The sequence below is a fragment of the Acomys minous genome, assembly GCF_964271855.1.
Source record: "Acomys minous genome assembly, chromosome: 1".
NCBI lineage: Eukaryota > Metazoa > Chordata > Mammalia > Rodentia > Muridae > Acomys > Acomys minous.
The window spans coordinates 101,672,307-101,744,395 of record NC_140483.1 but is presented as its reverse complement, the minus strand read 5'-3'; the positions used below and the strand labels follow the sequence as shown (position 1 = coordinate 101,744,395).

General features: G+C 36.6%; 1 long non-coding RNA gene and 1 pseudogene across 2 annotated transcripts; both read left to right on the top strand.

Moving 5' to 3' along the window:
- The first annotated feature begins 36,022 nt into the window (after positions 1-36,022).
- LOC311606594 (bifunctional phosphoribosylaminoimidazole carboxylase/phosphoribosylaminoimidazole succinocarboxamide synthetase-like) lies at positions 36,023-37,098 on the top strand (annotated as a pseudogene). Its single transcript has one exon. The product of its transcript is annotated as a bifunctional phosphoribosylaminoimidazole carboxylase/phosphoribosylaminoimidazole succinocarboxamide synthetase-like (transcript).
- Positions 37,099-46,050: 8,952 nt separating this feature from the next.
- Positions 46,051-48,708, top strand: LOC311597429. Its single transcript, XR_014779231.1, has 3 exons — positions 46,051-46,123; positions 47,940-48,056; positions 48,547-48,708. It is a non-coding gene; the product is annotated as an uncharacterized lncRNA (long non-coding RNA).
- The last annotated feature ends 23,381 nt before the right edge of the window (positions 48,709-72,089 follow it).

Genomic DNA, 72,089 nt, shown 5'->3' with positions numbered 1-72,089 from the left:
AGAAGGACAACAGCAGGCTCAGGATCTATATTTAGTTTTGTCAGAAATGAGAAAAGCCTAAGGAAAAAAACCGTAAGAACATTTTCAGGGCTCTGCATGGAGAGAAGCCTGGCATTGCTGCTCTCTGAGCAGATTAGCTTTCTCACTAACTGTGACGTGGGTTTGCAATTTAGACTAAATTCTGGTATATGTGATCCAATTTTCTGATTTTTAGATAAAGTTTCAATCATGCTATAAGAAAAAAGGAATAACGTAAATCTTCACCACTGGCTTTACAGTTCTTTGTCCTTTAAAAATTATTATTGAATTAAAAATGTGTGTTTAATTGACAACTGGGGCATGAGAAGGAGCCTACACTTACAAGCCCCATGAACTAGACCAGCAGCCTCCTGAAGAAGGACAGCCATGGAGCAAGACAGAACCAGGGAACTGGTTACCACACAGCAACTGTAAAGTAACCCTCAGTCCCAGAGCAAATAACCAGGGAGAGAATTTTACTTAACTTCGATTTGAAATTGGTTTAGTACACTCATCTATAACAGCAGCAGACATCACAAAATTCCTGAAGGCAAGGACTTGCAAAATACTATGTTTTTCATGTCTGATAAGCTAAAAAACGACAAAAGGAACATTATCAAAGAGTGAAAATACAAGCAAAAGAGTAACAGCACAGAGTTGTTGCTACTGTTTCAGGATTTCCCCCTTGATGCTATTTATTTAATTACTTACTAGCACCTGTAGTCTTTAGTAGTTTTCTTCTTTATTTGTTTGGTTCATATGAATACACATTTCTACACAGGTAGCGTCTAGTCCTTAAATTACAAGTTTTCTATGGGTCTGTTATTTGGCTATTTTTTAAATTAGTTCAAAATGTAGCTTGACTTTAAATATGATTGTGATATTTAAAATCATTCTCAAATTGACTCCAATAGCTAAAAAGAAAACTTCCTGGCCCTGGCTTCCTTGCAGTGGGTTATTCTAAAGTATATCTGTGGCTATTAGTTAGGGAGTGAGGTCTACTCGTTGGCTTTGTGGGATGCATCTTTCACCCTCGCCCGGCACACACCCCACATATACATCTTCGTGATGAACACCATCTTCCTAAATATATTACAAGGCACAGATTACTTCAGTCCACTGCTTCTAGCCCTTGTGGCTGTAAATCACAGCTTTTAAATATTTATAACATTCCTTCGAACACTTAAAGGGAGAAAGACAAAATAAAAATTTTCATTTCATCTTAGAGAGAAAATGCCTGCACTGTAAACAAACAAACAAACACCTTGCTGTTTGCTTTAAGAACTTAAATCATGTGTGGTGACCTCTACCCAAGCACTGGTATTAATGAGGTTTATTTGAGTACCCAGATTTCCACCCAGTGACATTAGAATAACTATGAATAGTAGGGTTTTCCATAGAATCTGAGATGTATTTTTATCTTCTACTATGTTTTATTTGTAACTCATTTTCATCTCTTCGGTAACTATCAATATCTTTTATTTTCTTTATTCAGAACTTTAATAGATCTCATGCTAATACCTATCAAACCAAATAAATCAATTTCAATATTAATTTTAAAATCCATATCATCCTTTAAGACACAGTATAATTCACAGTTTAAAAAAAAATGCACTGCTGTTTAGTGAACAGTGTCGCCAATACAGAGAAGCAAGGTTTGTTCTGTATTAGGTACATAGAGAACAATATCGTCTTGTGTAAAAATATTCACAGGGTCATATTATCATCTTAAGATATCATAAATACATGGGGTTTTTTTCTCTCAAAATTTCATGACAATCATGTTTTGCTGTTTTTTTAGTATTGAGAATTTCTTCAGTTTTACTTTCTGCACCTGCTCTACAGTCACTATCCACTAGGTGGAGATATAATTATATTTTTGGCTTGAACATTCATGCTGTTCTGTGGAACGAATATTCATCTTTACAATTTGAGCAAGTGTCACTTAATCGGTGTTTAGTAAATACTCTGATATCAGGCTGTATTATTTTTATATCAGATGGCACTTCCTTTTGTCTCCACTTTATTAGAGAGTCTGAAATCTAGACAATGATGCATTGGCTTCACTTGTGTAATTTCTATGGGTTTGTGAGACCGGAACAGTGGATCGAGGAGTCTCAGTTCCAAAGTATAGTTAATGTAATCCCCAGCATTATGTAGAGACGCTTTGCAACTAAGTGCAGGTGGTTGGCAGGGATTTAATTGGAGGGTTAGCGAAGAAGGAGAGGTAGGAGATTTTCCTTTTTTCTCTAAGCCAGGTAAGAGCGATCCACTCAGCGGCAGGGCTGCCAGGAAGCAGAGGACGTGAAAGCAAATGAAGTGGTTTTATGTCCTGCAAGGTCTGCTCTTTGTAAAAACCTGCCTCTGCTCTCCTGCCCGCTTCTTCTCTTTTCTCTTTCCTTCCAGTCTCTTCAATTTTTAAAAAGTCTGTCTTGTTTCCAGGCTTGTTTATCTGTCTATCATCTACCATTCGTCTATTGATCTATCATCCGTCTGTGAGAGATACACATACAATCACATACTAGGGTTTTACTATGTTTTTATATAACACAAGATGTATGATACATATAAAATATTCACACACTTTAGCACTTTACAGTCATGATAATAGCTATAAGTAGCATTCATTGTAAAGAGATTCTGCTCGCTCTCTTGCTCTCTTTCTCTGTCTCTCTGGTAGTACTTGTTTTATGGACACTATTTGCCAGTGGTTACTTATTTCCAGACAGCTGAACATTTGACTTCTGAGTTCCTCCTTTGCAGGAGGACAAAATATTTCTCATGATTTTTGTTCCCATGCTATTTGGAAAGTAAAGGTCCTAAAGCTCTCTGGAGGCAGCAGGGCAGAAAGACACTCTACTCTACATTACATCAGACTGGATGCAAATCTATGGGTGTAAAGAAGTTTCTGAAATTTCAGAGTATCCAGTTACATGAGTGAGTTGTGTACAAAGCTCTGGTTTTCAGAGACAATAACAAACATTTAGCCAACACCTCTCCCCCTCTCTTCCCAAGAAACACAGTCCTAAAGTTTAAGGCAAAATAAAATAGGAATCTTTTTAACAAAATTACTCTTTATTGGATTTTCTGAAGATAAGGTGGGCTGTCTTGACCAATTTTTCTTTCTTTCTTTCTTTCTTTCTTTCTTTCTTTCTTTCTTTCTTTCTTTCGTTCTTAAATAAAAATAAGCCATCAGGAACAGAAATGTGTTGTTTGAGCTGCTGGGCACATTAACTGCAGGTAAACAAACCAAATGTGTTTAAAGTTTAAGGAAGAATTATACTTGTCCCATTTGTCTTTTGTTTGGCTATTTGTGCCAGGGGTCTTTTAACTTCAAGTATCTATGCTCACAATGACATTAGCTGTGCTACAGATTTTTTTTCCTAAAAATAGTACTTAATAGCACTGATCAGAGAAACACAACATTCCTCAGTTTGGGTCTTTGACTAATCCATGTTGTCGAAGTCAGTATATTAGCTGCCCTTAGAGTCTAAAGCTTCCTGAGCCCAAGAAATTTAAGACAAGTTAAAGTTTCTCAAAATTCTCAATTATTTCCATTTGGCAACATTACAATGATAATATTTGATGGGTTTAGACTTCTCATTTAGTGCCAGGCTAGAATAGAAACAAATGTTACAGATTATATATGTTATATTCTATAACTATAGAAGTAAACCATAGTGCAACTGGCCCTCTTGTGTAATAACAAATAACAAAAACAGGCTGCTGTTCCTTTAAAAGGCAATGCACAGGCTTTGCCATAAGTATTTCTTTATAATAATTTCCTCAAAGATTTTATAACATAATTAAAATAAATGAACAAAAATACCCATGAAATCACAGCTCAGCGTGATGGCCCAAGCTTTCAGTCACAGCACTTCTGTGCTAGGAGACAAAAAGGAAGGTGGGAGTTTGAGGCCAACCTGGGCTATATAGTAAGGCCATCCAAAAAAAAAAAAAAAACAATAAGAAAAGCCAAAACAAAAAACAAAGACCAACCATAGCACACGCGCGCGCGCACACACACACACACACACAAACACACACCAAACACACCAAACAAACAAACAAAAAACATGGTTTAGCCTTATGGCATAGGCCTTTAATCCTAGCACTTGGGAGGCAGAGGCAGACAGATCTTTCCAATGTTCTGGGTCAGCTTGGTCTATGTACAATGTTCCAGATCACCCAGGATTCCAGAGTGAGACAACCTCACAAAAATAAATCGATAAAACCAAGCACAGCAAATGGCCCAAAGAAACGAGGAAAGAACACATCTACCTGACTCATTTATGCTTTTTAAAAATCATACTCTGATATTGGAAGTATCTTTCAGGTGTTCATGTGCGTCCTGGTCCTGACGGCAGTTGCAAGAGTAGGGTCCACAGGGTGGGTGCAGGAGCATCCCTTCTCCACAGGAGGTAGGAACTCAAGAGGATGCACCTTTATTTGTCTTACAGCTTCAGGGAGCGCCATGAGCTTGGAAGTTTCCTGATCTCATTCATGTTCCTGTAGCTTCATGTTGCCCTGTGCATGTTTTCTATCCCCATCAGCACCCACCCATCTTTCACTTCCTACAACCTCTCTCTTTTGGGTTAGTGACGACTAGTCCTTACCTTGATGGCAATCCTTTCAGGACAGGATATTTGACACTTGGAATTGCTGAGTGTGAGCTGAATCGTGAACTCCGTGAATGAGTCCTTGTCTCATAAAGGTGATGTTGAGAAAATTGTCTAACTGGGTTCTTAATTAATTTTTACCACTAAAATTCAAAAGTCCACATTATCAATTGAAAAGAATATAAAATTATATAAGCATATAGTCTTTAAAAAGTAAGTGTGGAACATACTTGGAAAATATTACCCATTCTTCTTGCTTTAGGGAATGCAGAGAATCTGGTAAAGTTTAAATATTACTTGGTACTTCTATGTGTGTGTGTGTGTGTATGTGTGTTTGTAATATCCCTCCATAGTATGTGATACTCTTATATTAATATTCATTTTTGTCCTTAACAAAATAGATTTAAACCAGCATATGATATACCAGGCTTCTTTACTATGGATCTCACCTAACCTATATGATGAAAAGGAGAATATTCTCTATTCCTAATTAAGATAAAAATAACAGCACTACTATAATTATCAGATGTACAGAATGACCTTGGGTATACATGCTTTTCACTTGCTTTGTTTTATTTTGAACACTACAACAACTGTCTGAAGAAAGCATCATTAGTTCCAAACCAAAAAAGAAAAAAAAAAGAGACAGAAAGAAAGGGGAAAAAAAAAAAGAAACAAAACAAAATAAGTCAGTGGAAGCTTCAAGACCTAAATAACCCGCCAAGACTCACTTAGCAGGAAATAGAGGAAGTGTATCTGGGAAGCAAGCTCCTCTCTGCAGAGCTCTCACTCCTAATAGATCATTAAGACTTCAATGGGCCTTCACATTCTCTTGTCTAAGTTGTTTGTTCAATGAGAAAAATGGAAGACAGAGAAGAGAAAGACAGGCAATGTGATGAAGAGGCAGGTTTGGAACTGACAGTCTTCTGTACTTTTAAAGTCAGTGGCCTTTCCACATGCCACACTGCCCCATAACTAGCATTTTAAGTAGTTTTTAAAGTTGACTTTGAGGTGGGGAAAATTTTAAAGTTAAAAAAAAAAAATCCAGGCATGGTGGCGCACTCCTTTAATCCCAGCACTTGGGAGGCAGAGGCAGGCAGATGGCTGTGAGTTCAAGGCCAACCTGGTGTACAAAGTGAGTCCAGGACAGTCAAGGCTTCCCAGAGAAACCCTGTCTCAAATGATATCTCTGCTTTAATTATTCTATCACTACTTTAATTATTCTTAGTTGACAACCTTTTGAGTAAAAACCAAAAGATGTATTTCATAACTATCAGGACTGTGTCAGCAAGGGCAACTGACTCTGTATGGAACCTGCCCACTGTTCAGTATCTGATGACGATCAGGAGTTCTTCCACAACCAGAATAAAAAACAGAACTCTGAAGGAGATAGAGAGAGACAATGGAGAGAAGACAGAGCTTCCTAACAGAGAACCAGACACCAGCTTCATTTCTCCACAAAACACATTTATTCTTGATTTATACCTAGGAACTTATTCTCAGACCGTGAGCACGTGAGTATGGTAGAAAATGTTTTTGGTTCATACCATCTTCCTTGAAATGCCACATTTATATGCTTTCCAATGAACTTGAAGCAATTACTGCTGATCTCAATTTTCTGGAATATGAGGCCACTTGACAAAAGCTTTAAAAATAAACAGGATAGATTAAGCCCAAAGAGAAGAACCCAGCAGAATCAAATATCTCATAGATCGCTACTAGTTCTTTAAAAAAATCGATTCATTGTATTCACTCATTTAACAGTACCTTAATTTATTAAGAGGCTCATAAATATCTAACTTTTTGCTGGGTGCAACTAAGGAATAAACACATGAGCAAATGCAGTGTGCTACTGTAGATATCCATGAGGGAACAAATATCCATAAAATTAATTACATGACAAATTTGAAGGTTGGAGGTTATGGTAGTCTGTGTAACATAGGTGCAGGAGTCGGGAGAAGACGTAACTGTATGCTAATATAATGAACAGAAAATGGTTGATGAAGAGATGGATTTTGTTTAAGAAGGATACGTTTGGCTTGGGTTTTATTTCAGTTGGAAGAGTGCTTGCCTAACAAGAACTAAGTCCTGGGATTGATTCCCAGCTCTGCAGAAATTGGTCAAGTAATCTATCACAGAAGATAAAAAAAAAATGCAAGGTCATTCTCATCATTAACCTGGGACACACAACATGTGTGTGTCTCCAGAAACACCACCACCACCACCAACAACAACAAGAACAACAAAATAAAGTGAGTTTGTTAAGTTGATGACTAACCCTTTAGAGAGAACAACACAAAATGAATGTTGAAAGAAAAGCAGACAAATAAATATTAGAAATGAGGACTAATAAGCTACTAATTCTCTCTAGAACATGAAATTAAACATCAACACAAAGTGGGCATACATGTGTGTTTGTTTGTACAATGTGTTTGTGCTTGTGTGTATTTTTTAAATTTTTAAACAATTTTATGCCTAGTGAATTACCTTGCACACATAAATTCTCACGAACAGTGACATGTAGAGATTGTCTATTGCAGTAACGTGGTAATGTGTAATATTTGAAATACCTTAGTGTTCTTGTAGAGTGCGCTGTGCCCTGATCACCAGTTCTACTCGCAAATTCTAGTGTTCACATATAATACCTGCAGAGCGGCAATTAAAGCAAAAACGTCAGCCTTCAATCAGTGGAACAAAAATAAATGCAGCCCGTTTCATAAGGACTAACACTGCATCCTGTATCCCTGCATATCCTGTCAGATGCTAACATTAATGCATAGAGCACTATGCATTGCACATAATTGTGTAAAATATGCAGACTAAGCAGTATGCTTAGGCCTACTCTATAAGACTTTATAGGGATGAAAGCTGTTACATCTGGGAAACCGATCTGTACTTCTAGTGGATCTTGGAGGAAGTATTCTCTTTCACTAAGTGTCATTAAATATATATATATATATATATATATATATATATATACACACACACACACACACACATATTTATGTGTATATATATTTAACTCATTTTATAGAGCATATTAAAAATATCTAGAAAGCCCAGCTTAGATTGTAGTCTAAACTCTTTAAAATACAGTGGAAGAAAAAATGAAATATATACTATTTGGAAGTTACAGTGTCTTTTTCGTTTTAATAGTGAATGTCGTGGGTATGCTTGGAGGCAGAAGTGTGGAGATAGATGGATGGAGTGGAAATGAAATAGAAAGTAAGTGAAAATTATAGGATTTAGGGCAGAAGTGGAAAGGCTGGGATCTTAGAAGACAAATGTCCTTTCCAAGAGGCATCTAAACAGAGGTACTGAATCCCATCTTTTGGAGAGAAGTTGGCAGGCCATTCTTTTGTTTTTGTATCAATAGCAATGATTGGGAAAAGTGTGTTGGGTGAGATGTACAGCTGGTTCTCAGGGCAGGGCACGGGCCTCGGGACAGGTGCCTTGAACAGCGCAGGTGGCTTTCAGGTGATGGATCAAAAACACATTATAATGACTGATTCCCCAGTGACTCCTTGTCTAGAGAAATATCTGTTTGTGTGCCAAGAAGAAAAGGTCCATCATCATGATGGGAAGGTCTGGGATGCAGTGGGAAGCAATGTTGCTTAGCAGGCTTTAGTTTCACCTCTTCTCATCAGTGCACTGATGAGCTGGGACAGACGATGCTGCTTATTCAGATAATTTGTTTGTTGTGAGGATGGAGTTGGGTGATGTGGAAACAATGTATCGTAAAAATTAGAGACGTAGTACCAAGAAAGTTACTATTTTCATAAGAATAAGCTGCAATGATGAAGTTTGCAGCTGAATTGCGGTCTTCAGCATAAACTAGACACAGGTACGGTATAATTGTGGACACTTTACTGCATTGACTACAAAGACAGGTAAGTAGAAAATACAGCTGAAGCCTGTTCTAAACAATGATTCACTTCTTTTTTCTCCATCTATGTTTAATTTGAAAAAATATGTTTGATAAACTCTTACTGAGTGAAAACTCTCATTGTTCAGAAGAGGGAGTAGGTAGCCAGGCCCTTTATGCTCTGCAGAGGACCAAGAATGACCATGTTCTATTCTGTTTTCTTCTTTTTCTGTTTCATACAGTCTATAATCATGGCCCATAGGAGGACCTGCTCACATGGGAGGATTTCTTTCCTTAGTGAAATGTCTCTGGTTATGCCCTCACAGACATGCCTAGAGGTGACTCTCCTAGATAATTTTAAATCCTGTGACATTAATAACATATATTGACCATAATCTAAGATGACTCAGTCATCGTGTATGATAGCACTTGGCATTTTGATGTATGTAGATAGACAGAAACCCAGAATTTTTCAAAGAGAAGCACGCCTCCTTTGCGTGTTGAAAGATCAATGAAACGTTGGGATTCTAAGCATCCCAAAATTTATTTTTCTAGAGTAGGAGTGAAGTGAAGAAAAACGGATTTGGGCAGGACATATAATGAGCTTCAGAGTATAGATAGGAGTCAGGCCAGATTTATTTTCATTGTTTTAAATTACGTGTGTGTGTGTGTGTGTGTGTGTGTGTGTGTGTGTGTGTGTGTGTGTATTTGCAAACTTGAGTACAAACCCTTAGAGACCAGAGGCCTAATATCCACTGAAGCTGGAGATAGAGGCAATTGTGGGTCACTCAACCTTCGTTCTGGATACTGAACTTGGGTCCTCTGCACACTCACTCTCTCACACCTCTGCAGCCCTGGTCAGATAATATTGTGACCATGGATTACATCTTGGGTGAGTATTGAAACTCCTTGAGGTTATGATGCAAACTACACTTAACAGCTACTATATACCTATAATATAATATGTATGTGTGTTTAAAAGTATTCAATAATACTACTAGAAGAGATGAGGATTGAAAAGTGTCATTCTTGTTCTACTGATAGTATTAATTGACTCATTCTATTAATAGTAGTAAATCAAACCAATGAATCCAGGGCCATGTAAAATTAAGCTGTGCTATGTTTACCTATACATACATATATGTGTACAAGCATATGTGTACATACTTAAGCAATTTAATCATTTCTCTTTGGGATATTGAAATGTGCTAAATTCTGATGTGGATATTCAAGAAGGAGAAATGTACAAAATGTACTTGTTCTCAAATTCTTAATTCTGGACTAATAGGTTTCATTGGACATGTTCTTGGTAGAAAGAAAGCATCCATAACACAGTATAGAAGATGTCCTCACAGGTAAACACTGTTCCAGGTTATGTCTTAGTAAATTTGTTATCGTAAAGTTCCTGCATCCCTCAGTGTTAGCTTACACATTAGCAATATCTAGGTTCCCTTCTTAGAAATCATATCTGGTGAACACATGGCAAAAGATAATTATTTCAGAGATTCCTCAGTTAAACATCTTTTTAGTGATAAAGGCCACAAACTAAGGCATATATTATTTTTTCATACATGCAATTATTCATAATTGTCTTGGTCAGATGAACAGAATTTTTCTTGAAAAATGAAAAGGGAAGGATGCCTCACTCACTCACAGTCCAGGCAGGATTTCCTGTCACCAAGGACCTCTATCTTTCTTCTGTTCCTCTTTTGGTGAATCACCTTCTACTATCCTTCACTGCTTTAATTCAAATTAATAAAACCCTTAATAAAACTCCTAGTACCTTCAACATTCTCTGAAATGATTGAGAAGTTTTACAAGTCACAATAACATATTTTGGGGCCTTTTATACTCTCGCCTAGACTTTACTGACACTATGAAGTTTCACACAATTTCCAGTCCACATCTCATCAAATACTGGCAAAATTTATTCAATTCAAATTAAATAGATGTAGCACGGCGTAATCTTTCTCTATTAAATATGTCACTTTCTGCAATTGTTTCTTAATATCCCTCACAGCTTCCATCTAAGATTAGCACTTTCGTTGCTGCCAGAGTTTCACTAACCCACTGAATTATTCAATGAAGCATAACCTTCAGATAGCAGGTTAGAAAGACCTTGATTATGGCAGGAAGTGAACTGGAGAAACCATTTTTCTTTAAAAGAAATTTTCTCAGCATAGCAGCGTCTGAAATGAGATAAGTATTAAATGTGTGTAAAAATTAAGTTGATAATTGGTAGAAATTTAGCCAACTGCGACATCCATGTGTTTTGTTTATTATAATGCAGATTACCCAGCCTGAGCACCGAAAATAGCATAAAGCATCTGCATTGTCATCAGGCTTATTTCACCTAGGAACACACCGGCCTAATGCATACTTAGGAAACAAAATTGTTGTAAGTCAACTCATATGAGGTCTTACAAAGGTTCTGAATATTCAGATTATTTTTAAATGCGTCTACTCTTTATTCCTTCCTCACTTTTGTTCCCTCCTTTCCAGCTTTGTTTCTGTGTCTTACAGAGGTAGAGTTCATAGTACAGGCAGCAATGCACCATGGGCAACCCTGCAGCAAATGCTATTAGTGGCGTCTCCTGCTTTATCTCAATTCAGTGTTGAAAGGTCATTAGAATACCAACTGAGGAGACAACACTCCTGGAACACCTTTGCTACTGTTGAAATCAGAAAACTCACCACTAACAAACCAGCCACTTCATGACAGATTCACTGGGCACTCAATAGCAAGGCGCAACCCTGATTCACAGCAGGGTGTGTTCATTTCTGTTTTCTTTTGTTTTCTACCACATGAAAAGACATGCACCGAGACAGAATTCTAGTCTACATTTATCTATATTTACTCTATAAGCCATTGAGAGAGTTTTGTTCTCTGCTATCATCTACTTGACTTCAGACACCAAATGACCTTCCAAATCCTCAAGTGGGGGTACATGCATAGCTTAAATAGCAGTCCACTTATTACTGCTAGCCTTCTCCTACCATTACTGCTACCGTAAAGTCAACACAGCTTAAGAAAGATGAAGCATTATTGAAAAATTGCTTCGATCACGTTTTTGACACAAATATGCTATTTAGATGGAAGCAATAAAATAAGAAATATTTTTCATCATGAATCATTTTAAGTGGTTTAGACAACATTAACCACTTTTTTAATACGGCCCATCCTACCCACCAGTGAATGTAGAACCAACTCTATTTCCTCCTACATTTTTAATCTTGTTGAATGATTATTTGAAAAGCTTTTTATAAGCACTTAGGGAAATACTACATAAACACATGAGATGACAAGTTACTCAGAACAGTGTACTAGGAGAGACAGACCTAAGAAATGTGTTCACCAAGAGATTTGTGACAAAAATCCTTCTCAAGATGAAATCTATTATGAACAGTAGGATAACAGTTCAGGAACAAAATTAAATTATCTTGTTTTTCCAAATAAAAGTATAAAAGCACCAGAAACTAGGGTTTTATAAGTAGTTGCATGTGGTTTGTTACTGGAACAATGTATTTTTCTATTTCCTTTTGCTTCATATATTCAACTTTTTATTAATTTATCTTAGTGTATAGAGGTTACTCTGTATGTCTAAATATTCACTGTGTAAATGCCTATTGCCCAAGGCAGCCAGAAGAGTGCTTCAGAGTTCCTAATACTAGAGTTACAAGTAGATCTGAGCTGCCATGGGGGTGCTGGGAATTGAACTCTTGTCCTCTAGAAGACCAGCCGGTGCTTTTAGCTACTCTCTCCAGCCACTTCGTCCTAGAATTTCATCCACCAAAATCTTTGATTATTAAGAGTTTATAGTCAACAAACGAACAGGAAATCTTACCTGGTTCTTATTAGATGCATGGAATACTATGCCAGTTCATGTGCCATATTACTAATACCACTGATCTGCCTTCTAAGGGGAGTGACAACTTAGCAGGTAGCAGCCTCAGGGATAGAAATATGTTTCAGAGACTGAGAGCACTTGGTACTCAGATAAAACCCAGAGCTCCGCTCTTATCATGCAGATTAGGTTGTTCCCACCTACCTGCACTGCCAGCTCTAGAAAATCCCATACTTTCTTCTGGCTTCTATGGGATAATGCATCAAGTACACCTATCACCCTAAGATATTCACACAATTAAATAGAATTCTAGAAAGGTCAGGAAGAAGATTGTGGCTGGAAACTATCATGAAATGTATATGGAGGTGTGCTAAGATGGCTCCTGCCTATGCTTCCGACACTGTGGGGACGGAAGCAGGACAGCTGTCATGTGACCAATCTGTGATGCACGACGAGTTTCAGGTAAGTTTGGGCTGCTGAATGTTCTCCCTTATTCATCCATCCATCCATCTATCCATCCACCCATTCACCCATCCATCAAGCAACCAATCAGTGTCAGGAAAAGAAGGAAGGAAAGAAGAAATATATAAATCCGAAAAGCACAATGTGGCTGTGGAAATGATGGAAAAGATGGTAGATCATTCTTTAAGTAATTTCTCAACCTATTTAGAAAATGTGAACTATAGAAAATGTGTGAGAGAGATTAATTAAAGGTGAGAAATTCTCTGGAAAAGTCTATGCAAATTACCCTTTCTTTACCAATATGAAATCCCTATAAGTGCACATATGATCATGGCATTTTTTTTAGATGTCAGTGAACTAACTTGCACAAAAGGATCTCAGTCTAGACACAGAGGATGTGCTCCTGGAAGACAGGTGGCAAATGAGGTGATTCTTTTTCTCCTTATACCACACCATGAATATTTTTATAGGCTTCTTTTCCTGGATTGAAAGCATTACTCTAGATATATTTTCAATGATGGATAGATTGATTTTTGAGTATAAACTACTCGGACATTCTTCATTTAGTGACTAGTCTTTGTTATATGGTACTTCTCCTGTGTGTTGAGGCTATGTGTTCACAATTTATATGGGTACATATATTTAGTATGTCAAAAAAGTGTCAAAGTAGATTGTCTAAATGACAAAGGTTTGGTCACCTCCATCTCTATGAACGTTGGGGAATATACTAATATTAATTTAATTCAGGAGAAAGTCTTCAGTTAGATTCTTCCTCAACTTTCTTTCAAATTTAAATAAGCCATACTTGTTTGCTAATCTTGGGCATAGTAAAATAAGCTCCAAGTACATTGTAATTTTCAATACCTCCATTTTATATTATGCCTTCTGTTGTCTGAGGCCAGGGTAAATGTGTCTTGCTCACTGCTTTCTGTATAATATAATAAAAGCTGACACTTTGCTGATTTTAAATGTTCAATGACTATTTAGTAAGTAAAAGCATTAAGGGAATAGTTTCCTAATGGGTACTAAACATATGAAAGCACTAACATCCCAGAGATAAGATGATTGTATATGATGATATTACCTGGGTGGTTTGGACAATGTCTTGTCTTATCAAAGTTTTTTAATATTACTAAGGATAGTGTCCTTTGATACTGTCCTCAAAATGACTCAATATTTACAACATAGATTTGATTAAAGTTTTTCTTGTATTGTTTGATCACAGGATCTTGTACATGATAGACAAGTGTTCTATGAATTATTGGCACTGCTAGCCTTCAAACCACCCAATTTTTAAGCAAATTCATGTTGGAGAAGGAGAAGAGACTAGACATTGGCAGAGGTAGATGTCACAGGAAATTAATAACCAGGTTAATTGTTCATGTATTTTCTCATGTTTTGGACTGGAGAAGGTATGAAGAAAAGACAGTAGGAACAAGAATCCTAGAGTTTTCTTGGATATATAGTCTGTGGCATTGTTTAAGGTAAAGAGCCATGGTCTCCTTTAGAGTATTTATATCCACTACGTAGCAGTATACTAAGAGCACATGGTACAGAAAATCCAACGTAAATGCTATTTGTTGGTGGCACTGAGATTACTCATCAAACAAACAAGTGCCCCTTCACTCATGATTCTATATTTAAAGCATATCTAAAAGAGATTTTATGTTTTATATATTGGACATCACCCTAACAATTTGAGCAAACAATCCTCCTTCCCAAACAATTTGTCCTCATTGACAACCTTCACAAAGTTGATGACTAAGGTTATCTTACAGTTGTTCTATTTTCCATCCGTTTCTAGTCCTCTGGATACAGAGCTTACTATGCTATAGAAACAGTAGTGGTTCCCGGCATCCTGGAACTCATTAGGAGCTTTTCCGGAGCTGAAGATTGCTATTAATTGAGGCATCTTCTGCCTCCGTCCCTATGTATCTTTTTTCAGTAGTGAGAACTACACCTGTGTTACATAGCAAATGACAAGTCGCCCTCAAGTACAGACCACAGGGATGGTAAATGGAACTCCTGCTCCCGGCCATTTTTCAGCACTTGCTTCAAATCACACATAGGAAATTTGAGTGATGTTCCCAAGCCACATCACAAAGTAGGTCAAATCACTCTTAGAACAATTACTCATTTCTGTGGTCCCCTTATCGTTTCCTTGACTAGCCAAGTGAATATTCCACTGGTGGGCTATTCATGGAAACCCAATCAAGATTAGTGGCAGGGTGATAATTTATTTCAAATTTATGACTGTATTCCCAGTATATATTAAAGGAAGCAGTTTGCCCTAACTTTCCCATCTCAGGCCACATGATGAGGATTGTCTGTGTCAGGTGACAATTTCATGATTAAGTCCAGGCTTCCCATAGACAGAGTGAGCAGCCTCGTGAGGGTGATTTATAGATTTTCAAGAACATTGTCATGTTGATGTTTTTGTCCTCTTGTGGATTACTATCATGCCTGAAATTTTCACAAAACACCTCCTTACAATCTCTCAGGACAAAGCTCTTAGATGCTTAGAGCAGTCTGCTTTGCTACTTACCAAATGCCAGAATTTTCCAGAACTGTGTGCTTAGACTGTTGCTCCTTTATGCTTCCAATCAGAACACACTTACCTAAGCAATACACTAAGTCAACGTCATATGGAAAGAATTGCATCTTGCTCTAACTACCCACTGGGCTCTACTACTTGCCTTCTAACTTCCTGGTGACAAACTTCTCTCAGTTCTCCATGCAGGGCCACAAATCTCAAAGCAAGTTCACCTCTCGTCCTTCATGCTGGCAAATGGCACACCATATTCCCTGTCATACAAGGCCAGGCATAAGTGTTGTTGGAGCATTTGTCTGTTTTACTTGTCTGTCTCATTGATGATTTTTGTTCTTTATATAGGAAATATATGTCCATTATCTGCATCTTACCCAGAATAAGATTATGAAAATGTAAACTGAATAAGGACATGTGTCCCCTTACATTTACCAAATATTGCCTTTTAGAAACAGAATTTAACATGCAATTCCAGCTGCCAATCTGCCATCATCTCTTATTGCTCTGTCCATGTTCTCTAGACTTTGGTGGTCAATTACCCTAGACTTCTTTCTATTCCTTAAAACAATAACATCTTTTATGCCAAGACCTTCTGTTTAGGAAGTGTGGGCTTGTTCCTTTATTAACTCAAAGGCAAAAAAGCTTCCCTTAGTTACCAAATGATCTCCTCATAGTTTTTAGTGTTATAATAATAATAATGTCATCATGGCACTTATCAATTGTTCATTTAACTAATTTATTTACTAGTTAGTTAAGCTAATTAGTAGGTAGGCTAATACCTACTTCTCTATCTTGTTTACAGATATGAATCCATTATTAAAATAATTGTGTAAGACCATTATGATTATCACTTGCAAGAATAGAGAAAGGAGAGCAGCAATGTCCCAGTCTCTTAATGTATGGCCCATGTATTCTTTCTAGTCTCCATTTATGGAGTGCTAACATATCCATCAACCACTAACTAAGAAAATAGTTGCAATCGGGGCTTACGAAAGCATTTTTATCCATTGAGGATCCTCCCTTTTAGATAACTCTAGCTTGTATCAAGTTGACGTAAAACTAGCCAGCACAATACACACACTGTTATTTTACCTTGAGAATACATTTCCAAGTAACTGTGGTTTGTACTCTATCACTGCTTGATAGAGTAATTGGTTAGTCTTCATGGGACCTTCCTTATTATGAAAGCTAGTTCTAAGATTTACTTGATTCCTTCTCGTGCAGTGTCCAAAGTGTGTGGTTTCTTTAGAAGTAAAAGAAGTTGTTTCTATATATTAGGATGACTGGAACAAGTCTACTGTGAATGAGGCTAGGCTATTTATGGGATCTCGAAGTGTATTTTGTAGGTAGTGTTGATTCTAACATAATAGTATGCTATAAAATGTAGAAGTGTATAAAAAGGAGTAAAAATAATGATTAAAAATTAACTAGGAATAAATCAAGGAGAAAAATTAATCTGAAATATACCAGTGGTGTTTTCTTCACAATAAGCACACTAACTCAAGCTTAGTAGTAATCTCGATATGTATATGGAGATTATATAAATATTATATAATGTGTGTATGTATCTAAGTATATATCCATGCACTATTGTATCAAGGTATGTATCTATGTGTTTATAATATATGTATTAAATATCACCTATCTCTCTTTCTATGTATTTACCTTTTGTCTACTATTCCCATTTGGTTTGCAGCTGTTGCTAACACCATTTCCATCTCTGGGCTTTATTTGAAAGTTTGCCTCTTAAACTCGTGTTCTTCTTGATTCTTTTGCTCTAAGGCATCTTTCCACCCTCAGATCGCTCCACCTCAGGCTTGCCTTTGTGTTCCACTTCACAGCTAATCATCTTAGATTAATACCAGAGGCACTTTTGCCTAATGGAGTTTTAGCTAGAAAGAGAGAGAAAATGCAAAGGAAGCTCCTGCTAAGTGAATATGTCTACTCATTTCCTCCTGTGTTTTACATGCTTTCTGGTATAAAAGAAATCACAGAAGTCAATGGATTAAATATAAATGTGAAGTGAGGGACTATGTGATAAAAAAAAAGAGAGATGGATAAAATGTACTTAAGACCAATGGGCAGACGCTAGGGTGAGCTGATATAATACTTTAATTCTGGCATCCCTGTGGCTAGCCCAGGTTGACAGCATTTCAAAGATGACAATTATTTGGAATAAATCCAAGATTATACTTTAAATAAAAATGTTCATAAATCATAGCTCTTACACTATGAATAGGATGAGCGTGCAAACAATCACGGAGAACAGCAGTCTTATCTGGCAACTCAAGCTGCTTCTTAAGGTGATTTGACTAAAAGCTTATTTTCCCCCTCAAAGTGAAAAATGAAAACATTCAGCTTGTTTTATCCTACACATGAAGTTCAATTAGAAGGATCATTTCTTCTCTTAAAAAGCTATATGAATGAAAACTGTGAACCAAAAAAAAAAAAAAGAAGAGAGGAAACAAAACCAATGTTAGTTACAGAGGGAAGGGATCTAGGTCAGCTGCTGTAAACAGATGGTTAAAAAAGATCAGTGCCTGTCTGACTCAATGGAACCTTGGCCTGAGTGTTACAGTGACTTTGTAAAGAATTACTCTTTTGGCTGGTGTGGTGGCTATTGCCTCAGCACTGGGGAGGCAGAGGCAGGCAAATCTTTGTGAGTTCAAGGCTAGCTTGGTCTACAAAGCCAGTCCAGGACAGCCAAGGCTACATAAGAGAAACCCTGTCTCACAAAACTAAAACACACACACACACACAAACCCTTTTGCTTCTTGGTCCTCAGAATAATACAGCTCATCCAACGACTCCTTTCCTTCTAATCAGGCCACTAAGATTTTGCCCATTAAGGACCAGCAAAGGTAACTTCCTTGTCCAGTGCATGCAGTGCCCAGACTTGTTTTTTGTGGGAAGGGGTGAATTTCTAGACTCATGTGTCAGTTTCATAATTCTCACAATTAATATTAAGATTTTACATGATTAACATAAATAAGATAATGCACTTCGGGCATGTAGCAAAATGAGAGATGATGAATGTGGATTTGAAGTTTTGTCATTGCTAAGAATAATCTCATGAATGTCTCAGTGTGTGTATGTACGTGTGTGAGTGTGTGTGTGTGTGAATTATATACCTTGGTGATACTTCAGTTGCTTGCCAGAAGAAATGACACCTATATATCATTCAAAGGGCTGAGAGAAGAAATCACAAAAGACAATTCCATATTAGTTCCAAAATTATGTTTTTATTTTTATTTTTATCTATTTTGTTCTGTTTTGTTTTGTTTTATGAGATAGCATTTCTCTTTGTAGCCTTGGCTGTTGTCAATTCGATTTGTAGACCAGGCTGGCCTTGAACTCACAGTGATCCACCTGCCTCTGCCTCCCGAGTGCTGGGATTAAAGGTGTGCACCACCTCTCGCAGCCTAATGTTTTTATTTTTATGGCATAGTAATAAAATAAGATAAAAAGCCTAACCAAACATCTGACAAAAAAAAAACAAACAAAACAAAACAAAACAAAACAAAAAACCAACCCGAACACCAAGAAGTAAAAGAGCTTACAAGAAGCCACAATAAACAAAAACCCACTCATTTGCATACTCAGGAATGACACAAATACGCTAAATTTGAAGCCATAATATATGCACAATGGTCTTGCAGAGTAAAAGAGAGAGAAAAATATAAATGAATTGAAATAGAAATAAAAAAATAAGATAATGTGTGTGTGTGTATGTATTTGTGTGTGTGTGTGTGTGTGTGTGTGTGTGTGTGTGTGTGTGTGTGTTAAAGAAGAATTTTGACATTGCATTATGAGACAAAGAATATCCAAAGATGTCATTGACTTCCTTTTGTTTGGCCATCTACTGCTGGGCATGCAACCTACCCTTAAGAGTAGCTTGTTTCCCCAGTGACACTCCCTTGGAGGAAACTAAATTTTCATTTGCAAGTAGTTATTACTTGGAGAAAGCTTCTGGATTAGGGATGGGGGCATGTTTCCATTTCTCCTTTCAGATCTAGGACCCCCATCCAGTGAAAACCCACCTCTTTGTGAGTTCATATGTGTGTTGATCATGTTGATGAAGAGGCTGTTGTCTCATTTATCCATCTACTCTGGTTCTTACACACCTCTTCCTCAGAAATCCTTGAGGCCTGAGGGGGGTGGGGTGGGGATTTTATGGAAACAATTGCTTTAGGACTGAATACTCTAAGGGCCCTCACTCTCTGAATAATATCTGCCCATGGATCTCTCTATTTGTTCCCATCTGCTGCAGGAAGAAGCTTCTTTCATGATGGATGAACAAGGCTAGGCATGTCTGTGTATAAAAATATCATTAGTAATCATTGTATTGCTATGTTCCTTCAGTAGAACAATAATATTTGAGCTTACCATAGGTACCTGGGCTATGAAGTGTCAAGTTCTTGGTCGTCTAAGCAGCATAGGATATGAGTTTCCATGTTGTGGGGTAAGCCTTCAGTCAAATCAAATATTGGTTGGTTACTCCCATAAACTTTGTGCCACCATTGCAGTAGCACGTGTCTTGTACTCAGGACACCATTGTGGACCTTAGGGTTTGTGGTTGGGTTAGTATTTACATTTCTCTAGAAAGTGACAGCAACTTGCAGTCTTGGCAACACCTGGATGTTTATACGGGATCTCTTTGGCCAATAATCATTTAGGTGTAAACCAATTCTGGGGCTGGGAACTTTTTTTTTTTTTATAAATAACAAGAGGTGGACAATTGGGTCTCTATATCCTTCATTGTTGGGCCATTTCATTTAGATCACCTTCATTTACGTATATATTTTAAGAAGCTTCTGCCATATTAGGCTTCCGTATTACCCTTCAAATAGCCCTAAATTTTAGCTGCGTCTCTCTGTAACCTCTCCCTCATCCCCCTCTTCCCTCAGTGTTTCTACTTGATTCTCCCCTTCCAGTGTCAAACCCATGCACCCATAACTGTCTACTTCTCTTTCCTAGAGAGAGCGAGCTGCTCCCCACCTCTGAGTCCTTTACTCCCCCTGTAAAACCTTTCTTGCTCTGTGGACTGCAGCTTGCTGACCATTAACAGCTAACATCCATACAAGTGAGAATGCATATTATATTTGTTTTTCTAGACTGATCGTTTCATTCAGGATGAGTTTTGTTTTTTTTCTCAGTTCTGTCCATTTACCTGAGAATTTCATTTTTTTAAGCAACTGAGTAATGCTCCATTGTGTAAATATACTATATTTTCTTTAGCCATTCATCCAGATTGCTTCAAATTTCTAGTTATGAATAGGACAGCAACGAAAGTTCTTCTGTGATCATCATTCATGTATATTCCCAGGAATGATATAGCTGGAGCCTGAGGTAGATCCATTCACATCTTCCTGAGGAACCACCATACTGATTTCTATAGTGGCTATGAAAGAGTTATTTAACATCTTGGGATTATTTAAATGCTAAGTCTGTAGACTTTTTGAACAAAAATTACTTTTTAAAATGGAAAGGTAGTGATGTTTTATATAATACCAATGAGGAGTCTCACGAAAAAGATTTGGTAAGGGTATTAAAACTTGTAATAATTGTTCTAATGCTACTTGAGTGAAATGACTAGGATATAATGGCATGATATTTTAGAAATTATGATATTCCCTCTAATGTACTTTTATAATTAAAATACAGTCCACTCAATTCAAACATATATACACACATAAATCAAGAATGTGAATTTAAGTAAAGTAACATTTACATTAAATAACTGAAATAAAATACAATATTTTTATTGTCTTTCAGGTACTTGCCATAGGCCCATAAGATAATCTTTAGAGCAGCACATGGACTATGACTCACATAAATTTAAACTCATTGTGTTATCTAATACTTAATTTCTTAAATATAAGACTTGTAAGTGAGTTTCTTTTTTGTATATTTTCTTATGATAGAAAGCTATAGGCATATGGCAAAAAAAATCACTAAATTATACCTTAATTTATAAAGTAAATTCATATACAATAAGGACATGCACATTTGTTATAAATTCAAACAGTACAAAGTATATTTTAGTATAAGCCTTAACATTTTCAAATTATCATATGCATATTATTATGCAATATATATCTACAGCAGTGTACTTGTATTAGAGATATAGCTTTAAAAGCCAAAACTACAAACATGTTAGGTGAATATGAACACTGTCTAATTTGGAGCTGCCAAGGACTTTTCCAAGCATGGCATGGTGGCGCACACCTTTAATCCCAGCACTCAGGGGGCAGAGGCAGGCGGATAGTTTTGAGTTTAAGGCCAGCCTGGTCTGTAAAGTGAGTCCAGAACAGCCATGGCTGTTACACAGAGAAATCCTGTGTTGAAAAACAAAACAAAACAAAACAAAACAAAAAAAAGGGCGGGTGGTGGTGGTGGTGGGGTGGTGGGGTGGTGATGGAGGCTTTTTCAAACTGACGATGAAGATAATTCAAATCCAAAAGGCAGCCATTAAATAACGAGAAACAAGGAGTGTTCAGCCTCTTTTTACCTCGGATGTGTGCTTCCACAATCCTGAAGTACTATGACAATGAACATGGTGCGAACAGGTGAGAAAAATGAGAAAAATCAAACTGTTGCTTTAAAAAGCTCAGGATTAAGTAATAGCAATAATTTTGTAGCTTATCAATTCAGAAAATATATGGTTTTAGAGATGTGCTACCATGGTTTCCTAGCTGGTATTTGTTGTTTCTATGTATCAGCACTGTTTGAAGCATGCAATAACCTGTTTAATCTTTCTTTTAACACCTCACAAGTGCACATACAACTGTTACTTCTATTTATAGAACTTGTGTTTATAGTCTGAGATAGCTTGTCTTTCCTTAAATAGTTAATAAATAATTGAATCATGTTTTGAAGCCAGAAAAATCTGGCCTCCAAGCCAAATTTTTAATCAAGATTTGCTTTTGCTTTTATTTACAGTATTTGCACAAATGGGAAAAAGCACTTTAGAAGAAGTATAAAATAGTACCATATTTCTAGAGAGTGTTTTTACCAACCACCACTGGAAAACGAAAATTATGCAATCCCATTTCTACAAACTAACTCAAGATGCAGCATCAAACCTGTGCAAACAGCAGGTTACACGGGTTCCATAAAACCTTTTCAAAGCAGAAGATGAACATGAAATTAGATTGAATATTTACTAGCTGAATACATTATCTGTGGCATGTTTGTATAATGGAATGCCTTTCAGAAATTGAAGCACTGCTTTTGAGTTACTGATAATGTAATAAATATAAAAACAAGATATAAAATGGTAAATATAACATGGATTTTGCTAGATATTGTTGCTTTAACAACCAGATGCAGCCTCCATTTTTTTTCTACTGTTTCCGCTCTCCACAGAGCACAGATTCCATGATCATGTTTTTGTTTTTATCATCTTGGATTTGAAGAATTTTAGATCTTTCTCCTCAGAGGAAGAAAGCTTCCTTAGGGAATGTGGACAGATCCTAATAAATTCTATATTTCACTTGCATCCTAAAATGAAAATAAAGCAATATCATAAGACTCAGTAGAAGACTGTGTGGTCTTTTCATTGGCTGTAATATTTGATTTTAACTTCTGGGAAAAGAAATTGGACTGCAATTACATAACAGAAGCAAGGAAGAAATTTCTTATGTATTATTCCCTCATTTATCTGTCTGTGCATGCACATGTGCCATGACATCTGTATGGAGGTCAGAGATCAACTTGAGGTGTCAATTCTTTCTTTCCACCATGTGGGATTAAACCCACATGGTCAAGTCTTAGAAGGAAGGTCCTTTCACTGCCCATTGTGTGATTCTGCCAGCCCAGAGGAATCCCTTTATGGTCTCAGGATTTTACAGAAGCATCTGAAGATAGTCACTTCCTCAAGAAATTAATTCAATAGAATCAGAGTCAAGAAAATAAATGCATTGATGTAATAGGAAAGCAGAAGGGAAAACTATCTGGTTTCTAGACTTGGTGTGAGGTGTACTACTAGCACGAGAGGTCCTCTAGCACAGATGTTGTAGGCTAGGATTTCTCAACTTCCAGAGTAATATGTTCTGAAGAAATCAAGTTATTTTCTTGAAGCATCAGAGGAAGTTAATAAACTTTTTTCTTGATTTTTAAAAAAATCTATACTAAGGCACATATTAAAAACTACCAGGTGATGGTGTCTGAAAATGTTGATTTTTCTTGAGGTATTCGGGGGAAAAATTCCTCAAGGAACATTTAGGTAAGGCAATTATTTACATTGAAAAGGGTGATCCATCAAAGATACAAGTCCATGGTGCAGGCATTCGGTGGGTCTTCTTCTCACATAGGCACATATCTTTGGATTAAATCAGCAATGTCTGTGTGATGCGTTTTGATCAAGAGAGTAGCTTCTAGAAGGTTCTATAAGACATCTCAAGGTCTCCTGTCTCCTTTGCTATACCTAGCACAGCATGACAGTCCATGTCATCAGTATGTAAACCAACTTTGAGATTTGAAAGGAGCTATGCATTTTAAACAAAGATGATGATGATGATGATGATGATGATATTGTCTTACCACACTCTTTAGTCAAAGCCAAGTGCCTAAGATTCTTAAAGACAAAATATATTTTAGAAGGGAACGTCCATAAACAATTAGACAGGTAATTTCACTTATTATTAATCTATTTAATTAAAACAGGATCAAAAAGTAAAACAGAGCTGAGTAATAATCTTTCGTCAATGGAGGTTTCTGCTTTTTGCATGACAACAATCAACATGAGTAGCAAGGAGACCTTTGTGCTTCTCAGTGAGAAAATAGCAGACTCAAAAGAATCACTCCTGATATTAAGTCTCTGGCTCCAGTGTCTGTTTTCAGAAAACACAGACCCGAGAGGAATGTTTTAAACTGAATTTGAAGACATCAGTAAATCTAGACTAGTAGAGATAGGATGATTATTGATAAGTTCCTCAGGGGTCCTTACCTGAAAAACATATGGAGATAAAAGGATAGAGCAAGATGCTTTCGGATTTTTCATAAAAACCTAAAGTTGGGGACTGAGGAGGGTAGATCATGAATTCAACAGTGCGTATCTATCTGTAGGTCTGATGTTCCATGTTCCGTAGACTATCTAGGAGGGTTCTGGAATCTCACTAGACTGCCAGTATAGTAGAAATGGTGAGGACAAAATTGAGTACCAAAGAAATAAAAAACTGTATCAAGAAATGATAGAGTGATAGAAGAAGCCAACTAAGTCTACCCTCTCCCATTTACGTAGGCATCTGTGAATCAGTGCACGCATCACAACATATGCTACACACACACCCACACCCACACCCACCCACTCACACACACAGACACACACACACACTCACACACACACCCACCCACCCACCCACACACACACACACACACACACACACACCCCACACACACACAGTCAAATTCTTTTTTGGATATGGGGTGCACTAGAAAGGTTCAGAAAACCTCAAAATTAGACTTTTGGAAGAAAAACAAGTCACAAAAGTTACTAACAGGAGGAAACATGGTTAAAAAAATGGGAAGTTAGAGGAAATGGGGCAAATTGATGAATGCATCCTTCATCCTTCTTTGAAATATCCTTGAATAATATAGTACCATGTGTGGCAAAGATACACAGTGGAAATTAAAAACAAAAAAGAACAACTAAAAGATATGTTAAGGTTAAAGGAAACTGGCAAGCAGAGTACAGCAATAGAACCATACACAGTTGCAAGGTTCAAGGGCTTCCAGGAATGGTGCACAAGTGAGATACTGCAGGCAACCAAGTTGTAGATTTTGCAGCTACTTGCCTTTAGTAAGTTGTCATGTTGGTTATGTTGGGTTTTTTATCTGTGTTTCATTTTGCTAAAATTTTGAAATGGTTACAGTATTTAGGAGTAAGATATAGATTGTAAATCAAATTTGGTAATGTGTAATTATCTACTATTATCTTATGTATAATCAGATTTTGAAAATGTAAGCCTATTCCTGAGGGGGATTACCTCCCCCTGTATATGTTCATAGGGTATCAAGTCTCTTCTTGGTAACCTGCTGTCCTTCCTCTGAGTGCCACCAGGAGGGGAATAAGGGGAAAATGGGAGGGAGGGAAGAATAGGAGGATACAAGGGATGGGATAACCATTGAGATGTAACAAGAATAAATTAATAAAGGAGGAAAAAAAGAAAAAAGAAAATGTAAGCCTAATCCTGGATCCCAAAGAGTAATTTGAAAGTAGTTACATGAGTAAATGAATGATTTCAAGGGCCAATTGAAGTGCTATTTGGTTACTTTTGAAGATTATAGGGAATATTTAATCTATAAACTCTTGAAATAAAGACCTTAAATGGTGGATATGTTAATTATCTTGTTTCATCATCATTACGTAACAAATGTGCATATATTAAGCACACATTGTGCTCCAACAAAATATAATTATTTGTTAATAAAACTTTTAATTGAAAATACTAGGAAAATGTGAAGAATGTTAAGCATCACAGACAGTTCACTAGGAGTAAATTAGTTAGTATAAAAGAGCCTCTGAATGTCAGGTGTGTTCTGTTTTGTTTCATAATTCATACAATGTAACCATACGTAGCTGAAATCATGATGCTACCATCAAAATATGTCTCTGTTGTAAAAGATTTGTTGGTTTTCCATTTATGGCTTTGCCTACAAATTAATAATCTTGACTTAAAATGAGAGATCGGATGCACTTACAATGGGTGGATTAGAAAGCCAGCAAAATTACTATAGCTGTGAGTGAATTTATTGCAAAAAGATTGTTAGACCTAAGGACAGATGCCAAAGCTGATACTATTAGGTTTTCATCAAGGATGTTCTGATTTGAAATAGAAAGAATAAGATATAGAAAAAGAACAATGTTAGTAGAAATAGCTGTTGCTGAATGGGTAAAGGACTTTTTATTTTTCTGAAACTGTAGTGGAATGTACACATTTAAAGTAGAAGTTTGTAGAAGAATGAAGAAACCTGTAATTTGATGAGAAGAATCAAACAAAGAAGGGAAGAAGAAAATGTGGAATTTATGTAAAGAAAAGTGGTCCTAACTTTTGCATTCCGAACTTGGGATGAAGGCTGATCGTCCCATTCAGACATCTACAGGTAATTTAACCACTGGCTCTTTCTGAGAAGAGATGTGTTTTATGCAGGTAATAACAATAATTCTGCATTGTTGGCATCTATGACATATTGTTTTTTTTTCTTGAAATGATGCTCTGTTTCGGAGGCCCTGAGTATAGCACATCAGGTGTGAAGCCAGATGTGCTGCAGTTCTGCACAATAGCAGGGAAGGCAGGAGCAGGAGAACTGTAGTAGCTTAAACCACTACACTTTGCAAGTATCACAGGCTGAAGCAATAGATGGTCAAACTCAGCATATATGAAAATAAAAAAAAAGTTAAATACCAGCCTAGATATGCCTGTGATATGCTAAAAATGAATTCCAAGTTCTAAAAGCACAGCATACAAGGAAACTATCAAAAACTGCCACATTTGAGATTTAAAAATGTCACTCACAGATGCTGTTTCCAAACAAAAAGCTTTTATTCTCCTGGCAGGTTTTCACAGCTTAACAGATAAGCCTGAGCTGGGTGTTTGCATGTTGCTTCTGAGAGGTATTTTATGAATAAGGGCGGTGTGTGTGTGTGTGTGTGTGTGTGTGTGTGTGTGTGTGTGTGTGTAGGAGAGGAGGCGTTAATGGGTTAAAAACTGTGTAAATGTTACTCTGGTGAAATTACAGCTTGTTGTTCAGATGAATACTCTCCACTTCTCATATAGCTTTAAATTATGGACAAATGCTTGCAATTGTGAACTCCCCAGATTCTGCAGACTGTTCCCAGGCTTCATCAAGCAGGGCTGTCCAATGGGATTACTGTTAGCTTTCACGGCAGTCTGCCAGCCACTGATGAGAAACTCATAGCCCTGGATGTTAGATTGCTCTCTTTATTCCATCCTTTCGAGGACTATGATTGCTGTCATGGTGTTAGGCTAGAAATTAGCATTGTGTAGCCCAGATTTTGCCATCCAGAACATACTCAGCAGAAGAAAAAAAATATCAAAGAATAGTTATTCTTTCTTTCTTTCTTTTTTTTTTTTTTGTAAAGAGACAGGAAAGAAAAAGCATTCAAAGCCTCCATGATACAGATGTTTACAGAACTTTCATCAGGAAATGTTGTGTGGTCCTGGCTGGCAAAATTATCTAAGACAGGTGTGTTCTCTTCTTATCAGAGAATGACCCCTGCAAAAAAAGAAAAAAAAAAAGGAATGCCTTTCTTTGATAAATTAGTTCACTGCGGCAGCTATAGGTGAGTGCTTGAGTGTGTTCACAATAGCCATGGCTTTTAGCATACGTTTTTAGAAAAATCATCCAAATTAGTCAAGAAGGCTAGTGCGGAACAGGCCAGTGTCTGCTTTCTTGTGTCATCTCAGATGCCATATCTGAAAGCAATGGAGGCATGGTTTCCCGTACTTGTGGTGGTTTCAAGCGACACGCAGTTCTGAGACACTTATGGAAAGATGGATGGTAAAGGAAAGGAGACAAGGAAATAATATTCTAGGGGAAATTAAAATTTCCATGTAATTTTCCTTCAATCCTGATGAAGAAATGACTGACACAGGATGGCCACAGTAATCAATGCTTGAAGCCATGTGGCTCTGTCCCTGGACTTGCGCTAGCGTTTTCTTTCTACTTTCTGTTGTATTATTATTTACTAAAATTAAAAAAAATCACTAAATGCTTGCTGATCTCTTATCTTCTAATGAAACTAAATTATCGAGGAAATTTAAAGTAATATATTTTATACTAGAGATTAATTACAGCAAAAAAAATAATGAAAACCATTTGAATTTGAGGTAGAGAAGAATATAGGGTCCTTATCTTTGGACTCTTTCTAGGCTAGCCACAGACATGCTAATTTTTTCCTGTCATTAACAGTGAGCAAGCTGGAAGGAATCTGACATGTGAGGTGCACAGATTTTGCTAGGAGTCCCGATTTTTATCCACGTACCCAAGCTTATCCGTCATCTTTAATCATGCAAAAGGGAGAATTACTTAATCATTTCATTTCACTGAAAAAGAAAGAGAGGGATTTACATTAGAATGATGACATGCACGAAAAAACAAATTGAAAATGATCACGAAGGGAAGGAAATGTGGAGCCTGAAGCTCCATTGCTTTTGTGATGCTCATTTAAAGCAATGATCTAGTCAGACCAAGATATGGAAGCAGGGGTGGGGTTAGCTATTGTGATGTGAGCATCGCATCCTCTCAATCTCAGATGCAGGATACATTCTCAGGAAATGCTGTAAGAAGGCAAGACAAGTAAACATCTGACCCAGTTGCCTAACCCTCTCTCGCTCAGCTTACCTTAAGTTACACATTAATAATAATATTACTTACAGGAATAGCTCCTCAAAATTTCTATTAAGACTCCAGAGGTCTTTATACAGAATAGCTGTTTTATTTCTACAAGTCAAATTATTGGGCTTTAATTACCAATCTAATATATATGTATATATATTAATGTAAATATATTAATGTAAAATTGTCATATTTTAAGCATATTTGGATATATGACATGCTGTGTATATATTTTTGTATTCTTTATTTTTATTAACAGTAGGTCATGGGTATTTTTAAAGCATAATTGTATCTTTTCTTTGCTTATTTATACTATATAGATTTTGGTTTGCAAACCCAAAACAAGGTAATTGTTTGAAGTAGTTTCCAATTTCCCCTGCCCTTCCTTTAAATTTTATTCCCATATATTGGTTGAAATGTAATGAATACATCAAAAAATAAGAAAAATTTAAATTCTAGTGGTACTCATTAGTAACATCTTAAATATCTTTTTGTATCACATAAAACAGGCCTCTTTCATTTTAATGTCTTTCCTTCAAATATATATATATATATATATATATATGTATGTATGTATGTATATATTGCATATTTATGTTATCCTAGTTTAAAAACAATCTATATTTGAGTGGAATTGTGTGTTAATAGCTATTTTAGTTGAGTAAGCACAATCTTCTACAAGAGAAATGAACAAAAATATATTTGATCTTTGTAAAAGCCAACCAGTAAGGGTATTTATTTTATTCTTGAACTCTTCTAGTAAATAGTCACTTAGTAAGAAGTGTGTGTAAGGGCTGTAAGGGCTGGTCCTACATATGATAGGAACTGCTGTGAATTCTTGATCTATAAGACACTTTAGTATACTTCCTTCATGGTACAAACCATTTGATAATCCAGAGAAAAGATTACTTCTGAATTCTCCTAGCAAAATGATTGACTGTATTTCAAAAATGTTGAATACTTTTATATGCACAGCTATATAGGAATTAGGTCACTCAGTTAGATGAAACGCCAGTATTTTAGCATATTCAGATATTATGAATTCAGAGATTTCTAATACTTTGAATTTAAACTGCATAGTCGGAGGTGTTCTAAATATATTATTACATCTTATGTAAATATACAACCGATAAACAGTTCAGTGTGATTTAATGCAAGATGAAAGCTGTAATTAAGAGATTTAAATAAAGGTCATTATTAAATTATAAAGATTCTATGATTTCAAAAAACATATTATCTATATAAGATGAATACATGTATGTTAGATAGTACTATCCCTAATATTGCATTGACAATATCATGTGCTTAAAAATAGTCATTGTTTTTGCTTATCTACAGTATTGTAAGTTCCAAAATTTGTAATTATCACTTTATGGCATGATCCTTCGGTGATGATAAGAGAGTTTGGTTTCCTTTTTTTTTTTCTTTCTTTCTTTGTTTCTTTCTTTTTTAAAAACTTCATTGGAAACTTTAGTGTTAGCAATTACAAGAATTTTTCTTAGTATTTGTAGGCAGACTATTATATGAAACAATATATAACTTTTAACGTATAGTGAAAATATGAAAGTATACTACACTATAAAACCATTAATTTGAAAGTTGTAGATATATAAGTAAGGTTTTAAAAATTTGTTAATCAAATATATATATATATATATTTATGTGTATGAACAGGTGGTACAGTAAAAAAGGTCAGAACAGTATTTTGCTTAAAAGAAACATTGATATTAATGTGTGAACATATGTGCTATTATTTGTATGAGCATATGATTTCAGTTGTCTTTGTATTCTTATCACAAAGTAGAAACAGATATAAAGTATATATTCTGTTGTAATATGAATGTTCTTATGCAAATCCAAATTAAGGGACTGATCAGTTTCCTAGAGAAATTTACAGGTTTTATCACAGCAAAGAGAATATGATGTATATTACAATTATCTTTTGAATTGCACTTTTAAATAATTTGCCACAGGTGAAATTAAATTCCATTTATTTATGTTAGATGATGTTAAAATGTAATTTAATTATAACTTAGTTCCTACTATACCATAAGGTGCTTCTCCAAAGAGGGAGATTAAAATGTAGGCCTGTTATTTTATTTTTATGTTGGCTCTTTAAAAATTATATATTAAACTTTCAAATATATATTTGAAAGTTTAATATATAAAATTACATATTAACCATGATAAAATCTTAGAAGAACAAATATAGTCAGAAAATATAAGAATTGGAGCAAATACTCAGGAAATGACAACTACAGATACTTTAACTTTATAGCGATAGGTGGCACTGTTACCTAAATACTGTGACTTGATCTCAAGAACTAGAAATGTGTTGTCTCTGCATGTAATTTCATACATGTAAGCAAATGAGAACATAGCTGAAAACTAAAAATGCAAGTGATTGACTCAGTATTACATTTATTTATACAGCCAGTAGTATCTCAAATAGTGGAACTGTAGATTAAAATGTATGGCAATAAATATGATCCGATTGGTACACATCTAATGAAACTCATAAACATTTTGCCTTTTTAGTACAAATAGCAGCAATCAGTGGATTTTTCCTGAAATATTTTACTTTATAAATCTTGAGTTCTATGGGGTTTTGGAAGGCAGCTATTTGTACTAGATATTTTAAGATGTTCTAAAAATCAACAAGTTACAGTGCATAGGTGGATTAATATGATGCAGTTTTCCAATGCCATATCTTTCATGGAGTGTGGGTGCATGTGTGTGTGTGTGTGTGTGTGTGTGTGTGTGTGTGTGTGTGTGTGTGTGTGTGTTTGGAACTCATGTGAGCTGTGTGTTAACTGTGTCTTCACACTTCTTCACACATTTGGCTCATTGAACAGAAATGTCTTTCTTTGATGATTGCCAACATGGTCATGGGTAGTATCTGGAAAAAAAAAAAAAGAAAAATGGTCACATGCTCACTATGTTGACGTGAAAAATAAGAGTGAGAAATATGGACTTTGGTAGAGTATATTCTACCTTAGTACATGCTAGAAAATCCAGTTGCTGGAGCAAGGGGGCAGATTTCGTTAAAGACATTCTTGCTTCATCCAGACAGTCTGCTACTAGGACCAGGACTGCCAAGTTGAATGCAGATGCATATCAGTCCCTATGGCTTCTCTGCCGGGCCCCAGTGTGGACCAGTATAATTCACAGTTTTCTTCATGTTGTGAAAGCTGAGTAATGACTGGTGTAGCCTTTTCTCAGGATTTTCTGAAATGTACACAGATATATGGTTTGGTGGTTTGTATGGCTGTGCTGTACTGCATATAACCATTGTGGTAGAAAGCTGTAAAAATAATATAGTGGCCTACATTACAGTTTGATTTCCAACATGCAAGCTCCTATCTAAGAAGTTAGAGGTCTTTGCATCTAGACATAGTTTTGGCTTTCAACATGGTAAACTTGGAGATACATGATCCCAACTGCTTTAAGACTTGCTTTCCTAGTTTCTGTAATTGCCACGTAAGGTGGACATCAGCTTCCAGCAGGCTCCTAAGGTAATGGTTTCTTCTCAAGGGATGTTTTTGGCCCCTAAGTCATGTTCTTTTGTTGGGGAGACCCACACCCAGTGAATATCAGGGAGGAAACTTGGCCCCTGCCTGAGACAACTTGTTACTTTTCTTCCCTGATATATGGATGAGCAGTGGTTTTGTTGCAGGTCAACTTCTCCAGATGTCTCTCTCCCACTTTTCCTGTCCCTAGAGTGATCCTCTGGGCATCCTCTGATAGATGTCATTCACACTAATAATGTGAAGCACCTCCAAGCCTGCTCCCAAGGGATCTAATGCATGCTCCACACAAAGAGAGGTGCAAACTGAAGTCTAAGCCAGGAGACCTAGCAATATCAAGTTCAGTACATTTTATTCACCAGCAAGAAGAACCTAGCTCACAGCATCAACAAACAAATCTCATAAGTAAAACGTTTCCCATAAAATAACTATTTTTAATAATTTATTCAATTACATCCTGATTATTATCCCCTCATTTGTATCTTCCCATTTCTGCCCCCCCATTTCTTTCATTCTATTCCCTTCCCCTAGACCTCTGACAGAAGGGGACCTCCTTCCAGACAATATGATCACAACCTATCAGGTCTTATCCTGGTAGCCTGCTTCCCCTTCTTCGGGGCTAATATCTACATATAAGTGAGTCTGTATCATGTATGTCTTTCTGAGTCTGGGTTACCTCACTCATCGCTCCTACTTCCATTCATTTGCCTGCAAATTTCAAGATTTCCTTGTTTTTAATAGATGAGTAGTATTCCATTGTGTAAATGTACCACAGTTTCTCTATCCGTTCTTCGACTGAGACACATCTAGGTTGTTTCCTGATTCTGGCTATTGCAAATAAGGCTGCTGTGAACATAGTTGAACAAATATCCTTCTTGTATGGTGGAGCATCTTCCGGGTATATGGCCAGGAACTTTAAAAGGCAATTAAATGACTGAAGAAAACCAGATAAAAATGTATGCGGCATTAGGCAGCTCTACTTAATAAGGATAGACTTGAGGGGCTCAGTAGTTAGGAGTACTAGCTGTTTCTCCAGAAGTCTCGGTCATTCCCCAGCATCCAAACCCATTGGTTGATGATGACTCACAAACATATACCAATTCAGGGGTGTCTTATGTTTTCTTCTGGTCTCTATGATCACCAAACATTCATATTATGCACAGGTAAACATGAAGGCAAAACATGTATACATAAAATAAACCCAATGTTTTATTTTTTGTTTTTTAATTATACATTTTTAAATTTTTTACATATACATTATATTATTACACATATATACAATAAACTACCTATAGAAAGAACAACCACGACACAATAAGAAATTATATAAATGTTACATCCTTAGTGTTTTGTCTATTTGCATTTGACAGCCTCGAAGAAAACATCTTTCCTATCCTGGTGTGTCTAAAATTCTGAACGTAAATCAGTCTCCATCACATCTTGTCATTATCAACTTAGAACATCTATCTAGATCTAAAAATATCTTAACCAATAAACAACTAAACCTCATTGTAAAACTAAGCTACCTGTTCTTCAACCGCATCATGGACTTGAGAAGGAATAAATGTTATAGATAATTTTGGGTGACTAATCAAGTAACAAACTGCCTCTGTCATCTTCTCATTTGGAAAGCTACTAACCTGCACTCCCGGCATACTCAGGTAAATCAAACATTTTAATACATTTGAATTACATGTTGTAAGGACTCGATACTATTTAGAAATCTAATTTGTTTCTGTTATTATACATCACTTATTTCAGGCTCCAGGGAGGAAATCATAGTTAACTAAACTCTGGCCTCTGTTCTCAAGACAGTCCTGGGTCACCAGCATTCTTACATCATCAACAACCTACATTTACTTATGCTCTGTTTTCTATTGGGGGAAATGTCAATTTGCAGAGCAAATAATTTTCTAAAAATAGAACCATTTTTGGCCATATGATAAAAGTGAAGGCGCTTGTGGTAATTTTGAGTTTTTATATGTAAATCATTGCTGTTTAACAAATGACATATTGCATTTATCTTTCTATCAGGTTAAAAGGTGCATTTGAAAACATTAATATATGTTTCATACTATTCAAAAGACCTACAGAGTAGCTTTTTTCTATAGATGATTCCTCAAGACTGAAAAGAAAGATGTGATTTTATAACCTATGTTACCCCCCCACTTCAGGTCCCCTTTTCCCTGGAGCCAGATATGAAAAAGTGTGGGTCAGCCCAAGATTCTCCACAATCACGATTAATTAATTAAAATTGACATTGGCTCCTATTTGTAGTCTGAACCTAACCAAATCACCTCACTTTATGGTAATTCAGTAAACTGAAACTTAGGAACACGAAATGTTAGCATGGAAGGAGAACATATGATTAGTCACGACACCCCAACCCACTGCCTACTTCCACTGTGCAAAACCCTCAGGGAAAGTCTTCCACTGCTGTGCCTCTGTTTACATGAAAGAGAACCATCTGGCAGTGACTTTTCACTGTGTTATGTTGCTTGCTTGATCTAAATTAGATGGATTGATGTTAATTGTATTTCGTATTTTGTGGATTAAGTATATGGCATCTATAACAAAATTCATTTCATCGCACATGTTTAAAGAAACAGTTTTCTAAGGTGAGATCCTATAATGCTAAGATGATTACTAAAAGCCAGTAGGTACTTTTAAGCTTTCATCAAATGTTTTGGCATTATTGGTGTTTGTAATGAGCTGTTAAATTAAGAATCAAATGGAAGACGTGTATCACAATTTTCTGGCTGAAGGACTCTTATTATAATATATGATATATGATATATATATATATATGATATATATATATATATATGAAATATAATTTTTGGGTGTGGCTTCCACTTCACCTTGTCACATTTTGCTTTTGAATATGTTTTAGTCGCTAAATGATTTACGGATGTTTCCATTCTGCAGAGTTCATTTCATGCAAGTGAGATACTTGCCACAACAAACAAACAAATCCCAATTGTTCCCCTTCCAAGAGGAGGTTGTAGAGAGCTAATAAAATATAAAAATGAAAATGAACATGGTCAAAAGAAACTACTCAATATTTTTCAAGGATACAAACTTTTACCATTATTTACTGTCAGTGTGCTCTAAAGCAGATTTTAAACCTTAATCTTCCTGTCTGCCAGGTGAATTAATATCCTTTGAATGGCAGCTCCCCAACATTCCTCTCCAAATTCCTCAACTGCCAGTAACTTCCAGGCTCATCATCAACTTCTATAGATCACACACAAATAACGTCATATGAGGTAAGGCGTGTGCTAATTAGCAGCATCAGCCATTACATATCAGTATCAACCATTCCAAGTATGCATATACATTCCAAGTATAAAGTGTGTATATATATACACATATATATGTACATACATACATATATATATACATATATATATATATATACACTTTAAAGCATCATTTTTATACCTGATAAATGGAGAAATTTACCTGTCAAATTGGACAAAAATATTTATAAAAGAAGAACAAGAGCATTATCAGTGTCTGCAGAGATATCTTTTGCTGATGATACCAGCATCCTCTCATGAATGTTATAGATACAAGGCACAGTGGTCCGTGTCTTGTGAATACTTCTGTATACTTAACAAGCAAGTGCTCCCATCCGTGCATGGAAGAAATAACAACACATTTCTCACAAGCAAAGTAACTCTTTCATGAACTTACTGGTTAGGATATGAGACTCAAATCCAGGGAGTCTAGCTCTTTCTCGCTTGGTCTTTATCTCCAGCCTGCACATAATAATGGCGACAGCTAACACACTGAACATTAGAAGAAAACTCCTTGAAGGTAACACAAAACAAGTCTATGAATTTTTAGATAATCCTGGAAGAGCCCTCCTGCCATCCAAGACCAGACCACAGCAGGAAATGCAGCTCAGAAGAACCACTTGGAAGGCAAAGAACCAAACTCCAATAAAATCACCAATGGTATTTTTTACTTGTTACAGGAACCTGGTCTCAAAATAGCTCTCACCAGGAAATCGGGAGACCCTTTCATTGCATCCCAAAATGAAATGATTCCAATTGTAAGGGTGTGCTGAAGAATAACAAGTAGATCTTTACTCAAAAGGAGTCCTGGTGTAAAGGAGGGATGCACGTCTACCCATCTAAAGTGGAGATGTCCTTGAAGGACCATGCCAGTGGTGATCTGCAGTGGTCAGAGGAGCAACTTGTGGCTGCACAATTTTGCTTTGCTTGGCTTGTTGTAGGCCAGACTGAAGTGGATATCATGAGTCATGCTACCCAAGCTATTTTTGAAATCCTGGAGAAATCCTGGCTGCCCAAAACTGCACACTGGCTGATATGAAGACCGAATTGGTGTTGATGTAACTAAAGAGACTGTTGTTGGTGACGTTGTTAATAATGATTCCTAGAGACCTCGGACATCAGGAGATCAGAGCCAGCAGATAAGTAACTCCGGAAGGACTCCAGACAGTACAGAAAAGCTCTGCGTGGGTTGCAGGTAAAGTGGAGTTGCTTCTGAAATCAGACAGTGCAGGCCATCATGCAGGTAGATTAAACTTCAGACCTTGGTCACCGGGAAAAAAATTAAGAAGGCTTGAGGAAATTTCGGGATTCCATGTGAACTTCAAGTAGCAACATCTGCCCATAAAGGACCACACGTACTTTTGAAGATTAGGACAAAATATGAAGAGGATGGCACACCTATGGTATTAGTCACATTGGCAGGCAGAAACAGTGGTTTGAACCCAGTGATGTCTCAGGATGTTGCATATCCCATTACCAGTGGTCGCTCTACCCCATCAGACGATGGAACTCAGGAAATGTGCTTATCTCTTTTAACACCCACTGTCTGACAACTGTTCCCTCCACAGAAGGATCAGCCCAGTTTGCTGCCCAGATTTGGGTGAAACAACTGTTTCATGGGTGCCAACCTTCAAGCAAGTATACTGAACACGTGGGTATCCTTAAAGCACTGTCAAATCCTGTCTTACCCACTGTATTGCTTTTGTTGGGTAGATACATAAATGTCATTTATGGGGCTGGAGTGATGTCTGTGTAGTTTAGGAACTAGTATGGCTCTCTTGCAGAAAGAACTTGGTTCCCAGCGTCCATATCAAGTGACTCAAAGCCCCTGTAACTCTAGCTCCATGAGTTCAGACCTCTCTGCCTTCTTTCTGCACCTGCATTTGAATGCTATTACCCAAGGTGAGCACATATGTGTTCGAGCGTGCACACATGCACGCACACTTAAGATAATAAAACGTTTAAGTATTATTTATAATAGTTAATAGTGGTTTTTTTAAATAAAGCGATAGTTACTGCTTGATCTTCTGTGGTTCACATTTTGAAAAGTAAAATCCTTGTCCCATGCATGCTAATAACAATTAAAAACAAAACAACAACTACAAACCAAATCCAGGTAGCCTGCCTTCCAAGGTGGCCATTCCTGACACTGAGCTAGACTTAACTGACCCTATGTACTTTCAACTAAACAATGATGTGAATATTTAAGTAAATATATTAACTTATAAGACAGTTTGACTTTTAAAAAGTAAGAGTCGCGTAACAATCTTCTACACAGTCAATAAAGTTGCTGATTCATATTGTTGTTGTCCCTAGGAAGGCATCGCCAAGCACCAAGAATTGTCATACTAAGTATCTGGTCAGGTACTTGCTAAACTCAAAGGCAGTGAATTTTGATGTGTATACTGTACTTCAGCCCTAGGAAATTCAGAGTCTGAGATATGTCCCTAAAACCAGCTCCAAAATGCTCTACGGCGTGCACAGAAGATCAGCTTTGCAAAGAAGGAGCTCAAGTAATCCATTAAAGGCTGAGTAGTCTAATGGATGATACAACCCTTTACAGAGACTCTTTGTGTTATTTATACACTTGTATATAAATGAATATGAAAACACATATGCATCCATAAAGATTTCTAATAAGTACTATTTTGTGTATGTTAAAGAGAAGATTACATTGTGTCATAATTTGAGAAGTTATTTAATCTCTACTTTAGCCCCTATACTTTTATAAGGAAATAAAGCAGGACAAATCAAGAGTATGTCCATGTACATAATTTAATACGAAGAATTTTTCTTTAAGGATCTTGCTTTAAAAGAAAATTTTAGGTACCTGTTGATTTGTGTAAAACTTACTGAGGCAAGGCAGTGCGGGCGCGCGCGCGCGCGCGCGCGCGCGCGCGCGTGTGTGTGTGTGTGTGTGTGTGTGTGTGTGTGTGTGTGTGCAGTGTGGTGTGCTTTATGCTTACAGTACACATGCATAATAAGGACAACCTTTGAAAAATTTGGTTCTAAATGTCAAGAGCCAAAAAGAACTCTATCATGTGTGTTATTAATATGTTTCACTATCTAAAAGAGTATTCCATCATGTAGTAGGAATGTCACATTACCATAATTTTCTTATATCAAATGCATTCATTTAGCAAGTCCATTATGGCAGTGCCTACCATGAAAAGAGAAAAATCCCCATATGTCCTAAGGTTTATAGTTTTGAAGTGGCCAGTTTTTGGTAATAATAGATTAACATTTTAGGAGTGATTTTTGTATTTCTGTTTAGAATTTTTTTGTATTTAAACAAGCTGTCTAACGTCCACTGAGTACAAAACAAATTAAAATAGTGTCTAATAATATTGTTTATTCAAATGAAATTAAATATAATACAGAATGAAAACTGTTGTATTTCTGGATAATTTCTTTATACTAAATTATGTATTAAAACAACCCCAGTCAAACAGTAACTGTACTTTACTTAGAAAAATAGTTAAATGTTTTTTTCATAATTATGTAAATAGCTACAATTAGCATTTTAAATTTTATTTAATTTATATATTCAGATTGCAACTCAATTGTTATGCTCTCACTTGTATTCTCCCATTCCTCTCTCCCTCCCTCTTTCACCCTATTCCCCTCCCCTAGGTCTGTGATAGAAGGGGACCTCCTCCTCCACCATAAGGTCATAGCCTATCAAGACTCATCTTGGTATTCTATATTTATAAATCAAATATTTTATGCAGAAGTTTTTAATTTTTATTTTAACTCCTTAGATGTTACTTTTTAATTAAGTTATGTATTTGCTTTGCATCCCCTCCTTCTGTTCTCCCCAGTCTCTGCCTCTTGTCTTACCCATTCACCCTTCCTCCCTTTCTCCTCAGGAAAGGGGAGCCCTCCCATGGATATCAGAAAGCATTGGCATATCAAGTTGCATTAATACTAGCCATATCTTTTCCTATTGAGGCTGGATGAGGCAGCCCAGTTAGGAGAACGAGATCCCAAAGCAGACAGTGGGCTCAGAGATAACCACTGCTCCTGGTGTCAGGAGTCCCACATGAAGACCAAGCTGCACAACTACTGCATGTGTGCAGAGGGCTTAGGGTCTGTCCCATGCATGCTCTCTGGGAACCCCTATGGATCCAGGTCTGTTGATTGTGTATGTTTTCTTGGCCATCTCCACTGGAACAAACAGGAGACGTTTGCCAGAGCTTCTATTCTAAGCCACCTGCTCAATTGACTGTTAAAGGGGTGCCTTCTGGGTCACCAAACAACTTGTGTTTTGGATGTCTCTGCCCAGGTTGTGATACATCCTCTCACCTCTCCGTACGTCTGTCCCTGAGACTTCCTACTTCTCACTCTGTGACGTCACTCTATGACAGGAACCTTTAGACCCTAACTGTGGCCTTACATTTCAAAATTTCACACATGTATCAATGCCTCCTAGGGTCTAATTAATAAAGACTGAGTGTCTATTTTAGGCATATGGTTATTGTGAAATTCAAATGCTAATTTCTGTATCTGCCATATTGAGTTGCAAGCCTTGTTCTGAGAATTTCCTTTCTCAGTGTTCTGTAAACACTGCTCCCCATAGGTCCTCTGATATGCCAATAAAGCAGCTTCTAGCCATTCACTGAGCAGGGGAGAGAATAGGGCTGGACTTCCTGCCAGCCAGGGGAAGAAGAGTTAAAGGAGGAAGTAGGAGATTCAGTCACTGGATTCAGTCACCTCAAGAGGTCAGGGAAACATTAGGAGAGAGGCGCTGGAGTAGGAAAGCAACAAAGTGCAAGTATTGATGGGATGCATCCTGGGAGGAATTCATATTACCATAGAACTATCCACTTACTGTGCTATGAAGCTTATTGAAATAATATAGTGGTGACTCAATGATTTGTGTGATAGCAGGCTTAAGAGAGAAACTGAGAAACAAACACAGGTTTATAAGCATAACATTATTAGTGTGTGTTCTCTCAAATGGCTTCTCCTAGCCACCCAAAGAGTGCCATGGTTTTTCCAACTCACTTAGCATCCTCTCTCACTCTGTTTCTCTGATTCTTTCCTGGTATATAAAGAAGTCATTGACATGTTTCCTTGAAAATCATACGTCATTGTCCTTTCCACTGTTCTGCTGATCCCAGAAAGACAAGCTCCAGTGGACTCTCACTCTGTCCCTCTGCTAGTTTCAGGCTCCCTGTGCCATCCTTCAGGTTGTCAGATGCTGTATGACCATTCCCTGTTAAAACATCCCAAGGATCTTGGTTCTCTATTAAATTCAAACCAAATGGTTTGATGTGGAAAAGGGGGTAAAAATAACCCAATGAGGCAGTAAGTATGAACACAGCATGTGATGCACATATATGAAAATGACATTACAAGACTCAATTTTCTGTATGCTAATTAAAATGACTTTACTTTTTATTTAAGACCTCTCAATTTAAACCCCATTTTCCTTCTGTTATCACTTTTTTTCCTTAAACAACTAATCACTTTACTGTATCCATTACTCATAAAGAGGTGCCTCTGTCTCATTTGTAACAATGCACACAGTAGAATTTTCTGTCTACTGCTAACTTACCAGTGATCTTCATCTAAACTCTCCTGGCGTTTATTCCCCGATTCACTGGAGAGGTTTACTTTGTGTAACCTTTTGATAATCTGTTAGTATCTGAAATTATATATGATGAATGTATTGTTATTTAATTTTTATATTTTACTTTCTCAACTAAATTATGATTTCTTGAACATAGATTATGTATCACCATTTTGACCTTTTTTAATTGCATCATACTACCTACCAATCCTGAGTAAGTCTAAGTATTTAATGTGAGTTCCAAAAATATCTTTTAATGAAAAATATTAATACTTTTTTGTTTGCAATTAGAAAGGACATGGGAAATTTAGAATTAAGGTTGCCTACATAGATAAGAGAGTGTATCTGAACCAACGTAATGTCATTGAAATTTACTTGGATAACAGACGGCACTTGAACATAGGACAGCTAATTGAATAAGCAATAATATGATCTTTGGTTGTAAATATGAAAGAAAAGCTTATGATAGATCCAGTGAACGTATCTGTGTATATGACTTTATACTGATATTCCTAATTCAGTAGGACTGTTCTCAGAGAAGTTACACTGTGTGATTTTTTTCACTCATCTTGGAATTATAAGCGTTATTAATCTAATTCATTACAGGAGGTTTTAAAATTAGAAACAGAATTGATAAGGTCTTGTAATGAAGAGAAATCTAAAACCATGTATAAAATGGCCCCAGGAAGTAGACACACTTGGTGAGTCTAGAGTGCCCATAATCCAATGTTTCTGACAAATTTCAGCAGAATCAGTAACTTCACCATCACGCAAGGCAAATCCTTGTGATGAAATCAGGGGCTTATGGTACAACTTGGATCTTGGTGCTACAACTTGTAATGGTGGTTGTGATTGGAATGATGTGGAGAGCATGGTGGTGGAGGCAAGAAAGTTGCTCGTTTGTTTACTTCTGGATTAAGTTAAAAGAGGAGGAATGCACCGGGCATGGTGGTGCAGGCCTTTAATCCCAACGCTCAGGGAGGCAGAGGCAGGCAGGTCTCTGAATTCATGGCCAGCCTGGTCTAGAAAGCGAGTCCAGGATCGCCAGAGATACCCAGGGGGAAAAAAAAGTGAGGGTGGGGGAGGAGGGAGAATGAGAGAGAAGCCAGTTCTTTTCTAAGTTTCATTTCATTTTATTTTTTAGTGTCTCTATGGTGTGTGTGTGTGTGTGTGTGTGTGTGTATGTGTGTGTGTGCATGTGAGAGTCAGCAGATAGCCACAACTGTGGGCATTTTAAATCGGGGAACTTTGTTGTTTGCTGTTACACTGCCTATATCAGGCTAACTGGTTTACAAACACCCAGGGATTCTTCTGTGTCGGCCTCATATTTGCTATCAGAGCACTGGTATTTCATTCCACTTTAGCTGAGTTCTGGGGATATCAGTGCAAGTCCTCATGATTATATGGCAAGCCTATTACTCACTGAGTCGTCTCCCTAGCCCACTTGTCAGTTTATTCTTCTCTCTTTTTTATTTTTTGCTTGTTTTCTTTTTATCTTGTGTTTGTTTATTTGTTTATTCACTTTTCATCCTGGTCATAGGCCCATCCCACCACTCCTCACAGTCCCATCCATCCTCTCCTCCATTACTCCTTCCTTATTCCTCAGGAAAGGGAACCTCTCTTCCATCCACCCCAGTCATCAAGTCATATCAGGACTGAGCATGTCCTAGTCCCCTGTGGCCTGGCAAGGCAGTTCCTCCAGGAAGAAATTATTTAAAAAAACAGGCAACAGAGTCCATGTCAGGGACAGTCCCTGCTCCCCTTACTAGAGCCACATGAATCCCTAGCTGCCCATTGGATATGTCTGTTTAGGGGGCCCTCGGTTCACCCTATGTATGGCCATAGGTTGGTGCTTTATTCTCAGCAGGTCCCTTTGGATCTTATTTAGTTGGCTATGTTGGTCTTCTTGTGGAGCTTCTGTCACCTCCAGGACAGGACTTTACTCCTTTCCCCGATGTTTCCACTAGACTCCCTATCCATCGCCCAATGTTTGCGAGTCTCAGCATCTTTTTTGAGGTGCTGGGGTATAGCCTCGGAGAGGACAACTCTGCTAGGCTCCCGTCTGCAAGCATGGCAGGGTAGCTCAGGGGTTAGTTCTCTCCCATGGGGTGGGTCTTGGGTTGGGCCAGGCATTGGTGGACATTCCCTAAATCTCTGCTCTATCTGCTTGCTCTACCTTTATCCCTGCACATCTTGTAGGCAGGGTAAATTTTGGTTCAAAGTTTTTGCGGATGGATTGGTGTTCCCCTCTGTCTACTAGGTGTCTTGTGTAGTTAGACAGTGTCCTTTTCAGTCACTATGGCCATTGCTGGTGGGAGTCTCTGCTAGAGTTACTCTCATGTCTTCCCAAGAGTCTATCCTGACTTAGGTCTCCAATTTGTCAGAGATGCACTCTCTCACAGTTTCTATTTTCTCTGAAGGCCTTCTGTCCTCCTTCTCCCACTCTCCCAAGGTCTAGTCTCTGCCTTCATATTTCTGTGTGCTCCTCTTCTATCTTATTCCCTCTCTTCAGCCACTACCTCTGTAGTTTCTATTTCATCTTCTGTGTGGTATTTAGGCATCTTCCCTTGGATCCTCCTTGTTACTTATCTTCTTTGGGTGTATGCATTTGTACTATGTTTTTCTTGTAGTATATGGCTAAAATTTACTTATAAGTGAGCACATACCATGCGTGTCTTTCTGGATCTGGGTTACCTCACTCAGGATGAGCATTTCTGGTTCCATTCATTTGCCTACAGATTTCATGATTTCCTTGTTTTTAATAGCAGTGTATTCCATTGTGTGACTGTCCACAGTTTCTTTTTTCCTTTTATTTTTTAATTTTTAATTTTTTATTCACTATAATTTATTCACATTACATCCCAAGGGTTTTACCTCACTCTTATCTTCCTGGTCCCACCCTCCCTCCCTCCCTCTTCTGCCTTATTCACCTCCCCTAGACCTCTGACAGAGGGGGCTTCTCCTTCTCCTCCATCTGACCTGAACCTATCAGATTTCATCAGGATGACCTGCATCCTCTTCTTCTGTTTCCCTGCAAGGTCCACCTGCCACAGGGCAGTGATCAAATGACAGGCACCAGAGTTCATGACAGAGGCAGTCCCCTCTCTCCCCATACCCATGTGAAGAATGACCTGCCCATCAGCTACATTTGAACAGAGGGTCTATGTTATCTGCTTGCAATGCCCTTGGTTGGTGCATCAGTTTTTGTGGCATGGCACTTGCATATAATTAGGTGGGTTGATCATTAGAATTGAATTGAAGGCTCAGAAATAAACTATACACCTATTGACACTTGACTTTTGACAAAGAAGCCAAACCATACAATGGAAAAAGGTAGCATCTTTAACAAATGGTGCTGGTCTAATTGGATATCTACATGTAACAAATGTAAATAGATCCATATTTGTCAACCTGCACAAAACTAAAGTTCAAGAGGATTAAACACCTCAGCATAGAACCATACACACTAAATCTGTTAGAAGAAAAAGTGGGGAAAGCCTTGAACTCATTGGTACTGCAGACAACTTCCTAAATAGAATATGAATAGCTCAGTCTCTAAGGTCAACAATTAGTAAGTGGGCATGCCGAGGGTGGTGGCACAGGCCTTTAATCCCAGCACTCAGGAGGTAGAGGCAGGCAGATCACTGTGAATTCAAGGCCAGCCTGGTCTACAAAGCAAGTATAGGATAGCCAAGGTTACACAGAGAAACCCTGTCTTGAAAAAAACAAAACAAACAAAAAATGGGATATAATGAAACTGAGAAGCTTCTGTAAGGCAAAGGACACTGTCAGCAGAACAAAATGACAACCGACAGACTGGGAAAAGGTCTTCACCAACCCTACATCAAACAGAGGGCTTATATCCAAAATATATGAGGAACTGAAGAAATTAAACACCACCAAACCGAACAGTGCAATTAAAAAATGGGGTACAGAGCAAAACAGAAAATTCTCAAAAGAGGAATATCTGTTGAGCTAGAAACAGTTAAAAAAAATGCCCAACATCCTTAGTCAGTAGGGAAATGAGAAATGACTCTGAGATTCCATCTTATACCTATCCGAATGGCTAAGATCAAATTCTCAAGTGACAGCATATGCTGGTGAGGATGTAGTTAAAAGGAACATTCCTTCATTGCTGGTGGTTGTGTGAACTTGTAGAATAATTTTGGAAATCAATCTAGTATTTTCTCGGAAAACTGGAAATAGTGCTACCTCAACACCCAGCTGTTCCACTCCTGGCCATGTAGCCAAAAGATGCTCCCCACACAACAAGGACCTTTGCACAGCTATGTTCAATAGAATCTTTATTCATAATAGCCAGAATCTGGAAACAACCCAGATGTCCCACTTGCCAGTTTTTAAAGAGTTAGCCTAACAGCAGGAAAGAGGAGCTGCTGTGCCGTTGCATCGTTGATTCCTGACAGTCCTAGGGAGCTTCAGTGTCTCTTCCCCATATCATTTATAAAAGAAGCAAACAGTGGACATTCGATTGTTATAAGTGCCACAGAGGGACTTTATGACTAAGAATTCATACTGCTCTTGCAGGGGATCCAAGCTCAGTTCTCAGCAACCCCCTCCCATGTGCTTATAATTAAAACAATATAAAAAGTACATATTAAAATGTGTCAAAATTCTCAGAGAGGCAAAGCAATACAGAAACAATCTCAGATCTCACCATCAAACACATACAGAATCATGGTTCCTCACTAGAAAAGCAGTGGCCATTATGTTAGAATGTTAACACATTGATAACCTAATAAACTCAGTTGACTTTATATATATACACTTGATTCAAAAATACCAAATGATCCTCTTTCATTTAGAAACATTTAAAATTAAGTGTGTGTGTGTGTGTGTGTGTGTGTGTGTGTGTGTGTGTGTGTGTGTGTGATTAAATTCTTCATGCTTACAGGTGCTGCGGTGACCACAGGAACCATCTGGAGTAACAGATAAGCTGCCCTCTGTGGATGCTGGGAACCAAATTTTGTCCCACTGAAAAAGTAAGCAACCCTAGCCACTGAGCCCTCTCTCCGGAGTTGCCACTCAGAGGGAAACTCTAAAATCTTAACAGTGTGAGAAAATAGGACTACTTTCTACCAAAAACCTGAGATTTTATAACTAAAAGTAAAATATTGACACTTTGGAGCTCTTTTTTCTGTTAAGACGACAGGCTGAGACTGTTTGCATAATGTACATGAGTGTGTGTGTATGTGTGAGTGTGTCTGTACATGTGGTATGTGCATGTGTGCATGTGTGCATGCATGTGTATGTGTACATGCATGTGTGTGTGCATGTGTGTGTGTGTGTGTGGTTTACCATCACATGAAGTTATGTGTCATCCTGTAATCATTTATGTTTCCTAAATGCCACTTAAAATTTGTTCCACCCTCTCGGAAAGGGCAGTCACTACAATAGAATAGAAAGAGACTTGTCACATAAATGCCAACACATTCTGAGAGTTTGATGGTTTATGTTGAATTTTATTATAGAAGTAGGAAAAAAATGTTCACTTATGTGTACTAGGACCAGAGTTTTCTGTTGATATTTACTTAACAATACTGAGAATTTTCTAACAGACATGGCCTTCTTTTTCCTCTTGCAAATCTAAATTAGTCTCCCCTTACATGAAGATTTCAAAGACAAATGGCATCATTTTCCATGTTTGTGTCCTAGGAGACCAGCAAGGGGACCCAATTCAAACTATATCTTGAGTGTGTGTCTGGGAAAAGATGAGTGGACGACAGATTCAGGGAAAACGTAGCACCGTATCTGGTGCCGACAGTGTGAACACTGTGCTTAAGGGAGAGTGTCCTCTTACTACTATAGAACTTTATTCAAAAGGCATATTTTTCTTCTTTCCTCTAGGCTGCCTCACCACATGACACATTGCCACATGACCTATACCCAATGCCTAGAGAATTAAGTAAAATGCCTTTTATTCAGTAGTGAAACCATGATGCATAAACTAGGAGTAAGAGGAAGGACGTGAAGGACTGCACTATGTATGCAACTACTAAGGGGAGAGTCAATGTTTCTGGAGTCATGTATTCTTCAGCATGTGTTTATTATAATTGCCATATATGCACAGACAGTAGGTGTTTTCATGATTTCTTTTCTCCTTCCCTGAGATCCTTAGCTCTTATCTTTATCCTTTCTACTCTGTTTTGTTTTATTGGGGTAGAGCACTCATAAAACACAATCAGTTCAGCTTGTGCTGATATTACTAGCAGACACAATTTCACAGAAAACTCACTGATCATCTGCCTTTTTATAATTTGTCAGCCCCTTTCTTTCCAATGTTCCCTGAGTCTTAGGTATAGACCTTGTATTGTAGACATTTCCTTTGGGAATGGGCTCCACAAATCTGCATGGTGTCCTCAGTCTCAGCTAGATCCCTGGAAACTACATGGGCAAATAAAACTAGCTTCATACATATGGTCTGTGGCATGTACATTGTACCACCTAACACAAGCACATAAATGTAGTTTCAAAGAGAAGCTTACAGTTTCAACGGAACTAAGTAAGTGATTGGACTTTATCAAAGTTATGCTAAAATATTTGACATTATTCCTTGTATTTCATTGGTATTTTGTAGTATAACAACTTAAGATACTCTCAGACTGTATTCAGTGTTGCTGTCTCTGAGATCCAATATCTGATGACAAGTACCCATCCATACAAAGGTGCCAATCTTGGAAGATGCCCACCAATCCTTCTATTTTTGTCTCACCTATGCAGTTTTACAGAATATTCCAGTAAACTGTGTCTCATTGTGCCTATTTTGCATCTAAACTACACCCTCCCCATTTCCCTTAGAGTCCTTCTTTGTCTGTCTTGGAGAAATTCTTCTTTGAGCCATGGTTTGCTCCAGTGTTTCCTTCATGAAATTATATATATGTCTTCTCTCCAGTGAACCTAGTCTACCACAAGAATGTAAGTAGTATGCCTAATAATACCGTGACATATGAGTGTATGTAGTAAGAGAAGTACCAATATCATTTCTTGAGAGAGAAATTAGAATTACATCATTAACATTATTTTTTAAATACTTTATGCTGTTTGGTTTATAAAGATCTTACAAAAGGGCCACAGCCAGCTTGAAAAAAGGATTTTGAGAATGATGATCAGCAGGTATTCATTTTCTTCATGTACGAAGTACCTCTTTCCCATGGTGAGTTTAATAGATGTTATTGATTATCAAAATTACAGTAATCTTCTTGAGTGAGATACTTCAACATGCCTTGATGCTTTTGGCTCTGATGCTCCTGTAAGAAACCAAATTAATGGTTGAGATAATTTTTAAAATTGTTTGTGTTGAGGATTTTGTATATTTTAGTCCCCTAAACCATGAGTGATCAAAAGAAAACCAAGCCCATAAAGATTTCATTATTTCTTTACCTCTGCTTCTGTCACCATAACCAAGATCTAGACCCACAAGGAATAGCTGGTCACACCCAAACCACGTGAATCTCTGCAAACACCTGCCAGCTATTATAGTCCATGACCCATGATTTAGGATTACCTTCTACGTGCAATGACTTTCTTCTCTGCTCCATCGTGAGGACCAAATTCTACTATGTCTTCATGTAAAGTAAGTTTCTCTTTAACTAGAGTCCACACAGTCTACTCTCTAACCTTATACTTTTTATTCTTTACATATATATGTATGATTTGGCACAAATGTATATATATATGTACACACACATCATATATATGTATGATGCGGACATTTTTTTCAGTTAAGATTCCCTCTTCGAAAATAACTGTATTTTCATTTTACTTTCTTTTCAAATATTGTTTTCAATTAAAATGGTTTTATATCACTTTCCTTCTCCCTATTCTATTTCTGAACCCTCCTAGTGTGATGTTTTCTTCAACCCATCTAATATTCTCCCGTTTCAAATTGATAGAGCCTTTTTCTTTGCTAATATTTGTTACATACATACATATGTATGTCTAGATTCAAATATATATATATATAAGTTTAAACTGCTGAGTCAGTTTTTGTTGTTTATAGGTATATGATTCAGGACTGACCACTTTGCATTGGGCAACAAATAAAGGAGTCACTAGTTGCCTGTAATGCTTTGTCTCAGGGTGAAGCTCCATGACAATTTTCTGATATATGTTAATATGCCCTTTTATATAGTCATTGTTCGGGTCTTGTTTATGCAGTCATTTCTAGAAGACTGTCTTAATGCAGACTTTCTGGTTTCAGGCTCTGACCATCTTTCCACCCCTTCTTCCATGATGCATGAGATATGATACAGATATGTCTGTTGTGCCTGGGCTTCTCACAATTTGTTGATCTCTATATTGTGTGGTGGTTTTTTCCCTTTTTTATGTAATTAATTAATCTATTCAGATTACATCTCAATTGTATCCCCCTCACTTGTATCCACCCATTCCTCCCTCCCTCCCACTTTCACCTTATTCCTCTCCCCTAGGTCTGTGACCGAAGGGGACCTCCTCCCCCACCATATGGTCATAGACTATCAAGTTTCGTCTTGGTAGCCTGCTTGTCCTTCCTCTGAGTGTCACCGGGCTTTCCCACCAAGGGAAAGTGGTCAAATATGGGGCACCAGAGTTCATGTCAGAGTTAGTCCCCACTCTCCACTCAGCTGTGGAGAATGTCCTGTTCATTGGCTAGATCTGAGTAGAAGTTCAACCTTTACTGCATGTGTTGTCCTTGGTTGGTGCAGTAGTTTGAGCAGATCCCCCTTGGGTCCTGCGTGGTGGTTTTTATGATGGGCTCTATTTGTTGTAATGAGGGGTGGTAGCTATAGTTACTCATAAGTATAAGGGTAACATTTAGAATTTAGTAAAGAATTGTTCTTGTCTAGCAAAGATGTGACAATAGATTCTTTACTGAGATCTATTATCTTACTAACCTCTGGAAAATGACTAGGTTTCCATCACCAACCATGATTTACCTCTTCTTGTATAGGCAGTAAACCCACTTAGAAAGCTGCTGGTTGCTATCAACATGCGAGTGCCACATTTTGTACCTTTACATATATCTTGCCGTGCTGGTCATTTTTGTGGTTCATAGGTATTCCAGCTAGGTGAGGATGTTCCATTCCCTTCCTTGGCAGCTTGTGTTAGATTTCTAGGGAGAGTAAAGAGACAGGAGATAGAAATAGGCTGTAGTCTGACCTTAGCAGAAGAGACTGTTAATTCCAGATTGGTAGGAGCAGACACTTTCCAGTGGGGAAAGGGCTATCTTTAAGGTGGGAATGGAATGTTGGAGTTTACATAGAGAGTTTGGGAATGAGAATGCTAATACCGCTTCAGGAGGTTATATGTGAGTCTACTTTCTGGGCCTGATTTTTTCAGACAAGTTTTTTTTTTTTTACAGGGTATGGTTGATAGTGGATGAGTGAGTTAGGTAATGGTAACAAGGAGGAAAGGGCAAGATTTCAGCATTACTTAGGGGAATGGGTAGCTCCTTGGTCAGGGTCTGGCAAAGTCTAATCAAGATTTACTTCAATATCTCATATAGTATTTTCTGGTATCATGGAAGCTAGGTGGCAGGAAAGAGCCTCTCAGATCAGATCTTTCAAGTAAGTTTTTAGGGGAAAAATTAAATTCCTTTAAATGTCAAAAAATGGAAATGATCCACCAGAAATCCCCTCGTAATATCTACAAAGATCCTGTCCTTTGTCTCTTACTCCCTTCATTTCTTCCTGCTATGATGTAAGAGCTGATTTGTCTCACATGCAGAGTCAGTCTGTCTGTAGAGAATGTCCATGTTATTTCACCACTCACTCATGTCCGTTCTCCCCTGCCTCCTCATTTCCCCAAAACGGTCCCCAGCCTCCCCCACACAACTCAAATTGTTTGTTTTAATTTGTTCTCATCCCCATATATACACTTTGTAACTAATTTTTATCTTTTATGACCTGTTCAATGTCATGGATTTCTAGCAGTTTTGTACATTCACAATCTCCATGCTTTTTAACTTATGACTATAATTCTTTACTTTGAATTCTGGTCTATTTTTCAAGATTGCCACAGACCTGACTAGTAGCCACAGCTATATGTATGGGGCAGCAGTATGTTATTTCCTTATATGTAGACAATGAGTCATGACTACATCTGAATAATTAGCATGTCTATAAACTTTAATACCTGTCATTTCATGTGTTAGCAACATTAAAAATCCTTTGTTCATGTGATTTTGAAGCATATCACATATTTCTTTAATGACAGTCACCCTGTTGTTGAAGACCAGAACTTATTTTTCTTATCTAACTGGATTTTTGTACCTGATAATAACCTTTTTCTATGCTGCTCTCCCTTGTACTCCGATATGTCTCCTTCTTCTGTCTCACTCGATGACACAACTTAGTTAGAGTTTATGTATAAGTAAGAACATGCAGTATTTATCTTTACATACTTGGCTAATTTTACTTAATGCAATATCTTTCAGGCATATCTATCTTTCAAACATGACAAGATATCATTCCTTTTAAAATTTATTGAGTAGTTTCCCACCATATCTATGTGCCATATTTTTTCATTAATTTTTCTATGGTGGATATATGAAAAATTGACCTATCATAAAATAACATCTGTGTTTTGTATGGTGTCTTCATTTGAGATGCTATTAAATATTCTTATGTACTATTCAGACTCTACATGTTTCCTTATTTTCTTTTACAATTTGCTAATGTTCATATTTACTTTATAACATGGAAAGAGGCCTCAGTGATTCATAGGATTTTCTGCTCTTGCAGCATAATCCCATATCAGGTAACAAACAACCACCTGTTATTTCAGCTCCAAGGAATCTAAGACATCTGGCTTTGTAGACACTTGCAATGCTATGCCCATGCCCTCTAATAAATGCACATACATACACACAATTAAAATAATAAAAATAAATCTTTAAAACATTTATTTTTCCTCCATACATTTTGACGTGAAAAAGTTAAGTTTTGAGACTAGTAGACAATTTAGAAACTAAAAATCATAAAATTTCCATAGTATATAAAAAAGATATAATCAATAGTTTGAAATGATATAAAGAAGTTTAGCTTTACAATTAAGCTTAATTGTTTAGGGGTTAAGATGTTTTTAGGTCTAGATAGATGCTTTTAATTGATAGAGATGAGATATGGTAGATACTGATTTACATTCAGAATTTTTGACTTACTGAGATAGGAAAATGTTTTCTTCAAGATTGCCAAATAGAAACAGCCAAAACAATATGAAAGTACAATGAATATAACTCCTGATTGTTCTGTGGTTCTTCTTGCTGTATGTAGCTTATTTTATATATGTGTAATAATATAAATGTATGTATAAAAAAGAAGTAAATAAAAAGAATGACATAAAGGATCATGGACTACAATCCTGGTAATATACCAAACTTTGATAAGAATTACAAATTTATGTTGGCCATGACTCAAGATATATAATGTTAGATTTGAGCCTTGATTATCAACCAGAAATAGAAGGTTGTTTTATTGTGGAAGGCACTACAAACTTCAGAAACAGGGCCCAGAGACCTCAGAGTTAGAACTGACCTTAATTCCCCAGGCAGCACGCCAACGTCCAAAGGAAGGAGACAACCAAAAGTGTTGCCCAGCTACGACCCCAGTGAACAACGTTAACTGCCCCCATGTCATGATAATCCTAAAAGAGTAGCAATGGCTCACATACCTAAGCAGTAGCCAACTGGACTTAAGACCAGCTCAACAAGAGGGATAACATTTTTTTTGTGTGTGCAAGAATCTTAGCTAAGTCATAGTGCTAATGAATTAAGGGTTATTTGAGGAGATTCTACCACCACTAATTTATAAAACTAGCACAATCCCCAGCAATAACCTCAAAAGATATGTCCTCATACCCACAGAGAAGTGTAGTTTTCACCCCTCACCAAGGAAAATTATCTTTGCAACAGCTGGAAACCACTATAGAAATCTACAACCAATCACTATACAGAGTTGTAGAGCCCAATCCGAAAGTATATACGATGCAGAACAGTCCCAGCGCTAAGGCTCAGGGAGCTTTATGGAAGAGGAGATCAAAGATTACTAGAGCCCGAAGATAGGGAGTTTGGTGTGAGATTCTTTCTTACAACATCAGAAGGTATATCCATAAAGCCTCACCAGAATGACCCTCCAAATATGAGCTAAAAAATAACACCAACAAAATATGCCAAATTGGATGGGTACAAGCCCGCCTCAACTCTACACAAAATATGCATAACTGAGCAAACCTGGGAGGAGGAATGGTGCCCCTCCCCCAGGCAAGAGTACATCATTTGATTATTTAGTACCAAATGAACATACATATGAGTGATGAGTGAGATTATATGGAATGAACATTATATATATGTGTGTGTGTGTATATATATATATATATATATATATATATATATATATATATATATATATTATAGTTTGTGTATATGTGACCTGAATGCACCAACCTGAGGACTAGCTTTTACACACACACACACACACACACACACACACACACACACACACACACACTATACACTTGTATATTTATAATATATACAATATATTTATTATATATAATATTATTTACAAATATAAGCTTATAGTATGGAATAGCAATTTATAAAAAAAAAGAGGCCACAGATTTGAAAGAATATGGAGAGGGTTCTATAGAAGGACTTGAAAGAAAGGATGGGAGGGGAGAAATGTTGTAATTAAAATACAGTCCTTAAAATTAGCAACAACAACATATGTAGAAGAATTAATAACTTTTTAGTCTGAACATGTGAAATGTGTGTGAATTACTATTTAAGACAACTTCCTGAGTCTTCCAAAAGGGAAAAATTTTCAGATATGATACAGACAACAATGTTCCAAATACAAATAATCATTCTGTTTTCCTCTTTGTGCCTTCCTCATGAACCATTTCCAACAGGAGTTTGTCAACCTGCCTTTAACACACATTGCAAAAATATTTACAATGGAGAATTAATATTGAAATTCACTCATTACAGCACATCTGAAGGGATGGGAAGATATCAGAGTGTAGCTATTGGATTAATGAATTTTAGAATGCATCAGTCTGCTTTGGTATTGGATTGTATGGTATAAGGATTTCATTGATATTATTAATTTTTGAACAAACTAAGTGTAATTAAAAAAGATTATCATATGTGGATGTGATTACACAAGGTGAGTCTTTAAAAGATATCAGAGAGGGTCATGTTTGAAGAAGGATAACATTCCTTTGCTGGCCTTGATGGAGGACACCATTGATTTAAAAGCAGTTGCAAAGGGTGAACTATGACGGCCATAAGGGATAGACTGTCTGAGAATCAAGAACAGTGGAGGCAGAGAACAATGGCACTGTTATTCTCTAGAAAAGGAACCAGTCGTTGCCACCATAAAGTGAGCCTCAAGAGGAAATTTGGTCCCTTGTTCAACATTTATATTTCAGAGTGCTGTGATTCTGAGAACCGATCCAGCTAAACTAAACCTAATCCTCAGAAACACGGTGGGATAATTGTGCTATTTAAGGCCTCTTAGTTTGTGAATATTGTTTATAACCATTTTCCTACTATAAATATATTCATACATATGATTGTAGAAAGTCTTTGGGTATTGTTATGATTTTATGACATGGGTTCCTGCCATATACTTGTGACTGACCTTTAATATTAATCCTCCTGTATTAGCCACTAGAGTTCTAGGATTGAACCTATGCCAAGCATCATCTCTAGCTGCAATTCTTTTTGAAGGAGCATGTAACACAATTTTTACTTTCTAGTTCTTGTGGCATTCAGAAATAAACAGAAAAAAAGGGACTAGAATCTAGGGAACATGGCACAATACTTTAAAAAGACAACATGTTCTTTTGTCCAACAAAGTTTCATTTCAAAAATTAATGTGTGGTCATGTCTTAATGACTTACGGAATAAAATAATAACAACCCATAGATTATGAATGTCTGGCTTTGTGGTTAAAAATAATACTATTTATAAAACATCAATAGCACTGTCTGGGTTTGATTATTTGGCCTTCATCCTGGTCTTTTTTTATAATTTTTCTACTAGTTTTGAGAACCTGAGATGAATGTGTACTCTTATATAATATTGTGAAGTGTAAGCATTTCACTGAAATACGTAAAACATATAAAAGGTAAAGAATTGCGAGGTGGTGCAGTGGAGAAAGATGCTTGCCACAAAGTTTGTTGACCTAAGTTCAATCCCTGGAACCCATATGATAGAAGGAGAGAACATATTTCCTGGGTATTGTTTTCTTTTCTTTAAGTATGCACTGTGCAACACCACACAAAGACATACACACTCACACACACATACACATACATAAACACATACACATTCATATACACAGACACACATAACCACAGACACACACATACACACATACGTATACACAGATACACACAGACACACAAATGCACACATGGACATACACATACATATGCACAGACACACAAGGACACAAAGACACAGACATATAAATAAGCAACTGTAAAAATGTAAAGATAGTAATCTGTATGTAGCCTAAGCCCATATCTAGAAAATTAGTCTATAAATATTACATGGTTGTCTGTTTCTTTTAACAGAAGAGATAAATTCATTAGAATATGACTTATCAAGGATTTTATGTTATCTTTATCCGCATGGGTGCTTGCCTGCATGCGTGTCTGTGTATCATGTTTATGTAGTTCCCTTAGGGCCAGAAGAAGGCACCCTATCCCCTGACCCTGGAGTTACAGGTGCCTATAAAGATGAGTGCTGGCAATGGAAGCCTGTCTTTTGGAAGAGCAGTCAGCCCACTTGTTTGTTTTATAACAATGTCTTTGACTTACACTTTCCACATTTAAGACTCATTTTGTTGATTTCCTAGAAAATATAACTTTTTACTATCTCAGGAAACTTTTTAGCTTTAGTACAACTTTAGCTAGTACTGAGCAACTGTGTCTCAAGCTTCTGAGTTACTGGAGACTGTGTCAGATCTCCAGAGTTGGTTTCTCAGCTTGATTGCATAGCTCCTTCCAGGACATGTGACTTTTTTTTTTTAACCACAGTGCTGTTATGCTGGCCTTTCTTGTAAATGTTGTTTTTATATCCTCAGATGAGGGGATGAGATGAGAGACATTTCCAAACCTTTCTAGCTCTCCTTGAACTCTTGCTAGTGGTTCAACTCTGCTGTTCTGGCCTAAACTCTCCAAGCTAACTGATTCAGACTGGTTGACTTCTCATTGAATTGCTTTGCCAAGCCTCAAACTAATTCTGGCAATATGTTTTAATTTTTTGGTTTCTTCTCATTCTGTGGCTTGTTTGACCTTCACCTGTATCTAGAGTCTTTGTAAATCTGTCCTCATTAAAATCTCTCAGTTAAAAAAAATCTCTCTCTCTCTCTCTCTCTCTCTCTCTCTCTCTCTCTCTCTCTCTCTCTCTCTCTAGCTTTCCTGTCCTCACTCTCACTCTGCACTCACTGCTCTTAAGTAACCACTTTTTCCTCTTCTATTCTTATGAGAGCTGGACATATTCTATCTCTGAATCATTTTGTCAAATCTTTCTTTAAAGCATCACTTTCTGCACTTCAATTAGACATAACTTTCAAACATGGCTGTTTTCTTTTATAAATTAACCTTACCTTTAATGTTTGGGATTAAGAGGTAATGTCTGTGTTCTTGCCAGATCATACTGTAATCTGGAGCATGTCTGCATTCCAGCCAGATCTAAAAGGTCTTTGGATGTGATCCCTTGCTAGAGCAGCCATCTTGCTGGATTAAAATTCCTCTATACTTTCTAAGAATGAGAGATGGCAGAAGCTATGTATAAACCACAGAACTAACCACAAAGAAGCTTCTCTTATGGTTGAACTATGGAGTCTTAGAGGAGAAACATAAAATTATGTCCAATATATTATATTGCTTGTACATGAGTCATTTTGTCCATGTGCAGTTTTTCCTACATGGATGGGAAGGAAGTTACAAGTATCAGAAGATGAGGACAGAAGAGAGTCATAATGTAAGCTGCACACACATAAGTGATGTTCTTTGTAAAAAATTGACTGGATTAATAAAAAAGAGAAGAGGAAGGCTATATATGGTTGACTTGATTTTGGTGACACCATAGAATTCTGACTTCTATTATGTTCGTTTAAGTTTATCTAATGTGTCAAGGTGGTAATTTTTCTATAACTGTCAATTTTCTCTTTCTTATAAGTCATTCGTTCCTGGGCCTTTTGCTCAGTATTTGGTTTGCCAGAATAAAAACTATAATTTCTAGTTTCTCCTGAAATTCAATACAACATCAGTGGTAGGTGAAGACTTGTAGGCAACTTTTTAATTATACACTTTTAATTCCATTTTTCTCTTCTGGTGGGTGAAGTATGGAAACAGGCTCATGAGACATTGTTTTGGTCTAATGAGTAATCTCCTTAAGGTGGATTCAAGGCATGAATGCAATAGAACATAGATCAGACACTGTGAAGGTGGCATCATGTTTATCACAGGGTGTCCAGGTAAATCAACTTTCCTCTATTTAAACTCGCTTTTGGTGTTGATAAAGTAGAACTAGTCATATTTTAATTCTGTTTATTCATAATTTCATGATTATAATCCTTAATAAAAATGTAGTTTAAATTGCAATACAGTACATATATTAATATGTGGCTAACTAAAATTTATGTCAGTTAATCTTAGCTAAGTATACTCTTATTTATCAAGTACATCTCAATGTTCTATTATATTCCATTCTATTTAACCTGGAAGTTTGTTTAAAACCATCCCTCTCTCTCTCTCTCTCTCTCTCTCTCTCTCTCTCTCTCTCTCTCTCTCTCTCTCTCTCTCACACACACACACACACACACACACACACACACAGAGAGAGAGAGAGAGAGAGAGAGAGAGAGAGAGAGAGAGAGAGAGAGAGAGAGACATTGTCCAAATTAATGCAGTGAGACAGAATTAATTTACCAGGGCAACAGCTCCATGGCAGTATATTTTAGAATTAAGAGGCATAAAACTTTTATTAGTTCTTACATTCTGTTTTCTGGAAATTTGTAATTATTTAGGTGTAAAGTTTTGCTTGACTACTCCCATTTTTTTTTTTTTTTTACTATTTCTGGAATGTGTTTTCAGTGCTTGTATTGAATAACTGTAAATGGCTAAGACATTCTCCTTTAGAGCTAGCCATCGGTTTGTAAACAGATAAAGGTATCATGGACAGGTGACTAAGCTACTCCTATCCTCCTGCTTCCCTCTCCACCAGAGTCTGACAAGCATCTAAGGTAATGAACGAAAATGCAAACGTTAATTACTAGCGGGTAACTCAACACACAGTAACTGTGAGAGGGTCAAAGAGGAAAGGTTCATTTGCAACCCAGGGCTTGAGACCAGAACACTGCAAGTGTCACAGGAAAGTCACAGGTTGGATCTGAGCTGGGTCTTTTTCTACTAAATAGGCAGGAGCACAGTGGTTCTGAATTTTGGACAGAAAAAAGGCATTCAAGCTCAGCTTTCCTTGCATACAGAATTACGGTTTTAGTGTAAATTGCAATGAATACATGGAAAGTGACATAACAATATTATTGAGTTGGTTTTAGCCGCAAGCTTGACATGTATATGGAGACTTACTACTATTAACAAAATAAAGCACTTAGGCAGCTTTAATACTTAAAAACCCCTTTGACATTTTAAGATAACAAATTTATGATTTTTTCCAAACTAAAATATTAGAAATGCATTTACTTGCTGACAGTGTATTAACCTGGCTTGAGCTGAGGAGACTTTCCTTATCTTAAAGATGGCAGGAAGGTTCCCTAGTAACCCATATCACGGAAGTAGAGAGACTTCAGATTGTATAAAACTGTTGTTCGGTGGAGAGTTTGTGGCTATTTGATATGAATCTAAGATCCTGAGCTGAAATCACTGTAGGAATCAGGATGAATTTAAACTAAAGGAATAAAGACCTATGGATATGAGTGAACAGGAAGAGGAGGAAGCTAGTGTGAGGCTCAGAATCCCTGCTTGCTCTGTGTTAATCACACTTGCTTTCATTACGTACTGCCCAGAAAATGGATCCACAACACATTTGGAGTATCTTATATAGAATGGCAGAGAACAGGCTATTTAAGTAGTGGCCAAGAACAACCTGATGTTCTCTGCTACAAATTGAAAGTGAAGGTTACTTTCTTGTAGACTTTATCTTAAAGCAGTAAAACGGGTAACTGCAGCTACAACTGAAAGTATTGATTTTGTAATTTCAGCAAATTAAGAACAAGACAGAAAACCTATTAAAGCTTTCCACTGATTGTCAGGGTACTTTTTGGTGATTCTGAGGGTGACATTAAAATTACATATATCTGTCTCTTTAAAATGAAACATATATATTTCTTAGAAGATGGTTATTATAATGTTTGTAAGTACATACATTTTCACTTTTTAAAAGAGAAATGTGTAAGGTCAAATATTTTGAATGGCACATACGATATACAATTTGCATAAAATTTCAGGGGTTAAAGATAGATGCATGCATATCACATTCTAATAAATTAAACTTTTCATAAACTCATGATTTTTAAAATAAAAATAGAAAATGAAACTTGAACAATAGTACATGTCAAAACATTTTGAATAATGACTTTACAAAAATATATTGTAAAAACTACAAAATATAATTATCCAATTATTATCTTGTGTAAAAGAGTAAAATAAAAATAACTATTTTATAATTTTATAGAATGTACCAAACTTTTAAACTGTGATCTAAAAATTTAAATGCATATATAAAAATTTACATTAATCATAATGCCAAGCAAGAAACTGGTTATGAAAATTCTTATAACAGAATGATAGCCTACAGTTAAAATATATTCAGAAAGTTTATATCTGTCTTCTACATTTACTCAGTCAAATATTATGTTTATTAGTTTGTAGATAACATTAGAGAAAATAAAATTTTAAGAAGTCTTCACAAGCAAAATATATAAACAAGCAATGTGACAAATTATGCCAAATCCAGAATTATTTTACTTTATTGTACAATCATATTGTATTGATGAACTTATATTTTCGCTTTTAAAATTTCATCTTTGAATATGGTCTGTTCAACATGTCAGTTTTGCCAAACATGATGCCAACATTCCTATCTAGACAGATACATGTTCTCTAAGAACAAAGACCATTTCCTCTCTTGAGTGCCATCACCTTTTAGAGGCAATTTAGTTTCCCTACGTTCCGTTGACTATGTCCACTTCAGTCCTTGGCCAATATAACAAAATTCTTGCAACACTACTACTTTCTGGTAAGGAAGAGAGAGCTTGGAAACTCCATTATGATTAATGAACAGGAGTTTAGGGTCAAAGTATTGCCACATGGACAACTTTGCATTAGCTGATTGCTGAGCCAGGTGATGATGTATGATTGGCTTAGAATAATCAATCCCAGGGTCTGCTGACAATGGCACCACTCATTTCACTCACCACCCCAATAAGCATCGTGCAATACTTTGAGATTCTAACAGTAATTACTATACTAACATCCAGCTCTTATATACATGCAGTAAAAGAAGTATGGTAGTTATGTGAAAAACCCGAAGAAATTTAGATAAAATTTATATACCTAAGATAAAATGAACAAGAAAATATTGTACAGTAACATTTTGTATGTTTATTTGACAATTTCAAGTAAATTTATACATATATTTAAATAAATACCTTTTACTGTATTACTGTATATATATAAATCAAGACAGGGATATATATATATACATACACACACAGTCTTTTGAGTCAGGGTTTCTCTGTGTAACCTTGGCTGTCCTGCACTGACTTTGTAGACCAGGCTGGCCTCAAACTCACAGAGATATGCATTTTTCTGCCTTCCTGAGTGCTGAGATAAAGTGTTCTATTTATTTTAAAAATTGGAACATTTGACCACATTATTAAGAGTTTTTGTTTTTCTCCCCTTATTCACAGAAAAATACAATGTCTATGAATAAAGAGAAGACTGCCAGTGTTAGAATATTTTTGACAAAAAAAATTCATACAACCAATAAAGTCCTGCCTCCAAATGTAGAGGCTCAAACATTATTGGGTAGCATGTCATCACATTTGTCAATTAACCCTAGATGGCTGAGACTGAGATAGAACTCTCAGTTGTCTGTTTTGACAGAATGTAGAGTATAAAATATAGAATAAAGAATGTTTAGATCTTTAGTCAGGAGAATGTTCTCTTATACTACGTATACTTGGGCTTCTTTGGACTGAAGAGTTTTAGGAAGGCATGAGCTTTGTCTCATTTGATTAATTCATTATTTCAGCCACAAATAATTTAGTTATCATTTTCTATGTGTTTAACACTGTAATAAACAAGGTAAAAGATGCATTAATAGATCAAGTATTGTTCTTTTAATTTTTTTATTTTTTATTAATTTATTCAGATTACATCTCAATTGTTATTCCCTCATTTGTTTGCTCCTGTTCCTCCCTCCCTTCCTCTTTCACCCTATTTCCTGCCCCTAGGTCTGTGACAGAAGGGGACTTCTTCCCCCATCATATGGTCACAGCCTATCAAGTCTCATCTTGGTAGCCTGCTTATCCTTTCTCTGAGTGCCACCCAGGCCTCCCTACGAAGGGGAAGTAGCCAAATATGGGGTACCAGAGTTCATGTCTGAGTCAGTCCCCACTCTCTACACAACTGTGGAGAATATCCTGTTCATTGGTTAGATCCCTGAGAGGGTTCAATGTTTACTGCAAGTGTTGTCCTTGGCTGGTGCAGTAATTTAAGTATTAAACAGAGAATTCTCAACAAAGGAACATCAAATGGCTGAGAAACACTTAAAGAAATGCTCAACATCCTGAGTCATCAGAGAAATTCAAATCAAAACAACTATGAGATTCCATCTTATACCCATCAGAATGGCTAAGATCAAAAACTCAAATGACAGTACATGCTGGTGAGGATGTGGAGAAAGGGGAACACTCCTTCATTGCTGGTGGGAGTGCACATTTGTACAACCATTTTGGAAATCAATCTGGCGCTTTCTCAGAAAACTAGGAATAGGGCTACCTCAAGATCCAGCTATTCTACTCCTTGGAATATACCTAGAAGATGCTTCACCAGGCAACAAGGACATATGCTCAACCATGCTTATAGCTGCCTTATTCGTAATAGTCAGAACATGGAAACAACCTAAATACCCCTCAGTCAAAGACTGGAAAAAGAAACTGTGGTACATTTATACTATGGAATACTACTCAGCTATTAAAAACAAGGAAATCCTGGAATTTGCAGACAAATGGATGGAACTAGAAATGATCAACCTGAGTGAGTTAACCCAGAAGCAGAAAGACTCACGTGGTGTACACTCACTTATAATTGAACACTAACCCAAAAGTGATGTCCCATGAAAGTCTTCACTTACTTTTCTTTTCAAACATAACAGTCTGGGAGACGCTAGAGAAACAGCTGGACAGCTGTTATGGTATAGGAATCAGGACTGCTCTATGCTAACAAGTTGGCTGCTTCCACAGTGTGTTTTCTACCAGTACTCCTTTTGCACTACATTTCTTTTTAATAATTTTCACAGCAGGAAGTAATAAAGTATGAATTTAAGAACATTATTTTATCAGTCAGAGAATTCTCCAAATATATAAAAAATTACTACTAATGTATGAATATGCACAAAACCCATGAAATGTATGCTGTTGAAATATTCTAAATGATTTTGAAGTATTAAAAATATTTTCCAAGATTATTTTACTCTGGTTTAAAGAACTATTGTAAATATTGAATTCAATACTTCTGTAGTTGTTATAAGAAAGATTGATATATCTTCAAACTGCTGTCCAGAATTTCTTGATCAAAATGGTATATTATAAGTAACAGCAAGGTAAAAATTGGTCCAAATGTTATCTAACCGGAATTGTGCTTGATTATGTATTTTTGCCAAGACATGGATCTTGTATTAATATCTTTTGATAAATTTAGCTTGAAAGCAACTGAGCTATCTTTTTGGAGAACACATGTCTAAAATAACCTTCATAAAAAGGAACACTATAAGTTCTACTGAATTCTTATACTAAATAATATCAGAGAGATCCAAGATAGTGACTCTGATCATACACAGTGTCTGATCAGCAGGACAGCCATGACTGAGCAGCAACCTAAAGAAAAAAGTGAGAGCCAAAAAATACCAGAGCTGCTGACTCCTAGGTAAAAGGAGTCCACACTATGTGGAGCACACATGGGTGCAACCCTGGGCCATACTGCTAATCCACAGAAAACTTTCTGGGGGAAAACCCACAGTAGCTGTCATCCTGAGAAGGACTGTGAGACAACTGTGAAGCTCTGGGCTTGGAATTCTCTCTGTTTATATGCTTCTTTCCAGTCTGGCCCACCTGGTACACAGAACAGATAGGTGGAGCTGAGTCTGGCATTGATCACAACCCATATTGATAGCCATCTCATGAAGGTCTACAGGGTGCATGACTAGCTTTGGGCTCAGATATCTTTCAGGGGCCCAGGTGCTTTCTGGACTGGCCCATGTGGGCCACGGAAAAGATAGGCAAACTGTGGGTACTGAAGGTAGGACTGTGGGGTACCTGAGCAGCTTTGGGCTTTGAACTCTCTCAGCCTGCTCCTCTCCTGCCAGTCCCAACTGGGATACAACAGGAAACTCAGCAGAGCTCAGTTGGATGCAAGCTCCGACACACATTGTCTATCATCTTGAGGAGGCCTCTTGGTGGGGAGACCTATCAAACAACCTCCAGCTTGGAGCTCTTGTTGTTTGCTCCCAACCTGCCTGGCACATGTAGAACACAGAACATTACCCAATTAGAGGAACCTGGGGGCCTGCCAACACCAGGGACAACCAGATGGCTAGAGGCCAGAGCAAGAAGACAAGCAACAAAACTCATAGCCATATGACACAACCAGAAACCAGTAACCCTACCACAGCAAGCACTGGATATATGAATACCCATGAAGTGCAAGAAGAAATTAAATCTGAGATGATGAAAATGATATAAGCCTTGAAGGAGGAAAATTAAACACTCGATGAAATACAGGAAAATACATTCAAACATATGAAGGAATTAAATATTCCTATAAAGAATTACAGGGATATTCAATCAAACAGAAAAAAGAAAGTAATAATACTGTTAAAGACATAAGAGGGAATTGGAAACAACAAACAAAAGACAATATGAGGCAATCTTAGAATTGGAAAACATAGGGAACTTAACAGTAACTGAAAACACAAGCAAGAACAACAGAATACAAGAGATAAAAGAGAGAATCTCAAGTGTGGGAGATATGATTGAAATTATTGATAGAGCAGTCAAAGAAAATGTTAAAACTAAAAAAATCCTGACACAAAACACCCAAAAAATCTGAGACACTATAGGAAGGGCAAGTTTCAGAATACTAGGAATAGAAGAAGGAGAAGAATCCAAGCTCCAAGGCCCAGGAAACATTTTCAACAAAATCATAAAAGAAAATGTCCCCAAACTAAAGAAATAAATGTCCATAGGATTGCAAGAAGCCTACAGAACCCCAAGTAGATTAGATCAGAAAAGAAAATGCTCCCATCACGTAATAATCAAAACATTAAATGTACAGAACAAAGAAAGAATATTGAAAGCTGTAAGAGAAGATGACCAAGTCACATATAAAGACAAACCTATCAGAATTACACCTGACTTCTCAACAGAGACTATGAAAACCAGAAAGGTCTAGACAGATATCATGCAAACATTAAGACACCACACATGGCAACCCAGACTACTATATCCAACAAAACTTTCAATCATGATAGATGGAAAACAAACAAGATATTACACAACAAAACCAAGTTTAAACAGTACCTATTCACAAATCTAGGCCTATAGAAGATACTACAATGAAAATTCCAACCCAAGGAGGTTAATTGCACCCAGGAAAACATGGGAAATAATCCCACATCAACAAATCAAAAGAAAGGAAACACACACACACACATACACCCCCACTACCACCAACAACATAAAATAAAAGAAAATAACAATTACTGTCATTAATTTAACTTTACATCAATGGCCCAACTCCCCAATAAAAAGACACAGGCTAAAAGAATTAATGCAAAAACAGGACCCACCATTCTGCTGCATATAAGAAACACACTTCAGGAATAAAGATAGAAATTACCTCAGAGTAAAGGGCTGTAAAAACATATTCCAAGTAAGCAGACCCAAGACCTTTTCATACAAACACAAAAGAAAACACTGTCTCCTCAGTAACTCATAGAACCATCTCCAAAATTGATCATATACTTGGTCTCAAAGCAAACCTTAACAGATACAAAGGATCAAAATAACCCCTTGCATGCTAAGAAATCACCACACATTAAAACTGGAACTCAGCAACAACAGGAACAACAGAAAGCCTACAAACTCCTGGAAACTGAACAACTCCCTACTAAATGACCTCTGGGTTCTGGGCAAATAAAAAGAGAAATAAAAAATTTCCTAGAACTCAGTGAAGATGGAGGTACAACATACCCATAATTATGGGACAAAATGAAGACAGTACTAAGGGAAATGTTCATAGCACTCAGTGACTTCATAAAGAAATTGGAGAGATTCCATACTAGCAACTTAATTGCACACCTGAAAGCTCTAGAACAAAAAGAAACAGAAGTACCCAAGAGGAGTAGATGGCTGGAAATCATCAAACTCAGTGCTAGAATCAATAAATTAGAAACAAAGAAAGCAATTCAAAGAATTGTTGAAATCAAGAGCTGGTTCTTTGAGAAAACCTACAAGATAGACAAACCCTTTGCCAAACTAACTAAAAGGCAGAAGGTGAATACTAAAATCAACAAAATCAGGAAGGAAAGGAAGACATAACAACCTACACATACTGAAGAAGTCCAAAGAATCATTAGGTCTTACTTCAAACGCCTATAAGCCACAAAATTTGAAAATCTAAACGAAGTGGACAATTTTCTTGATAGCTACCAATTACCAAAATTGAATCAAGATCATATAAACAAATTAAATAGTCCTATATCTGCCAAGGAAGGAGAGGCCGTCATCAAAAGTCCTCCAACCAAAACAAGCCCAGAGCGAGATGGATTCAGTGAAGAATTCTACTAGACCTTCAAAGAACTAATACTAATTCTCTTCAAACTATTCCCTATAATAGAATCAGAAGGAACATTGCCAAATTCATTCTATGAGGCCACAGACAGCTTGAAACCTAAACCACAGAAAGACCCAACATATGCTCGAGACAGAATCTTAGAACACATAAAAAATATCATTCAACATGACCAAGTAGGCTTCATCTCATGCATGCCTGCATCCCTGGTGGTTTAAAATATGGAAATCCATTAATGTAATTCATCATATAAACAAACTGAAAGAAAAAAATACACATGACCATCTAAGATGCTGAAAAAGCATTTGACAAAATCCAACACCCATTCATGTTTAAAGTCTTGGAGAGAGCAGCAATACAAGGCACATACCTAAACATAGTAAAGGCAATAGCCCTATAGCCAATGTCAAACTAAACAGAGAAACTTAAATGAATTCCACTGAAATCAGGGACAAGACAAAATTCCACTCTCTCCATACCTCTTCAATATAGTACTCTAAGTCCTAGCTAGAGCAATAAGACAACTAAAGGAGATTAAGTGGATACAAATAGGAAAGGAAGAAGTCAAACTATCACTATTCACAGATGATAAGATAGTGTACATAAGCAGCCCAAAAAATTCTACCAAGGAACTCCTGATAAACACTCTCAACATAATGACTGGATACAATACAAACTCAAAAATCAGTATTCCTCCTGTATACAAAATGACAAATAGGCTGAAAAGTAAATTAGGGAAAATACACCCTTCACAACAGCCACAAATAATATAAATTATCTAGGATTAACTCTAACCAAGAAGGTAAAAGAACTGCATAAAAAATTCAAATTCCTAAAGGAAAAAATTGAAGATTTCACAAGATGGAAAGATCTCCCATGCTCGTAGATTTGGATAATCAACATAGTGAAAATGGCCATCTTATTAAAAACAATCTACAGATTCAATACAATTCTTTCCAAAATACCTACACAATCTTTTAAAGACGTTGAAAGATCAACTCTCAATTTCATATAAAACAAACAAACAAAACAAAACAAAACAAAAACCCAGAATAGCTAAAACTATTCTGTACAGTAAAAGATCTTCTGGAGGAATCTCTATCCTGGATTTCAAGCTGTACTATAGAGCAATAAGTATTAAAAATGGTGTAGTACTGGCATAGAATTAAGCTGGTTGATCAATGAAATTGAATCAAAGACCCAGAAATAGTCTCACACACCTATGGACACTTGATTTTTCACAAAGAAGCCATAACCATACAATGGTAAAGAGAAAACATCTTCAATAAATGGTGCTGGTCTAATTGGGGGTTTACATGTAGAAAAGTGCAAATAGATCCATATTCATCACCATCAACAAAACTGAAGTCCAAGTGGATTAAGGACTTCAACATAAAACTAGACACACTCAATATGTTAAGATAAAAAATGGGGAAGAGCTTTGAACTCATTGGCACAGGAGACAACTTCCTGAACAGAACACCAACAGCTCAGTCTCTAAGAGAAACAATTAATAAATGGGACAACATGAAATGGAAAGGCTTCTGTAAGGCAAAGGACACTGTCAACAGAATAAAATGACAGCCTACAGACTTAGAAAAGATCTTCACCAACCCTACATTCAAAAAAAAGGGTTTATATCCAAAATATGTAATGAATTCAAGAAATTAAACACCATCAAAATAAATAACCCAATTTTAAAAAGGAGGAACAGAGCTAAACAGAGAATTCTCTGCAGATGTATATTGAATGGTCGAGAAATAGTTAAATAAATGCTCAACATCCCTAGTCATCAGGGAAATCCAAATCAAATGCCTCTGTGATTCCATCTTAGACCTAGATGAATGGCTAAGATAAAAAAATTTAAGTGAAAGCACGTGCTGACAAGGATGTAGTTAAAGGGAAACAATCCTCCATTGCTGGTGGGAGTGCAAACTTGAACAACCACTTTGGAAATCAATCTGACACTTTCTCGGGAACTTGAGAATAGTGCTACCTCAAGGCCCAGCTATTCCAGTCCTTGGCATATACCCAAAAGATACTCCAGCACCCAACAAGGATATTTGCTCAATTATGTTCATAGCCATTTTATTCATAATAGCCAGAATCTGGAAACAACCTAGATCTTTCTCAACCTAAGAATGGACAAAAAAAAAAAAAAAAAAAAACTATGGTCCATTTACACAATGGATTATTCAGGCATCGAAAACAAGAAAATCTTGAAAATGGATGGGAGATGGAAAGATGGGAGGGAGGGTTGTCAGGAAGTCTGCAAAGAGACTATAAAGACTAAGGGATCTGGATCCAGGGTGGTCTGCATGGACGAATACACCAACCAAGAACAGTGCAATGGCCAATGGAAAGCCATTTTCCACATAGGGAAGTTGGGGGAAGCACAGGACTGCCTCTGGATCACTGCTCCTTGGCAAGGAGGCTCTGTGGGAACACAGAGGAAGGGGGTGAAGGCTGTCTGGATGAGACATGATAAACTGTGGTCACATGGTGAGGTAGGACTCCACCTATCAGAGGTCTAGGGGAGTGGAATAGATTGGAGGGTGGGGAAGGGTAGGAACAGGAAGATAAAAGTGAGGGGATTACTGTCCATATGTAATGTGAATAAATTATAATAAGATCTAACACACAAAAATAATATCACCTATGGTATGCACAAATTGAGTCTTAATCAATCCAAACTTACTGTGTTTTAGTTTAAAGAAAACAGTATCAAATGACACTTATAAATAGAAAACAAAATCACACTTGGATCTCAAACTAATATAACTGAAATTTCATATCAAAACAATTTTTTAATCTGAAGCTGCAAAAAGAGTCCAGGTGGCATCAATTTACTTATTTGTGCTATTTAAGTTGGATAAATTATAAACTATTTTTCATTGAAAAGTACTTGTCTTTAGTGTTCTTGATTCAATATGAGAAATTTGAAAAAAGATGTTCTGACATTTTAAGTAGTCAACAGTGCTTCTATATGTATAAACGTAGCATCCTCAGGGCACTGAAATGAAAATTGCATTCACTGACCAAAAAGAGAAAATGTGCCTAATTCAAGCTGTGCACTGCTCCACGTCAGATCTATGTTAGTCAATAGAAGAGATGTGTCAGTCATAACATCCCAAACATTCAGCATCATATAGGTATTGCTTAATGGAAGAAAAAAAAGGAAATAAGAAAATTAAAAATTAAATTCTGATTTTCACATCCTCATATTATATGATATTTTAGCACATTTTAGCATGAATATATTTCTAAGCAAATAATAGCAATATATTCTGTCTAAAAAACTTCTGGTTTTAGACAGAATAGTATAGCCAATAGTATTTTGAAGTCTTGTGCAAAAATAGGATGCAATTAAGGTCTACATACCAAACATATGGCCATACTTATTTTTTCAATATTCAAGATATTTATCTGTGGGTCATTATGAATAATTTTCAGAAGAGAGCTTCCAGCTAAATTCAGTTATGTATACAGAGCTGTTCTCAACCCAGTCCTCCAGTTACTCAGTACTCATTACTGCACGGAAGGAAAGAGTTCCACAACTGAGCACTTCTTGCTGCATGTAGATACGCATCTCTACTCCCTGTGGCAACATTTGAAAATTGTCATCCTCAAAATAACAGAAAGAATTAATATTTTAAACATTTACTTGAGCATGGTTTATTTAAAATTGGAGTTAGATGGAGAGTAAACATAAAGAAAATAGAGTGAGCAGAAATCCTTGAGTTAATTGCAGACACGCTTATGAATTTTACTTCTATTCAAAATATACGATTTTGTTTCGTAAGTCAGGGAACAACAGTTTCTCAAAAACTGTAAGGACTCCCATCATTTCACGTGATCAGCAATGTACAATATCAGTGCAAAGTTGAAGAAAAATGTAGCCACAATGCAGTGTGGAGGACAAGTTCTGTAATGACCTTTTTTTTGGCATATACATTTGTATTATTACACATAAATAAAGTAAACTACATACAGCAAGGAGAACCACGAAACAATCGGGAATTATATAAATGTTACATTCATGGTGTTTTGGCTACTTGTATTTGGCAACCTTTCAGAAAATATCTTTCCTATCTTGGTGAGTCTAAAATTCTGAACACAAATCAATATCTATCATATCTCATCTCTATCAACTTAAAACATCTCTCTAGAGCTAAAAATGACTTATCCCTTAAACAACTAAGCTTAATTAAAAAGACTAAACTATGTGGCCTTCAACCTCATAGAGACTTGAAAAGGACTAAAATTAATTACCTGAGTAAACTGGAAGTGCAGGTTACCAGCTTACAAAATAAAAAACTGACAGTTTGCTGCCTTAACAGTCAACTAAAACTCTCTATAACATTGGAGTATCATCTTCATCCTTATGATCCAATATAACTGACAGACATATTTGTGAGGCAGGAACTATTGAGGAATTGCTTACCCTGTCTTGGCAGAGTTTGGCCATCACCTCTGCCTACATCCAAGCTTGACCATTTTTAAAAGCAGAATTCGGTCTCTGGCAGAAATGAGGACATTTTGTCAAGTGGCTTGTTTGCCACATTTGAAACCATCTTCAAAGAGGTTCTTTGATGTTCATCATTTTCTTTGAGGTAGGCTGGGTGTTGCCAGGAGTTAACCTATCTTGTTGTCAAAGAATCTTTAAAATATTAAAAGGATCTTTAAATGCCATATTATGTAGGTCTCTGAGGCCATTGAAGACCTTATATAGCTATTTTACCTTATCTATCTCTAGGATTATATCTATCTGTTAAACCTAGAATGTATTATTAGTGTTATTCAGAGACGAAATGAGATTGGACTCAGGGATGTCTCTCTTTTCCTTTATCTTTCTTTTATAGGTGTGGATTTAGGCATTGAAAGAAAGAAGTGGGAATATAGAAATATATAGAGATGATAGAATAAAAGGTAGATTATTGAATCTACTCCTCAACCTAATGCCTTAATCTTTACTTACCAATAAGGTTATTTTTAATTCATTGGTATACAATTTTCATATTTATGCAAAATAAGTTTAATTTTGATACACTGGTATAGATAGCAAATTTAAGATTACTCTCTACACACATTATATATATTTCTGTTCTATTATGAGTTATGGAACACGTACAACTCAGTTATGATACAAAGTACTTCTAATACCTTGAAAGTGCAATTTCAGTCTTTTTAGGATAATTAAGTAATACAAGATAATTGTTAGTTTATCAAATCATGGTCAAGTCAATTAATAGTCTATTTTTATCACCAGAAATAATTAATTTTTACAGTGATGCAAATATTGATATAGTGAGTCTATATCATTGCGGTCTTTTTTCATGGGTTGAATAGAGTTTCTAGACACATCTGCACACTCTTTTATTTGTCTATTTTTAATATTCAGGACAGAATTAAATATTATTAAATGAGAAAAAAGATCCTACCTATGAAAATTATTTCATTAATTAAAAATAAAAGCTATTTACATGACCCTACAGCTTACATCTATAATCTCAGCATAGAGAGGCTGAGGCAAGACTTATATCATGAGTTTGAGGCCAATCTGGGCAAAGGTGAATTACAAGCCATCTTACATAACGAAAAGACACTCTTTCTCAAAAAAAACAAAAACAAAAACAGACAACTTGCTGTTATGAATACATAAAACAAAACTCAAAATATAAAATCCACAAAATCAAACAAATCCAAGAAATACAAATACTCTAAGTCTACATATATATTAATTTATAATCATATCCATTATCAGAAAACATTTAAGGTACACAGATTAAATAAAATTGTAATTATGAATATATCTAAAAGATCATTACTTTGTTTAGTGTGGGAATAAACTAATCA